At 46.5% G+C, this 70,590-nt stretch overlaps 3 protein-coding genes across 4 annotated transcripts; 2 read left to right on the plus strand and 1 right to left on the minus strand.

Moving 5' to 3' along the window:
* The first annotated feature begins 2,755 nt into the window (after positions 1 to 2,755).
* Positions 2,756 to 4,091, plus strand: POU3F1 (POU class 3 homeobox 1). Its single transcript, XM_014068974.2, has one exon. The coding sequence runs from the start codon at positions 2,756 to 2,758 to the stop codon at positions 3,890 to 3,892; it is 1,137 nt and encodes a 378-aa protein (XP_013924449.1). The 3' UTR covers positions 3,893 to 4,091.
* Positions 4,092 to 26,941: 22,850 nt separating this feature from the next.
* On the minus strand, positions 26,942 to 32,804 carry UTP11 (UTP11 small subunit processome component). The gene is made up of 8 exons (XM_014071991.2): positions 32,648 to 32,804; positions 32,490 to 32,551; positions 32,274 to 32,376; positions 31,947 to 32,060; positions 31,339 to 31,432; positions 28,750 to 28,880; positions 27,323 to 27,433; positions 26,942 to 27,109 (listed from the first exon to the last, which is right to left on the minus strand). Exons 1-8 carry the CDS (start codon positions 32,705 to 32,707, stop codon positions 27,026 to 27,028), a joined length of 759 nt encoding a protein of 252 aa, XP_013927466.2. The 5' UTR covers positions 32,708 to 32,804; the 3' UTR covers positions 26,942 to 27,025.
* On the plus strand, positions 32,341 to 56,436 carry FHL3 (four and a half LIM domains 3). Of its 2 annotated transcripts, none has more exons than XM_087727890.1 (6): positions 32,341 to 32,430; positions 52,356 to 52,538; positions 54,502 to 54,676; positions 54,757 to 54,926; positions 55,036 to 55,222; positions 55,318 to 56,436. In XM_087727890.1, exons 2-6 carry the CDS (start codon positions 52,383 to 52,385, stop codon positions 55,467 to 55,469), a joined length of 840 nt encoding a protein of 279 aa, XP_087584016.1. In that variant the 5' UTR covers positions 32,341 to 32,430; positions 52,356 to 52,382; the 3' UTR covers positions 55,470 to 56,436. The 2 variants fall into 2 exon arrangements, with proteins under 2 accessions (XP_087584016.1, XP_087584015.1); XM_087727889.1 differs by lacking the exon at positions 32,341 to 32,430 and adding an exon at positions 32,822 to 32,988.
* Positions 56,437 to 70,590: the final 14,154 nt, after the last annotated feature.

A 70,590-nucleotide genomic window follows, 5' to 3' on the forward strand; every position in this document is an offset into this window, starting at 1 on the left:
AATGTGTCTCTTCTCCCCCCCCCCCCTCCGTGAGTCAGCACAAAACAGTGGCATGAAATGAGCTGTCCCCAATGCCAACCTCTCTGGGGGTGGAATTGTACCTCTTCCTAGGAATTGTGGGGGGTGAGGCTGAGAGGCCAGTGGCGGAAAAGGCTCCATTGTGGCTGAGTTGCCCCTCCCTTCCTCTGTCACTGGCAAGCAGACATGGCATCCACCAATGGGGCCCCAGCAGGGAAAGTTTCATGGACTCCCAGAGAACTAAGCTTAAAATCCAACCAAGAGGTGACCTTATAGGGGTGTTACATTCATGCACTGGAGATAAGCTGGAGTAGGAGGATGAAATGCGAGCATGGGGATGCTAAAGAAGACTACAAGGGAGGGAGAAGGGGGTCAGGGGTACTCCCTTCCTTGCTATCTGTGTCCTTCATCCCTAATGTTGCCTTCCCCACACACACAAACACACGCACGTTTCAGTGCCCAGCTCTTTCTACCAACATCATAACTTGCTTTTTGTGTACCAATGATTGTAAGGAAAGATTATAAAGAATCGCAACAAATAGATAAATGGATAAAATATAATTTTTAAATCTTAGCTTTGACACGAGGAAAGTCTCAAACCTACCGACCAAGCAGCACGCTGGGTCAACCACAAGCGGAGGGAGGGGGGACCGCTGAAAACCCCATCCCTTCAATCGGAGGTCGCCATCCTGCAGTCCAAACCGGGCACTTCTATCGCCTTTTCCGGATAATGAACAACCGTTAGCCGTTCTGAAGCACCGGAGCGGGGACGGAGTAGTCCGTAGCTGTTCTGGAACAAGGGCAAAGCCTTCGCCCCGCACTCGCGGGTACCCGCACTCGGGGGTAGCCCAGGCTTCGGGGATTGGAGCTGTTTAGGGACGCCTCAGCGAGCGCTGCTGGGAGCCTCTGGGCGGAGTGGAGGAGGGCGGACGGGCAGCAACTCCCTTGGCTGAAGCATCCCCGGAACAAGCGGAGCGGAGCTTTCCTCGCCGGGCAGTGAGGCCAAAGCCGGCTGGTTCGCGGCTTCGGGGAGACTCGGCCGGTTTCGGCTGTGCTTCTGCCGAGGCCGGAGGCTGCAACAGCCCATTTCACGTCGACCGCGGAAAGTTTTCCCCGTTGGCCAGGCCTTGGAGCGGCCAGCGGAATTAGTGCTCGTCAGCGGTCCAGAAACGCCGGCCGACAGCAGCAAGCACCACCGAGCCCGTGGAGGGCGGGGACGGTGGAATCGGCACACTCCTCGCCACTCGCGACGGGGGTGTCATCCAGTGGCTTAAGGCCAGAAAAAGATGGGGGGGGGAGGTTTCCTCTCTGCTCGAGGAGCATTTTGCGCTCCAACAACGCCTGCGGTGGCGGCGGCGTCGAGCAAAGGCAGCTGCTCCGAGAGGCAGTTCGGACTGTCCCCGAATGGCGCTGAGAGTTGTCCCACAGGTTTCCTACCAGAGAGCTCTCCCTGCCACTAAAGAGGGGAAGCCCACTTCGTCCGCATGGGAAGATGCTGGGAGAACATAAAATAACAGGGTTGGAAGGGACCTTGGAGGTCTGCTAGTCCAACCCCCTGCTCGAGCAGGAGACCTCAGACCATTCCGGACAAATGGCTGTCCGGTCTCTTCTTGAAAACCTCCAGTGATGGAGCCCCCACAACTCTTGGAGGCAATTTCCGTTCCAACGATTGTTGTCATTGTCCTGAAATTCGGGGGGCGTTTGGATCTCCCGCCCTCCAGCGCTGCCGGGAGAGACTTCCAGGGGGAGAAACCGAATAGCTTCAGCAACCCATTCGGAAGTCCCTCGCTCGCCGATTCGGCGGAATCGGAAAACCCGAGAAGGGACCGCGGTCATCTGAATAGAGGCAACCGCTAACCGCCGGCCAGAAGCGGAAGAGGAGTCCGGGCCAGGGACGAAGCCGGTGACCAGAAGGAAGCCCCTGGTCCCGCGATGCACGGGCTCCCTTGGCCTTAGCGACGAAGCTGCAGCGGTCGGGGAGGCGTCAAGGGGGAGTCGGGGCAATGTGTATGCGGGGAAGTGGAGCCGGCAGCGGAGGCACCCCGCGGTGCTGTTCAAGCTGCGAGATCAGCCGCCAAAGCGACTTCCAGCGCCCGCGATTTGGCTCGGGAGTGGGCCGTGCGGGCAACGCCCATTCGGAAAAAGGAGAACCTCGCGGGGCGCGCAACTTCAACGGCTGCCCACAAACAGTTCGGGGCGCAGCTCCTCCCGAGACCCGGAGAAACGAGCCGGGGTCATTCCTCGCTTTGCCGCCTATGGACTTACCTGGGTTGACGCCGGGGGACTCACGCTTCCGGTTCCCCGGATTGGAGTAGCGAAGACGACAAGGGGCCCGCAGAAGGGAGCCACGTAGGACCCTGCACCGGCAAAAGTCCGCTTGCGCCCTCCCGCCTCCTCCAACAGCAGCGGGCGCGCTTCTTCCCTTCCTCCTACGCGCTGAGCGCCGGAGCTCCACGAAAGAAGGACCTCCCGCCCCAATCAGGATCGCCTTCCCTGCGCAAATCCCGGGCTGCCGTCTCTAGACGGGGCGGGGGCGGGTCCCTCGCTGGGGCGCCCTATGGAGGTGCGGGACAGCCTGCCACTCGCGGGCGACGGAACCAATAGGGCGCGCGGGGGGGAGTGGCTGTGCTCTGGGCCGAACGGGGCTCTAAAGCGCGCCCCGCCGCCGAGGGTGTCCCAGTGAGAGCCGCAGAGCGCAGAGCGGCCCAGCCACCTCCCGTGCGCGATCCGAGCGGCAATGGCCACCACGGCGCAGTATTTGCCGCGCGGCGCCTCGCTCCTGCCCATGTCCACGCCAGAGGCCGAGCGGCTGCACCAGGGTCCGACCTATCGCGAGGTCCAGAAGATGATGCACCACGAATACCTGCAGGGGCTGGCGGCCACCCCGGGCCACCCCATGGGGACCCTCCCGCACCACCAGTGGCTGCCGGGCGCCACGGGGGACTGGGGCGGCGGCGGAGTCCATCTGGACCACGCCAAGGCCAGCAGCGGGCCGCGCGGAGACTTGGACGGCAGCGGAGGCGGCTTCCACTCACGCTCCCACCTGGTGCACCAGCAGGCGACGGGAGGCGGCGGTGGTCACTGGGGCCAGGGCGGCCCGACGCATCACCTGGGCGGCTGCCCCGCCGCCATGTCCCCGACGGCTGGCGGTCCGCAGCCTCTGCTCTACTCGCAGGCGGCGTACCCGGGGCTCAACGGAATGCTGGGCCCGCAGGCGCCCGCTCTCCACCTGCCGCACGGCCACGACGAGGTGGCGGAGGCCCATCTAGAGGGCTCCCCGACACCGCTGGGGCACGCGGGGCCCGAGCCGCCCTCCGACGAGGACGCGCCTAGCTCCGACGACCTGGAGCAGTTCGCTAAGCAGTTCAAGCAGCGCCGAATCAAGCTGGGCTTCACGCAGGCGGACGTGGGGCTGGCGCTGGGCACCCTGTACGGCAACGTCTTCTCGCAGACCACCATCTGCCGCTTCGAGGCGCTGCAGCTGAGCTTCAAGAACATGTGCAAACTGAAGCCGCTGCTCAACAAGTGGCTGGAGGAAACCGACTCGGGCAGCGGCAGCCCGGCTAGCCTGGACAAGATCGCGGCGCAGGGCCGCAAGCGCAAGAAGCGCACCTCCATCGAGGTCGGCGTGAAAGGCGCGCTGGAGAGCCACTTCCTCCGCTGCCCCAAGCCGTCGGCCCACGAGATCACGTCGCTGGCGGACTCGCTGCAGCTGGAGAAAGAGGTGGTACGCGTGTGGTTCTGCAACCGGCGGCAGAAGGAGAAGCGCATGACGCCGGCCGGGGGCCCGCACCCGCCCGCTATGGAGGACGCTTACTCGCAGGGCGAGGCCTCCCCGCCGCTGCACCATGCGCTCCGGAGCCCGGTGCAATGACTGAAGAGCGGCGCCGGCGGCTGTGCAGCCGGCTGGTCTGGCTGGGACTGGCGGCAGGACTCTTGCGCGGGCGACGGCTTGGGCATCGGGGACGACGGGGAGCCTCGAACCTAGAGAGCAGCCTTCGGCCGCCTCCCCGGCCGGGGCAACCCGTGGCCTTCCCGCCGCGACTCGGCTCTAATTTAAACTCCATATTTATTGACCCCCTCGGAAAAGCCCCGGCCGAGACAAGCGCGGAGGGGCTCCGCTTCCTTGAGGACGCTTCCGGGCTGTGCCTGTTTCCCTCGCCCTGAGGACTCCAGGCGGCGCTTCAAGGCCCGACGGTCCAGACCTCCTCCCTCAGCCGAGCGGTTCCCCGGAGTCTTTCCGAAGGGGGCTCGTGGCCAGCACCCTCGGAGGGGCTCCGCGCCCAGCAAGCGGTTGAAGCCGTTGTCTTCTCCCTTATTTATGTTACAATCAATTATTTTATTAGTCGCATAAAACATTTATCCGGAACCCGCCTCTTGTCTTTGTTGTTAAACACCGAACGAGAAAGACGGGGAGGGCGCAGGGCAGGTTCACCATGGGGCCTGGGAAGGGGCGCGGCGGAGCCCTATTTTTGTTCCCCCCACTGGGCCGCAGCGGCCCGTGCAAAATCCTGCGGTCCCCGGGCGGTCGTGTAAAGCCCGCCCTTAGGGCCGTGCTCTCAATTCGGCCCGAACTCCCAGCCGCTCAGCCGGGAAAGTCGCTCTTCCTCGGTTTGCGCTCGAAGCTCCCCACTCGGGCTAGTGCGTTCTTCCCCTGCCGTTCAAATGAGGCCGGCGCTGGCCGGGAAAGGGAGGTGCAGGTAATGGCAAGTTGGCCCAGGGAGATCCTGCTGGACAGCCGCCGTCCATCCGTCCCCGTCCACGGCTCTGCTTCCGAGATCGGCTTTCGCTGGCCACCTTAGGAAAGAAGGCCGTTTTCGGTGGAAAGCCTCCGAGGAATAGTCTGAGACGTGAAAATAATAGGGAAAACGTTAGCCTTTTTCTGATAGGGGAGCCCGCTTCCACCCGAAGCTCTTTCAAGGAGAGCGTTCAGGTTAGGCCATGATGAAAAGGGTTTAGGGCGCCAAGAGTTTTGTCTTCTTATTATTTCAAAAGAACAGCGAATGATAGCGAAGTAATAGATTTTCGAATTGTGGCCATCTCAGTTTTACTCTGTGCTTTCGTTCTTTATTTATTTAATCCACTTAAGTGTTTGAAATCAACTTTTGTTACAAGAGGAAGACCGAAAATGCTTCCATACCTTTATGGCACTTTGTTGGTTTAAACACTGCGATGCTTTCTTGTTTATTTCTTTGACTTCTTGAAGAGAAAAAGTCGGAAAGACTGACCACACTCCACTGCAAGCCAAACAGCCTTTCGAAGCATTTGTGAGATGGGGAGGAAGGAGCATCCTTTGGAAATATGGTGAGTGTCTTAGATGAACTTCACTATCTTCCATCATTGTTGTGGTTGTCATGCAGACATTGGAGTCAACAGTTTCCTGCCGCTGCCTTTTGCCTGCCAAATGTCCACTTTTAGAGCAAGGTTTTTTTTTTTTTTTTTTTTTTTTTTTTGCTTTTTAGATCACAACCTGTTCTGTGCATAAGTGGCACAATTTCAAGGCAGTGTTCTGGGTGCTGCTTTCCTTCTTCATCCAGACCTTGTGGATCCCCCATCAAAGCTACCAGGGTCTTTTTTAGACCATTAGTGGCCAATAGACAGTTAGTACAGAAGGGACAGCCAATCTCTCAGGAGACACCTGTCCTTCTGGCTCCAGAAGGAAGAAAGCCAATTCATGAGTTGGAGAAAGGAGAGATTAAGCAATCAGCCTAAGAAAGGGGGCTTCCATCAGCTCCATTCTTCCCTGCTAGAGATTGTCAATTTGCACTGCCCAGAGAGGGATTTCAGTTGCTTTTTAAAAAATGCATCTGGTTAGAAAGAACTTCATCCACTATGCTTCCTGCATGTGAAAGGTTGGAGAAAAAGGCAGGATGGAACCAGTCCTTGTGTGACTGCTGAGGAGCACTAGTAATCTTTAACCTTGGTGGAAAGATCCTGGGGAGTCCTTGGTGCTCTCTGAGTTTGGTATTTGCTTGCAGACGATCCTTCCCTTGGGGGGTTAAGATGTCCTCCATTCTCTCCAGAATCTTTTTCCACCTATGAGAGCATCCGCTCTCTTCAAAAGCAGCCAGGCTGTACTGCCACACACACCCCTTCTGCCATTCATACCTCTTCCAACAACTTTCCCAGGTGGAAATCGGAATCTAATCTACTTGGGTTTTGTACACAAAATAGAGAGGAGCCCATCCTTTGCCTCCGGGTGCAAAGTGGATGAATGTATGATGATTGTTTTCTGCATGATGGGGTCCCTTCTCTTAAGGAACTAATGGGATAAGCCAGAGATGTTTTCTTTCATTCATGGGCGGGGAGGGGGAAAGAGATTATATCAGCTCTTACTAGGGAAGAAACCGCTTCTTTTGAGCCTACTATTGGGGGAAAGAAGCCGTATATTTATCATGAGAAAAGCCCAGTTAGTTCTGCTCTTTGGTGTACTATATAAAGACTCCACCAGTAATTAAACCAAGTCAAGAAGTTCAAGGAAACAGCCCCTTTGCATTCACAGGACTGCTGCCTTGTTTTTTCAGCATCTGCTAGACATAATCCCTGATGTCCCTGATGTCTCGCCTATCTCTCTCTCTCTTCTCTCTCCCTCTCTCCCTCCCTCTCCCCTCTGTCTCTGTCTTTGTATGTGTGTGTCTCCCCTCTCTCTCCCTCCCTCCCTCCCTCCTGTCTCCCTGACTCTGTCTCTCTCTATGTGTGTCTCCCCTCTCTCGCTCTCACTCCCTCTCTCACACACACACACATACTCCACACTGCATGGCTCCATATTGCATGGAGTCTCTGAAACTGACTTACTGATACACAACAGGATACGACTCAGCCCTTGAGAATGCTCTCTTTCCAATTGTGTCCCTGTGACTCTGCTAAGCACTTTAAGGGGATGCCCAGGGCAAGGCATACTTTGTGCCAATGGCATGTGGACACCAGTCAGAGAGAGAGAGAGGACAGAAGCCCGGAGGGGGGGTAGGAAGGGGTTTGCCTCTTTTGGAGAAAAAATATACATTGATTAACTTGCTTCATCAATTTATTGATAGATGAGAGTTCAGGTTTCTGACTTACACAGAAGATTGATTGCTGGTTTTTGGTACTTCCATGCTATTCAAATGAAGAACTGTTAGATATTCCCCCCACTGACAGAGGTTTCCACCAAGGTCCTCTGCTCCAGCGGGAACAGAGGTTTAACCCCATTGGTCAAGAGGTCTGACAGATCCCTTTAAAAGGGGATGCTGCCCGATCATTCCCCAGCCGGATGTTTACCTGACTTGCAATAAAGAGTTGTTGTTACTGGAGCCTTTGTGTGCCTTCCTTTACCCGATCTAACAAGAACATTATTATTACAGTTCAGATCCTAAAATTTAAAACAACTATATGGCAGGTCCATGGAAATTCTCAGTCATCCAGGTCATGGTTGTTGTCCCAAAGTTGCCTTTCCAAAAGCAACTGGCCTTTTTTAAATTTTTCCTTGAAGGCATTTTGCTTCTCATCCAAGAAGTTTCTTCCGAAGCAAGGAAAGTCAAATTGCCTTTGGGGCAATTTCGGGACAATCATCAGTGCTAGTAACATCACTAGCACTGATGATGTTACCTAGTTTGGATAATGAAAACAACGAAACTCAGAGAGGACCAAGGACCCCTCAAATATATTCAGCTTATACATGTTACTGATTTTTTAAAAATCCTACAGTGTCCAATAATACAAAAAGCAATGATTACTCAAATATCACAAAAATATAAAATTACAGCAAAAATGCAACATGCAGCCTACAACCAACTTCCAAGAGCAGAAATGGCTAGCTTTTTGCCAGAAGCAAATTAATCGAAGCCACATTAAAGTGGGAAAATGACCCGTGTTTTCCTCTTATCCAGGGTGGGTTTCAAAAATCTTTACTACAGGTTTGGTGGGCGGGGCTAGATGGGTGGGGCATGTGACTGAGTGGGCAGGCCAACTTGACATCACTCATGCACACTCTGTCACATGGCCCCCTCACCAAGCCATGACCACTGAAATGGTGGCGAAAAATTTTGATGGGGGGGGAGGCTCCAGCCTTGCCAGAGCTAAGGCAGTGCCTACAAACTACCCAGTAAGAAAAAAAAGTTTTTGTCCTCCTGGCCCTCAGGAACACTCTGCAGGCTTCAGCAGGGCTGGGAGAAGGGAAAAACACCCCCACTTCTGCGAAAAATGGGGGCATTTTCCTTTCAGGTCCCAAAGTCTGAAAATTTCAGGACAATCTGATCTCAGAAAGAAGTTCAGAGCCACAGAGAAGGCCTCTTTTGTATCACATACAGTTGCTCTGCCTCCCCAAACTCCGTTCCATGAATTCAGCTTCAGAGGAAGCAGCAACAACTAAGTACATCTGTGGGTGACTCTCTCTGTTTCCTGGCATGGACCCTCAGGGGATTTAGCCTGCCAACTTCCTTCTTGTGTTGATTATTCGCAGTTACCTTGATCCTCATCTGCAGAGAGAGCTCTATGGTGGAAGGAAAAAAGAAAATTGGGTGAAGAAGCCATGTAATGCTAGAGAGGCAAAAGCCACGTGTCAAGTGCACACAGGGTTTAACAAGCGTAAATCAGAGGTAAATAGGAAACAAGAAGAAAAAGTGCCTTGAGTTGGTGAAGTGTCTGAAAAAGGAGATACTAACACTCAAGGAATTCCAAACTGAAAATAATAGAAGGCAAATAGAATAAGGCAGCTGTACAAAAAACGCTCTCTAAACAACAACAGGAAGAGCATATCCACAAGGCAGGGAACAAAGACATTACCAAAGAAAAGTGTGTGAGGCTGCTTGGAACGGTAGAGAGTTTGGTGAGAGATGCCCAGGGGAAAAAGAGAGCTCTGAGGCTTTTGCAAATGCCCAGGAAAACCAGCCAAGAGGTAGTTGGTAGGTCCCCAGTCAGCTTGACGTAGCCCTAAGTCATGGCTGGATTACCAAAAGGGACCCTGACTGACTTCTGCCTGCCAAAGATGGACAGCAAGGTGCCCCACCAGGTGTGTGGCCTGCTAGTCTGCTGGGACCCAGACAGCAGCAAGAGGCCCACCAGCATCTTCTCTTTGCCCACATCAGGCAAGGATTTCAGGATTTTGCTGAGCTCAGAGGAGGATCCATTTCTTTTCATTTGAGTGCTTGTTTTCTTAGATTTTGGGAGAACCCCTCTGCAGGTGCACCCACGGCTTTAACAGCACCTGAGATACCGACAGGTGGAAGTACTCTAGATTTCCAAGGTTGATGTGCAAAGCTGATTGCAATTCATTTTTTTCTACATCTATTTCTTTCCTTGTTCCTTGTGTATCCAGTCATGCTTGGGCAATAAAGAATGTTTGTTCATTCACTTATATGGCAGCTCTGAGTCAGGCAAAAAGAGCTGAGACATCATTAGAGCAACCTTAAACTGATACCCAGCTCTGGTTCGCAGGTACTGAGTAGAGAGGAGAGACAGAGGGGAGAGGAAGGGAGGGAGGGAGGGACAGATAGAGAAATCTTGGGGATAATTTAGGAGGTCACTTCTGGGGCTTCTGCTACTTGATAGTCCATCATAGCTCGGAAAGTCTTTCTGTTGCTGTACAGAAGGCAGAAAACAGAATAACAAAAAGGGACCTTGGAGGTCCTCTAGTCCAGGGTCACCAACCTTTTGGACCTCAGGGACCACTAAATTCATAATTTTAAATTCTGCGGACCACTAATATGATCTGCCTAATGGCCTGCTGGGGGGCGTAGCTAGGTGGTCAAGTGACTGGGTGGGCATGGACAACTCAATGTCACTCATGTCAAGGGGTGCCTCGCCAGCCTGTACGTGCCCCTCCCTTCCCAGTCAATCCTCATCTTCTTGCCCATGTTCCTTAGAGCCCCAACAAGAAGAAGTTGTTGGAGCTAAGCAGCCACCCCAAGAAAGGGTTGGCAAAACAACTCGCTCAGTTCAAATTGGATCTGACTGAGAAGGTGGCTCAGCAGAAGCACCTCACTGAGGACTACAAGCATAGGCTTTCCAAGCAGAGGGAAGACATGTGGGAGTGCAAGGCCAGGTACCGGCGCCTGGAGGTTCAGCAGGCTGAGATGGTCAGCCAGTTCCAGGCCATGATAACAGTCCCACTGCAGAGGTGGGCTCCTACAGGTTTGGAGCAGTTCTACCGAGTAGGTAATAACTCAGCTGGCCACACCCCCAAACCAGTTCTATCAGTGGCACATGCTTCTGAGCATGTGCAGAAGTATTTTTTTACCTATTGTGCATCCCTGAGTGAACAGGCAGTGGAAGAAGCCGGAACCCAACCCTGTCCCACTGGAACAAGGCCCTCTGGCTCTTTGCCACCAGTGGCACTTTCTCCAGCCTTTGCCCAAAGCCCTGCACCAGGAGGCTGAAGCAGACCCCAAGTCAGAATTTCTCTCCCCCTCTGACACGTACAAAAAGACCCTGAAGGGGGAGACTCTCTGCAACAACACAAACGTTCATTGTATGTATCCCACCCAGGGGCCATAGTTTGAGAATCCCTGATTTAGAGCAATATAAAAAATGCAAATAATTTTTCTGCGGACCACCAACATTTTCTCGTGGACCACTGGTGGTCCACAGACCACCAGTTGCTGACCACTTCTCTAGTCCAACTCCTTACTCCAGCTGGAGACCATCTATCATTTCAGAAAAATGGTGTCCAGTCTCTTCTTGAAAACCATCAGTGACAGAGCAGAGGGACCTTCTGGGGCCAGGCTTCCCTAGGCCTGCAGCAGCCATATCTGGGCATGGATCAAGGACTACACATCCTTTGGTAAGACCGTGTGGGAGGATGTTCCAGTTCTCCATTGAAGAAAACAATTTGTTTTTGAAGATGAGCCTATAAAGTGGTAGCCATAGGAAGGGGAGATGTATTCTCCAGCTGGATGGCCTAAGCTGGCTTCAACTGCAAAAGATCCAGAACCACCAGCCAGGAACAAACAGCCAAAGTGACCGCTCCTTCCATTTGCACTTTCTTGTGTCCTTTAAGGACACTGTCCACAAGTCTCAACAAGGCCCCCTTCATCATCTTCCAGTCTCTCATAAAAATAAGATTCCCTCTTCAGGACATTTATCCCCTGGGGGAGACCTCCAAACTAGAGTGACCTACTGGAAAAGCTGCATTTCTTCCCCTTGTAGCAATAGGATGCCTTTAAAGGACATGTCTAGATGCACCACAGACCTTCAGATTCCAGTGGGGGCTTCCCTTCACTCACTAGGTCCAAAGGGAAGCCAGAAGGCCATCTGGAGAAAACATGAGCTGCTTTGGGTTCCTACAATAAAACAGGCTTCACATGCCTTGCCTGCCACTCCATTTCCTGGGATGGGGCCAGGAAAGGAGAGAAGGGGGCATTTCTTTTTTGCACCCAATTCCAGCAGCAGAAGCACTCCGGGCGTTATCCCAATTCCAGCCTGCCAGCTCCCACATGAAAGCCCACTGACAGTTCAAGCACCAGCTGGTTCCCTCAGACCCTCTGGCACGTGATGTACTCCTTGTGTCCTGGACCTGACACCCCCCTTCAAAGTGACCAATGTGAAAAAAATAAATCACACTTGGTGGCTGCAGAGGAGGGGAAAATCTTTTGTATTTCTCAATTTTCCGAATCCCACTTTTTAAAAAAACATTTATTTAATCATCTGCCCCTTCCAGAATAAGCTCCATCACAGCATGGAATTGATTTCACCGAAAGCTACAGCGAAGCCCTTCCTCAGTACCGACAGTTGGGGAAACTCTTCTTATGTTAGGTGCCAGATGGGGACTTGATCCAGGTCTGCTGGGGAGCAAGAATGGAAGGAAGAGGAGGAGAGGAAGGCCACCAGTCAGAAAAAAGAGAGGGGCCTCACAGGTGGTCCTGCTTTCTCCCCCTCTGGGAAGAGGCCCCTGGGTCTGTCTGCAGCAAGAGGGCAGGGTGGGAGAGGGGGAAAGCAGAGGGTTCCCACACCTTTCTCAGCTCGCTTGCCAAAAGAAGGCTTCCCGAAGACGTCTCCGAGCGCCCGGCTCATTAGAGACGCATCTCGCTTGGCTGAGGTCCCGCACCTTCCAGCTCATTAGAAAGATGCCGTTGCTGCTGGCTGCACCCCAATCATCTCTGCAATCAGCGCCTTTAATTAGGTTAATTAAATTGTATCAACTTCCCAGGGACACCGTTCCCAGATGCTGATGAGCAGCCAAACCAGCCCCTGCTCCAGCTGCAGCCCAGAAGCCGCCGCTGCCCTTCCCTCTACTCATCGGAGATGCCTGGGGAAGGGGTCTTACCTTGGGGCCTTCCCCCTTTCCAAAAGGGGGCCGCAGTTTAAGCAGTGCAAACCCGCGCGCTCTGCCCTGCTCGGAGGGTAGAAGAGCAGCTCGCGGCTCCAAGGCTGCCCGGGACGGGTTCCGTTTCTCCTTGGAAAACGGGCTCCCACAAAGAGCTGCAGCTTCTGGCATCCCGGCGCGCAGTTCTGGGAAGCCTTCCATGGCCGGTGTGGGGCTCCAACATGATGGGCTGTCAGGTGCAGGTGCCGCTCGCTTCCTCGCAGGGAGATAGCCCTCTCCCCAAATTCCCGCTGGGGAACAAGTGGGGAGGCCACACTGCCACTCCTGCCAGCAGGCCCCGACCCCGGCAATAGTCTGCACACCGCACACACCCTCACCATTTCCCATCTCCATCCATTTTGCACCGAGCTTGGAGAGAAACCACATTTTCCTAGGTGGTCCTTGACCCTTTGGCCGCCTGCTCTTTTTCAGCTTTGCTGAAAAACAAGTTGAACTGTAGTCAGAACCCTCTGCCTAGTCCTGTCCTGCCTGTATTCTAGATTTGTGTAAAAGTGTGACACAAATAACACAAATAAATAATGGTCCAGTTTTATTTCCAACTTTTGGAACTATGTCCATTACAGAATTTGCTTTTTCACAACTCCTGCAACTAAACAAATCTCAGAGAGATTTCAATTTTGATCCTGAGTGTCATTTCATGTTTTATGTCACCCCAGCTTTTTCAGGTAGAGGGGTGTCGCCTTCTCCTGGTTTCAAGGCATCCCCTGAGGTACCAGCCAGCCCATTGTGAGAGGTTTTCCTGCAGCCCTTTGCAACTGCTTTTGAGCTCACTGTCCTGAATCATAAGCTCCTTATAGGCTTGCAAGACAACTCTCACAAGACTCTTCCCCTTCCAGTGGGGACATGTCCAATAGCCACAGGAAAACAGAAAAATGGTGAAACTGTAAGGTGGTGAGAATGCTGCCTCTCTGCTCAGAAAAAACCCTCTTGGCTGCTCACCTACCTAGAAGGGCTGGTGTGGTATCATGAACCACAAATTACTCAGCTTCCTGTTAGCCTTGCACATTGCAACAAACCACCATTCAGTCTCTCTCCTCCATCATCTCAGCCATTATCTTTTAGGGACAGATACTTCAGAGGGAGGGGGGAGGAGCAGGACAAGCCAACCAATTACCTCCAGTGAATCTGCTTGGAGAAGCCTAGTAAGCCCACCCTACCTAAAGCTCCTGTTCTAGTTAGCGTCAAGTTCCAAGTGCCTTCCATGAAACAGCACTGCCACCTGCTGGGCATCCATTCACAACACTGACCTTGCCATTGAAGAGCACACCTGTACACAGCAACTCCCCTCTCTCACGCTGAAGCCTCCAGGGCATATAAGCACAGGCACAGTACCAAATTCTACAACATGCAGAAGTGCCCTGCAAGCTCCACCTTTTTTATACTTGCATCACAACCTGTCAGGCCTGCAGTTATATCCCTTTTAGGATCTTTGGCCTGCCACACTCTCTCTTATTTCATTATGTTGTTTCATTAGTGTAGTAGTTGTGAGGGGGAATAGAAAGGAGTAGAATTGTGGAATGTGTTGTTGTCATTCTTTTCTAGAAGCCCAAGGTCATCTTTTGTCTCCGCACCTCTGCACCTGACCGGAACCAGCTGGGTGGAGAAACCAGTGTGGAAGAAGATGATTGGACCATGTGATGGATTTGTGGGTGTGGTGACAAGATCATAAACTTTCAACTGGGTGGGAATCCTAGGTAACTTCCAGAATTTGGATTCCACAGATGTGCTAAGATGTCTAACTTATTAAATTGGAACTTTAAGGATCATTTTGCCTTGGACTCTGATTTAATTCTGCACGATACTTGAAACACTGACATTATCCCAATTCTTCTTTTAAAATAAATCACCAGCACCCCAGCAACAGGGGCTGGTGAGGGGTTGCTGATTCCCAACGCTGACCGGATCAGCATAAAATATCAGCGAACAATTATGAGAAATCATTTTGAGATAAGAAGCTGAGATGAGACGCTTCTCTGCAAACCTTCAAGGGTGAAGGAATTTCTGTTTCAAGATTTATTGCATCTGGCAAGAGGCACAGCCTCAGGGGGATGGAACAGAGGGACTGGAGAGGCTTATTCTCCACACGACTAGAGGATGGCCAGAAGATCTGATGGATGGAGATCCGAGCCACCCTCACGCAGTCATCTCTGATGGGCTTCCTGGACCATTTTGGACAACATGAGTGCATGCTCCCCCGCCCTTCCCCCCAGCCAAGGCTTGGGGAAAAAAACTGGAGTGGAGATTTTGACTCCTTCCAAACAGCGATAAATGAAATGAACCAATACCCTGCAAGTGAGTTGAAGACAGATTCCCTATCAAAATGGGAAATTCAACCCAGCCAGCAAGAAGGGATTTGGCCAGCATCTTTCACTTGCCAGCCACCAGAAATTGGGATGCAGCTTGTGAATGAAGCATCACCAAATTGGGCTTTCTTTCCAGAGTATGGATGGATAAGATGCCAGTGGGCACCTCCTTGGCCATCAACATGGGAAAAACCTCCAAGCCAGCAGAGGGGGCCTTGGGACATAACCCCCCCCCCAGCCAGCCATCGTTGGTTGAATTGCAACCTGTGAATCAGGCAACCCCGGGATGGGTCTTAACCCCAGGTCATGGATGGAAGGAATGCCAGTGGGCACCTGCCCTCCCTCAGCAGATGGCACCATGGCAGATAACTGGGCAGTGGCCAACCGAGGGATTGACCTCCCCACCAGTTCCAGTCTCCCCTGCAATGCCCCAACAGGTTCTTACCCCACCTTCCTACAAAGGTTCTCAACAATGGAAGAAGGGATTGCCAAGGGGGAAGCTACAGAATGGATAGCGGAACAATGTGATGAGGCAGTTCCTAAGTTTAGAGATGTAACTAGGTTCCTTTCCTCGTGGGGCCAATAAAATGCCATCATTTTTTCCCCCCAAACGATGCATTTATTTCCATTTCATTCCATACCATCACATGTATACTGTGCATAACCGGGGCATATAACATTGAATAATAAACACAGCCCTCGCTTTTATAAACAATACCCCCCAAAATACAAACCCAATATACCACCTTGACCCACCATACACCCTCTTTCACCCCCCTCCAACTTTCGTTCTTCCTTCCGACATTCCCCTCTACCTACTTCCCCTCCCCCTCTAACACTCCTCTCTCCCAATACCTTCCCTCCCTTCCTTCTCTTCCTGCCTCCAATCCTCTCTCCCACCCTCTCTACCCCTCTTTCTTCTTTCGCTCTACTCCTCTCTTCGGTGTATTTGTATTATCTATCAATATGTTCAGCTTGTCCTGTTCTTACCCTAACATTAAGAAGCCACAGTATACAAGTGCAATCATGTACTTTAAGATCTATTATATTTCCCCCCTCCCCCCCTCCCCCTAAAACCCCACCTCCCTTCCCTCCCCCCGACTTCCCAGAGCCCGTACACGGTATAACTTTTTAACAAACACAGTCTAAAGTATCTTAAAACAACTCAGCTTCTTACTGTTACCCAAACTTTAAACAGTTTAACTTATTGCTAATCTTAAGCATAGGCTATCTGGAGTTTCTTAGTCCCATATTTGCTTTGTGTATAATCAATCCATTTTTTCCAGTCTCGTTTATATCTCTCGTTTGAATGTTCTTTAAGATATGCTGAAATTTTTGCCATCTCGGCTAAGTTTATAACTTTCAAAGTCCATTCTTGAGTTGTAGGCACGTCTTCCTTCTTCCAATATTGCGCCACCAACAGTCTTGCTGCCGTTATTAAATACAGAACCAAGTTAATCTCCACCGCTGTAAAGTCAATACATATACCTAATAAAAACAACTAAGGGGTGAATTTTATCCTTCTTTTGAAGATATTTTGCATGATCCACCATATTTTTATCCAAAATGCCTTAACCTTACGACATGTCCACCATATATGAAAATATGTAGCGTCAAGAGAACCACATCTCCAACATTTAGGTTGTACATTCGGATACATAGAAGCGAGCTTTTTGGGATCTAAATGCCATCTATAAAACATCTTATAAAAATTTTCTCTCAAATTTTGTGCTTGTGTAAATTTCACATTTCTTACCCATATTCTTTCCCATGTGTCCAGCATTATTGGTTCCTCAATATTCTGAGCCCATTTTATCATACAGTCTTTAATCAGTTCCATTTCGGAATCCATCTGTATTAGTAAATTATATATCCTCTTTATATGCATTAAGCTTTGATCTCTTATTTGTTTAAACAGATTGTCCTCAACTTTAACAAAGCCAGTTTTTTTATCTATTTTCCACCTAGCCTGTAATTGGCCATACTGAAACCATGTTTGAACTACCTTCTCCCCTTTAAGTACCTCTAAAGATTTTAATTGCAACACCCCCCTTTCTGAAGTGAGAAGTTGTCTGTAAGTGGTTCTATCATGTTTTTGTTCAATATTCATATTTTGAATTGCATGTCTAGGAATTGCCCACATGGGCAACTTATTGTTTAGTTTGTGTTGATATTTTTTCCAGACCCGCAATAAAGCATTTCTTAAAATATGGTTTTTAAAATTCTTATCCAATTTTTTGTTAAATAACAAGTAAGCATGCCAACCATATAACAAATCATGTCCCTCAATATTCAATATTCTATCATTGGTTAAGTGGATCCAATCACTAATTGCAGATAATGCCACTGCATCATAATATAATTTTAAGTTAGGTAACTTCAATACTCCTCTTTCACGTACATCCTGCATTATTTTCATCTTTACCCTCGGCTTCTTTCCTGCCCATACAAATTTGTTGATACCCTTCTGCCATTCTAGAAGGTTCGCATCTCTTTTGAGTATTGGTAACATTTGAAAAAGAAATAAAATTTTTGGTAAGATGTTCATTTTCACTGCCACTATCCTACCCAACAAAGATAAATGCAGTTTCTCCCACTTATTCATCTCCGCCTGTATACTATGCCAAAGTGGTTCATAATATGCTTATATAATTTCCCATTTGAAGTTAAAATATTAACTCCAAGATATTTGACTTTTTTAACTACCTCACATCCTAGCATCACTCTTAATTCTTCCTTTTGTTTAGTATTCATATTTATGGCTAATATTTTGGTTTTTCCTAAATTTATTTTAAAGCCAGAGACTTGGCCATATTGATTAATCGTATTCATTAAAACCGTGCTGGATTCCTGCGGTTGTTCCAATATTATGACCAAATCATCCGCAAAGGCCCGGACCCTATATTCTTGCTGTCTAATCTTGATCCCTTTTAAACCATCCAAGCCCCGTATTTTATTCAACAATACTTCCAAAGTTATAATGAACAATAGTGGGGACAAAGGACAGCCCTGTCTTGTACCTTTTTCAATTTGAAAAGAGTCTGTTAAGCTTCCATTGACTATGATTTGGGCTGTTTGCTGTTGGTATATTGCATCAATTGACCGTAAAAAGCTATCTCCTATCTGCATGTTTTGCAATATCTTCAACAGGAATTGCCAATTAACTCGATCAAAGGCCTTCTCAGCATCCAAAAATATGAATGCGGCAGGGATTTGATTATTCTTTCCCAAATATTCTAAAGCATTAATGATTAATCTAACATTGCTCTTCATCTGTCTCCCCTGTATAAAACCAGTTTGGTCGGTATGTATCAATTGTTGAATGACCACCATTAACCTATTTGCTAATATTTTAGTAAAAATTTTATAATCTACATTAAGTAATGAAATAGGTCTATAATTTTTTGGCTGAGTAATATCTTGATCTTCTTTGGGTATCAGTGATATAAACGCTGTCTTCCATGATGGGGGCACTTTACCTTCCGATTGAATTTTATTAAATAATTCTCTAAGAGGTTCTACCATTTCTAACTGTAAGTTTTTATAATAAACCGCTGTTAGGCCATCTGTACCTGGTGCTTTCCCTAACTTTAGTTGTTTAATTACCTGCAGGATTTCCCCAGAGGTTATTGGTTGGTTCAACTTTTGCCTGTATTCTTCTCTAACTAAGGGGATTTTCTCTTTATCTAAGTATTTATCTATGTCTAAACCCCTAATTTTGTCCCCTTTGTACAATTCTGTATAAAATTCCCGAAATGCCTTTTGGATCTCCTCCTGTTGAAACACCTCCTTCCCTCTATAACACAATTTAGATACATTTCGAGTTTTTCTTTTTTTCCTAATCTGATAAGCCAACCACCTACCGGGTTTATTTGCGTTGCAGAAAGTATTGTTTTGCATATAATAAACTGGTGGCTACCTGGTCAGAGATCAGCATATCAAATTGGGATATTAATATAGAGATTGCTTCCTTAGCCTTTATATCGCCTGGATTCAGTATTAATTCCAACTCTTTCCCTTTAATTTCCTCTTCCAATTCTTTTCATTTTTGCCCTTGTTTGTGTCTATGTATTTTGTTTATATTCATCAATACTCCTCTCATATACGCTTTGCTTGCATCCCATACATATTCCATAGATGTACCCTTATTCATGTTGAGAGCAAAGTATTCAGATAACAATTTTTTACAATCATTAATGTACTTTTCATATCTAAATAAATTTTCATTCAACCTCCAAGACCTTCTTGCCTGCACTACCCTTCCCAGTTCCATCCAAACTGGGTTATGATCCGAAAGAACTCTCGCCGCAATCTTTGTCTTCTTCACCCTAGAAAGTAAATCATTAGTAATTAGTATAAAATCAATCCTTGATAAGGATTGATGTCTGTCAGAGAAAAAGGTGAAGTCATATTCCTCTGCATTCCTTTCGCGCCAAACATCTCGCAATTCGAAATCATCCATCATGTCAAAAAAAGATTTGGGTAACTTAGCTCGGATTTTAGTGTTCGGGCGAGATGTCTTCTTATCTCTTTTAGTATCAATCACACCATTCCAGTCACCCAGTAGTATACAAGACTTAAAGTCCCACTGTACTAATTTAGCATGGAGATTTCTATAAAATCCATCTTGCTGTTGATTAGGAGCATAAATTCCCAAAAGTAATGTCTTTTTCCCTTCTAAGATTAAGTCTAGTGCGATATATCTTCCAAAGGGATCTGCTTCAATTAGCTCGGCTTTAATGTCTTTTCTTAAGTATACAACTATGCCATTTTTCTTTTCCGTAGCAGAGGTCACAAAATGTTGACCAAAAACAAATATTTTTGATCAGTTGATTTGATATGAGTTTCTTGCAAACAAATTATATCATTCTTAAACTGTTTGAGATAATGAAATATTTTCTTTCTCTTCTGTGGAGAGTTCAGTCCGTTCACATTCCATGTCAAAATCTTAGTTGTCATTCTTGGTTGCCTGAAGTTTTTTTAGAGCCTCCCGCATGGCCTGTCTAACCTTTGGTCTGGCTCCTCCCACGACTTCTGAACTTGTTGCTGTGACTCCTTGATCAATGGCCAGTGATTGTTGAGATTGTTGCGTTGTAGCTTGTTTTTCCATTTGTCTGGTAGTCGTACGGTTAGGTCTTTGTTCCTTGACCCCTTGCCCTTCCGGGAGGGGAAGATGGTACGTTTTATCTGGTAGTTGTGTGGTTTGCTGTTTATCTTGTCCTTCTCGTGATCTTTCTCCATATCCAGATAATTCAGGGTGTCCCACCTTCAGGATCTTATGATAGAAATCTCGAGCTTTCCATACAGAGTTGAGACGATATCTTTGCTTGTCAAATGTAACTATGATACCAAATGGGACGTCCCATCTATACTGTATCTGACGCTTTCTGAGCTCTTCCACTAAAAAAGCATAATCTCTCTTGGCTCTTAGCATTTGAGGTGGTATTTCTTTCAAGACAATCAAATCCTGTCCGCCAATTTGAAGCCTGGTATTATAGGACTCTTGTAGTATCATGTTTCTGAACTCTCTTGTAACAAAGTATATTACCACATCTCGAGGGAGTTGCTTCTGTTTTGCCGCCCAAGAATTAACGCGATAAATTTTGTCGATCTGCCAATCAAAATTGGATCCCGGTCTTCCCACCAGACAGTCAAAAGCCTCTGAAAACATCTGCTTTAAGTTCTCCTGTTTCTCTTCACGCAGCCCCCTAACTCTTAATGCAAGCTCCATCTGTTTATACTGTATCATAATAATTTGTTTTTCAGCATTTTCAACTTTTTGTTCCACCACTTCAGTTTTAGATGTCAAGTTAGTTTTAGCTTCATTAAGAACCTCTAAATTCTCTTCCATTCCAGAAACATATTCTGTCAGTACATTTACAATTCCCATCATATCATCATTCATTTTGGTGATCTTAGTATCAAATTTATCATATAAGACTTTTATCTCATTCCTTATTTCATCTCTGAATTCTCTGAAGGTTTCTAAATTCTGTTCTCTAGATTCTCTAAACATTTCCAAAAAGAATTCTTTCGTTGGTACTTCTCCACTAGGGGGCATAGAGGGTGGGGGCTGCGACTTTGTGCCAGGTATGGGGGACGTAGCTCTTGGAAGTAATTTCACTGGATTTAATTTTGATGCCATTATGTCTTTGCTTTAAGCACTTAATCAAAAGAAAGAAAGGAAAAGTTCCTCCCTTTTTGCAGAGAGTTTACGGAAGGTTTCAAAAGACTGGCATTACACCAAAACAGTTCAGCAAAAAAAAAAAAAAACTCTGTTTGGAATGTCTCTATATTAGCAGAGAGTCTTTGAAAACTTTTAGAGGTTGATAAGAAAAGAATCTACAGAGAAGTAGAGCTGATTAATTTGTGAGAGGCTATTCCTTTGATTCCTTGCCAAGGAACTAGGGAGATACCATTATTGCAAATGCGAAAGCTACAGAATCGCCATTTTGAAAACAGTTGCACAAAGGAAGCCTTTATAACACCGAAGCTAAGATTTTTCTTAGGAATAACAAATAAAGTTCTCAGGTACGGGCTCTGCTTGTATTAGTTTCAGATAAAATAGTTTCAAAAATTGTCCTAAGAGGGGTTTCTTTTCCTTGTGCTGTAAAAAACAGCCGAGATTTTTGGCCGGAGGTATGACTCAGCTTTGGTTGACTCCCCGCTTCTGTTCGCAGCAAAAAAAAAAAAAGCTGCAAACTTCAAAGAAAGCTCTTACCAGCTGGGTCTCTCTCTGCTATCTTCTTATCTGAAGAAAGAGATATCTACGGGTGTTTAAGTAGATAACGAGCCAGAAATCTGGGGGCAGCTCCATTAAGCCACCGCCAACGGCAAAGTCCCGCCCCGGAAGTAAAATGCCATCATTGCTGTCAACTTGGCCACAAAGCATCAGAGTGCTTGGCTCCAGCCCCAATGCCACAACCATGCACACCAACCACTACGGCGGTAAAGAGAAGACCCCAGATGCCATCACAGAAGAGTCATCTGGGCCAACAATCTCTGGAAGAGGATCCCCAACTTAAGGTGACGAAGAGTCCTACCAATGAGGAGGCCTCGGAGGAGGAAAATGCTGAAGAACAAACGTGTCTACCAATCACCATGGCGGTAAAGAGAAGGCCCCAGATGCCACCACAGAAGAGTCATCTGGGCCAACAACCTCTGGAAGAGGATCCCCAACTTAAGGATGATGAACAGTTCTACCAAGGGGGAGGCCTCGGAGGAGGAAAAGAGCAACCTCTGGAAGAGGATCCCCAACCTAAGGTGACAAAGAGTCCTACCAATGGGGAGGCCTCGGAGGAGGAAAATGCTGAAGATGACCCAATAGTGAATGCACCCATCCACCCCTTCGCCTTCCAAGTCAACTCAACCTCCAAGTACCTAAGATGGGGGTGGAAGGGGAAGTTGAAGCAGTTGTGGACACCAGTTGCACTCGATGCTTAATCAGCATGTCGATTGTCAAGCAACTAGGCATAAGCACAAGACCTCTAGCCTGTCCCATTCGGGTTGAGCAGGTAGATGGAACACTAATTGGAGGGGCCCAAGCCACGCTAGTAACTGAACTGGTGAAGTTACAAGTGGGCCGCCACTATGAGATTCTCAGATTCATTGTGGCTCCAGAGATGCCGGAAAAAATAATCTTGGGGCTTGCATGGCTTGACAAGTGGAAGCCTACGATAAAGTGGGAAGACGGTGGTAGGAAATTGATGTTTGTATTTGAGCCACTACCACTGGTGGAGGAAAAGGGCCAGCCAGGGATGATTGAATCCAAGAGCCCAGAACCTGCAGCAGAGACAAAAAACCCAAGGGTCCAACAAGTACCAAAAAACTTGTTGGGGGATGTTTTGTCGAGAAAACCGCAGTATGACAGTAATGGAAACCAGGATAAGCTGATGACAGCTATGAAATTGGTGCTCCTAACAGACCAGTTGCTCAACAACAACCAGGAAATCCTAACAATGGAAAATGGATTAGCCTGGAAGGGATCCAAACTGTACGTCCCTGCGGGATTGAGGCTGGAAGTTCTACAGTGAAGCCATGAGGCGGAACTAGGAGGCCACTTTGGATTCCTAAAAATGCTCTACCTCGCCAGGTGTCAACTTTGGTGGCCAAAGATGGAATCAGAGGTGGAAGATTACGTAAAAAGCTGTGATACTTGGAGGAGCCAATGTTGCAAAGAGATGGTTGTGTGGTCTCAATGCTCTGAGACCACAGCCAATACTTTTGCCACTGGATGGTCCCAATGGACCTAAACCGTCCCGAAGAGATGGTGAACAGGAAGAATACATCTTGCTGATCTCGGGGATATCACAAAATCCTTGAAAGAAGCAAGAGAAGATCTTCACGCCAGTGACAAAAATTCCAGCCACAAGGCTGACAAAGTCGGGGCGGCCCAAAACAGAAGGATATGGAAAGAGAAAGTGTTTTCAGCTGGTGAGGAATTTTTATTGTTTTAAAAAATAGTTTGCCTATAAAAACTCAAAAATAAATTTAAATTACAGAACAACTAAGCGGCGGAATTGAATTTGGAATGGTTTTGGACAGTGGTTATCTTACTTTTTAAATGTTATTTACATGGATCGAATCTATGCAAGCCTTTTGAAATGGATGGACTAAGTTTTCTTCTCTCTTTGTGACTCTCTGTAATTTACAGATTAAAGTTTTCCTCTTTATTCCTGTTGCCATTTACAAAAAGAAACTCTTTAAGAGTGTTTACGCTCTTAAAGTAGTAGAATACTGTTTGAATATTCAAAACAGAACATTTCTTCTTTTTTCTTTCACGGATTGCTTACTTGGCGCCCCAAGGCTTTGTTTTGGCTACACACTGATAAGAACGCACAGATGTCCCTTTGAAATTTGAGCAGAGAGGAGAAATCTTTTAAGCTAGGGTTGCTGTATTTGTCAGAATGACACAATACCCAGAAAAAATAGAGGTTTTGACTTTGCAAGATATACTTTCAGAACTACAGAAATTATTAAATAAAGAAGAGAAACAATTGGAATACTTAGAGCACATAACAAGAAAATATGATGAAAAAATTGAAAATGTTCATCAAATGCAAAATGGGGTGATTGAAACTCAAAACACCGAAGAGGAAAATGAATATAAAGAGACCAAACCTGATATCTATGGTAATTGGTTTGTTCCTGAAAATGGAAAGAATGGAATACAGAAAGAGGAATTAAATGGAGAGGAAATCTACTTCAAGGGCCAAGATATAGAAGAAGATAAAATTAAAGAACCTATGGACTTAAAGAAATTCCACTAGCAAAAGTTTTGATAACACTGCTGACAATCAAAGACAAACTGAATAACTAAACAGAAAGAGGGCATCAAGATTATATGAGAGATCTTATAAGCAAGGAGTTGCTAAGAGAAGTCCATTCAAAGCTGATCAAGAAGACGACTAGAGGATTGATACCACAAATAGCAGAAGATATGAGATTGTTTTGTTATTGGAAAGATACAGGTTGATAGATGGAAGAATATAACTTAAAACTAGTTAAACTTAATGAAACTTAGTAATAATAGATATAATTAAATAAATAATTGAAGTAATAATTGGATATGAATATTGAATGGTATTCATGAAAGGAGGATTAGAAATCCTTTTGGATTTTATACAAAGGTTAATAAAAAAAGAACTAACTTAGATATAGTTAAGTTTTGTTTATTGGGGGGGAAATGTTATGATATAGGATATAGTCAAATAAAGGAGGGATAATGATGACAACCTATATATATGTATGGATACAATATAAGGAAACTGGATGAAAATTGCAAACAGTGATCTCAGAAGGAGGATTAGAAAAGTTTGTTACTAAATATTATGGATGTTTAGCTAGAATAGGACATAAGGATTTAGTCCTATTGGAGGATTTCAGAAATATTAAATGAAATACCAGTATATGGTTATGTATTAAATCTGGGTATATTTTATGATGGACATTCAAAAATTGGAGGTATAAGGGCAACATGTATAAATATCTGAATTAAAATACTATGGCAGAAGATACAAGATTGTTTTGTTATTGGAAAGATACAGGTTGATAGATGGAAGAATATAACTTAAAACTAGCTAAACTTAGTGAAATTTAGTAATAATAGATATAATTAAACAATGATATCTGTATTAAATATTAATATTAAATGAAATGCCAGTATGTGGTTATGTATTAAATTTTGGTATATTTTATGACGGACGTTTAAATAATTATAGTCAAATATAAATGGAGGTACAAGGGTAACATGTATAAATATTTGAGTTAAAATACTTGAGTTAACATGAATGGTTTGAGGACTGTGGAAGAGATGCACGAAAACCTTTTGTAACCAACTGATACACTTTCTACAGTATGTAAGGAAGATTTCATGTGTTGTGTTTGTTTTGATATATATATATATAAAAGCTGTGCTATTGCCGGAGAAGTCCCCTGGACTGCAACGAGTGGCCAGTCCTAACTGACCATGGGAAGAGGTTGCAATGGACTTCATTGTGGAACTCCCAGACAGCAGTGGGAACAGAGTAATCTGGACAGTTATTGATTTGGTTTCCAAGCAGGCGCACTTCATTGCTTGCTCAGAGTTGCCGTCCGCAAAGAAATTAGCGAAAATGTTTGTGAAACACATTTATCGCCTGCACAAATTGCCCAAGAGGATCATTTCAGACCGCGGAGTTCAGTTCACAGCCAAGTTCTGAGATCCACACAAGAACTGAGCTCAGAGGTTCATCCCAGCATGAACTGTGCAGCAGAGAGCGCCAATGCAGTGGTGGAACAATACATCCAATGTTATGTAGACTATCAGCAAGACAACTGGTCGGACTTGCTACCCTTTGCTGAAGTGGCGTACAACAATGCGGTCCACAGCAGCACCGGATTAACGGTTTTCCAGATTACCAGTGACATGGAATTTGTTGCCATGCCTGAGCTGTCTAGAGAACCTCCCTTCTCCATGTCTTTGAATGAATGGATGGACACGCTAAAGAAAGGATGGGAGAATACGAAGAAGGCTCTAGCAGATGTGGCAGAAGCCTACAAAAAGCAAGCTGATCAACACCGCTTGCTCCAAACCCCCTTCCGTGTGGGGGACAAAGTTTTTGTGTCTACCAAATACATAAGATTAAGAATGCCTAGCAAGGAATTTGGTCCAAAATTTCTAGGTCCATTCCCAATAGTGAAGATAGTTAACCCAGTTACAGTTCAACTCAGTCTACCCAGAAGTCTAGGGAAAATTGGCCCAGAATTTCATTGTAGCTTGTTGAAACCAGTAATTGGGTCTAGCATAAGAGCATCCACCCAAGCTTTCCCTCCTCCTGTAGTGATAGAAGGAGAAACACAATCTGAGGTGGAAAAGATTGTAGGCTCTAGGCTGAATAGGGGTCGCTTACAGTGTTTAGTGCAATGGAAGGGTTGCCCTTTGTCTGAAGCCACTTGGGTGAAAAGCTGGAACCTAAAAGTGGAGAAGTTAGTAGAACAATTCCACGAGAAGTTTCCCGATAAGCCAAAGGGTCCCATGCGGGGGGGAGAGGTGGTTAATTGTGTTATGTTAATTTTTATGTTATTCTCTTTTCAGGAAATATTTTTCTTCTGAGGAGAGGCTGCCTGTCAGGCCTGCAGTTATATCCCTTTTGGGATCTTTGGCCTGCCACTCTCTCTCTGATTTCATTATGCTGTTTCATTAGTATAGTAGTTGGGAGGGGGGAAATAGAAAGGAGTAGAATTGTGGAATGCGTTGTTGCCGTTCTTTTCTAGAAGCCCAAGGTCATCTTTTGTCTCCGCACCTCTGCACCTGACCGGAACCAGCTGGGTGAAGTGCCAGCGTGGAAGAAGATTGGACCATGTGATAGATTTGTGGGTGTGGTGACAAGATCATGAACTTTCAACTGGGTGGGAATCCTAGGTAACTTCCAGAATTGGGATTCCATAGATGTGCTAAGATGTCTGACCTATTAAATTGGAGCTTTAAGGATCGTTTTGCCTTGGACTCTGATCTAATTCTGCATGATACTTGGAATGGCGACACAACCCTGGAATGCACATTTTACCCCTCCATTTCTGCAAGTCCCTTTCCTCCCTCAGGAACTATGCGAAACCGAGCCAGGTGGGAGGCTGTCAAAGCCCAGCCTGGCCCATCTGCTCCCCACCTTCAGAGCCCTTCAGGAAGACGCAGCCTGCCCCCATGCTTACCTTCCCTTTCCATCCGACCGGGGGGGGGGGAGGCTTTTTTCTTCCTGGTCATTCTGCCTTGGAAGGGGAAAGAACAGGAGCCAGGCTCCAAAGACAGCGCCTGGATGGGCAGAATGGAAAGAGCAGCGACACATAACAGTTCTTATCGGGTTTATTGAACAGGTCCAAGGTAAAGCTAAGGCAGAGAAAGAAGAGGAGATCCCTCTTCACAGAAGAGTCAGCGCTTCCGTCTAAACTGAAACTTGTAAATTGCTGGCTGATTTACGGTTTCCTTCTTCAGCTTCACTCTCTCCGTTTTGTCCTGAAATCAAGAAGAAAAGTTTCCCTAAGAAACCTGGTCTACTAAAACCCTGGCCACTGTTTCCAGAGAGGCCCCAAGAGGCAACTGCTTCCCCACAGAATAAAGCACAGGGTCTTCCTGAGCCTGTCCTTCCAGAGGCATCCCTGAAGGACAAAAAGCCTGCAAGGGAGTAGTGGCCACCTCCCACAGCACCCAATAAGGAGCTCTGCTCACCAAGAGATCTTTTCGGGTCTGGAGCTTCTGTGCGATAACAAACATCTTCCGCTCACGCTCGATGCGCTGCCTCAACAGACTGTATTGACTCTTCCTTTGCCGGGCCAACCTCTGGAGATGGAGAAGAGGCCGTTTTTCCACCCAGGTGCTCTCAAAGTGATATAATTTTCAGAGCACGCCCACCTCCCTCCCTGAGGCTGGGCAGAGCTGCCCTCGCACCCAGGTCCTCCCTAAAAAGGCCTTCTGCAACCAGGCTGCCAAGGGAAGCCCTCCAATCATGCAAGTCTGCAGGAAAAGAAGGTTGGGGCAGGACCACCTAATGGAAGTACTCTGAGGCTGCAGCCAAGGGACGCTGCTCTGGCTTTGCAGGAGAACGGCAGGGGCAGGGGCCGGGCTCACCCCAGCAACCAGGCTGCCCATTCCTGCTGCCCCAGCCCAAGCATTTCTGACCACAACCCATCATGGCAGGTGTGAGCTAATTAGCACCATCACTCCGGACATATCCAAACTTGTTCCCCCATAGATGATGATGACTTGAGTCTTCTGGGAGAGGAGAAAACCCACCAGTCTGAACTAGTCTGGGGATGTCAACAATAAGCCAGAGAGAGGGAGGGAGAGCTTATCATCATATGTTGAAGTTCCTTCCCCCTCAGTGGGTCTAGGCAACCTTTGCATGTCCCCACATCGTATCTCCCGTCAGGTCCTACCCAGCCCAAAGGCAGCCTGGTGCAACTCCACTCCAACTTCTGGAGCTACGTTTCCTCCCCTCCAGTTCTACAGTAAACAGCAACAACCCCACATGCAAAGGAATCAGATGCCTTCAGCCCCAAAAGAGGCTCCCCTGGAAGATTAGCCTGAAATCCACAACAGGAGGGAGAATATTTTCACTCTTCTGTAGCTCAGCTGTTCACTCCGGCCGCCCTGCCAACTGGCTTCTGCCAATGGAACAAGAGGCAGCCACCATTTAAAAATTAAATCTGGCAACGGTCCCGTTCACCTGCCACAAGCTCATTGAAGTCCTTTGAAAAGGGTGACTGGCCACTTTTCATCACTTCCCAGCTGCCACTTAAAACACTGGAGTCAGTCACTTCCTTGTGAAGCAGGTTTTATGAACAACAAAATACCCAGAGTCTAAGTAGGACTGTCAACACCGTGGAGATCCAGAGAGGACTTTGTCCATCCTGACCTCTTCCTACATGTTGCCCCGTCCAGGAGGAAAGGGTTGAAAGCACACTAGGAAGAGCCTAAACCTTTTCCAATAGAAGGAAGGCGAGTGGCCACTCCGTTTTGGCACACACAACCAAGGTGCCCTGTCCATGCCAATGACTTCAGGTATCTGCACAAATTTGCTCCTCCTCCCCACCCCTCAATGCAAACTGAGCTCAAGAGAAGACTCTAGGAAGGTGAGAAGCTTTAGCAGATCAGACCTGTAACTGTCCATCAGTGGTGATCCCTGAAACTGCGTTTTTCTTCAGGGTTTCAAGAGTTGGCCTGTTGTAGACTCTGCTGACCAGCTCCGGAACAGTGTTCAGATGGAGAGCAACATCAAACCTTTGCACTGAGAAAAGGACAGGGTGGTTTCTCATAATTAGTTGGACCCTCCCTGACTCCCAGCTTACAAACCAATTGAGGCCAGCTTTAGGTTTACAAAGGAAATGTGCTGTGTAAAGGGGAAAAGGCCAAATAGCCAGCCAGAGATACTACTTCACTTAAAAGAGCTGCATCAGAGGGAGGGGAAAAGTTGGTTACATTATTCCTTGGGTGGGGGGGTTCCCTCCTCTTCTTAAAGAGGCTCACCACCTCAAGAAGCCACTATTCTCTACAAATTTTTGCTAATATCAAAGTCTTGGAAATTTAACCAATCTATTCTAAGTGAATTGCAATTCAGCGAAACTAAAAAAACTTGGTAGTTCTGAGTATTGGTTGAGACAAAACATATAGTGGATATGAAAAGTCGACACACTTCTGTTAAAAGCCAGAATTTTTAAGATGAAAAAATTAGATCAAGATAAATCACTTCAGAACTTTTTCCCTTTAATATAACATATAAGCTGTGCAGTTCAATTGAAAAAAACAATTTTTAGGAGGAAAAAAACAATAAAAAGACACAACAATATGGTTGCTTAAGTGTGCACGGTTTCTTATAAGTAGGGATTTGGCTGTATTCAGAATTAACCAAACATATTCAAATTTATGGTAAAAAGTACACACCTATCAATTAAAGTGACTCTGATCAAGCCCATATAAAGTTCAGCTGCTCTTGCAGGATTTTTCTGACATTTACTCAATTGCCTCCTAATAAAAGCCATGATCTGCAAAGAGTTTATAAAGCATCAAAAGGATCTCATTATTATAAGGTATCATTGAGAATGGTACAAAACGATGTCCAAGGCATTAGATATACAATGATGGACAGGGTACAAATATGGTGCATGGAGAGCAGAAGATCCAATAATCATTCTTGGGGGTTGATGGTTAGACCAATTGATGTAAATATTTAATAATAATGTTGGTTATGTAAGAGTATACATGTGGTTATTTGTTATGAAAATGAAAAAAAATACTTTTAAAAACATTAAAAGTGATGCAGGAATTTCTGGCAAGTACTAATTACTTCCTACATGTGGCAAGAAACACCTGTATTTTTCATATATCTATGCTGTGTAGTGGGGTGGCATGGCAACTTTTTCTTACAAAGAAAAACTTCCAAGCCCAGCTAGATTTTGCAAAAAAAAACTACATCAAGTCTTACAAAATCATGTGGGAAAATGTGTTATGTTCTGATGAAACCAAGTTCAACTTTTTCACCATAATTCCAAAATATATATTTGGTGCTAAAACAATACTACGAATCATCAAAAGTATACTACAACCCAGCAAAGCATGGTTGGTGGCACCATTTTGTTTTGGAGCTGCTTTTCTTCAGCTGGAAGTGGGGCTTTATCAAGTGCAAGGAAAGAACAATTTCAAACCTCTGCAAAAATGCTGAAGATGAAGAGGAATTTCATCTTTCAACACAATGACCAAAAGCATATCTACAAATCAACAAAAGAATGGCTTTACCAGAAGATCAAAGTTTTGAAATGGCTCAGCTAGAGTCCAGACATGAATCCAATTAAAAATGTGTAGGGTGGCTGAGAAGGGCTGTGCACAGGAGATTCCCTCACAATCTGTCAAATTTGGGGCGCTTTTGCAAGGAAGATTCCCAAGGCAAGATATACCATGTTCCTACCCCAAAAGACTGAATGCTGTCATAAAATCAAAAGGTACTTCAACAAAATATTAGTTTAAGGGTTTGTACATTTATGCAACCATATATACATTTTTCTTCCTAAAATATTTATTTTTCAATTGCACTGTATGTTATGTTAAAGGTAGAAAAAAAAATCTGAAGTGAACTATCTTGGTCTAATTTTTTTGCATCTCAAAAATGGTGTTTTAACAGGGATGCATTGACTCTTTATATCCATTGTATTTGCCCTTTTGTCTCTGTCAAAACTCAGAACTAGCAAGTTTTTCAATTTGGCTGAATTACAACTCACCTAAAACATATTGGTGAAATTTCCAAGATCTAAGATATTTGTCTCATAGAAAAACCACACCTGTTTCCCCTTTTGTGTACATCTCTAGTTTTCACCTCAGCTAGTCTTTATAATAATTAATATTGGATTTGGAGTTTTTTTCCTCCCCACCATCTTTCCATTTTTCTTTGTTATATCTTTGTAGATTGCAAGCTCAAGAACAGGAACCATCATATTGATATTTGTAAGTCACTCTGTGAGAATTGGAGATTGGAATTTAAAAAATGTTAACAAATTATGATTTTGTTGCAATTCAGTCGCCTGTTGGGAAACATTTCACAGAAAAGGGTTGTTTTATTTTTAAGCAGCATCAACAAAGGAAACCTCCTCCCTTTCATTCAGTCTTCTACCAGAAAGTCAAAGTCCAATTAGGCAGGCTTCTCTGCCCCCTTGATTTTCCATACCCAGTTAGTGGCAGTCCCACCACCTGTTTACCTTCCTTCTTGGTGTCAAAAAAAAACAGGTGCTTATTTGGCTGCTTCCCCTCTGCTTCCAGTAGGTGGAGCCCCGACTTCAGCTGCTCGATTTTCTGCTCCGTAAAAAGATGCAGGCACAGAATCAACAACTGAAGACTTGGTCAGCTGCCTCCCCCCACCCCCCAGCACAACTCTGAGGTCAGGCAACATTTCCCTCCCCCACACCCCAAAAGAGCATTGCTAGGACAGAATTTTGGAGGCCTGCTAGATCCACTGGGGTCCAAGCAAGGCCAACCACTGGAGAGGACCTTGTGGGTTTCCTCCAACAAACAGAGAGTGGAATGGCCTGAAGACCTTACCAGCACCGGCGGAAGGGGGAGACAAGGGTTTCCTCTCTCTAATGATAGCGGATTATGAGATAATGTCAGGTGGGACAGAAGCAGCCTCTGCATGCGCAGGGGGTCAGGACAAGAAAAGATACCCAAAGGTGCTTTTTCAAGAGGCAACTGGGCTTTCTGGACCAGAAAGTCCAGCTGCCTTTTGAAAAGAGTACCTTTGGGGCAACCATGACCTGGGATGACTGAGAATCATCTCCACAGTCATCGACCAGCAGGGGAATCTTCTGACCTTGACCTCGGCTGCTCGCTTCATCTCCACGTACTTCAGGTCCTGGGTCTTCAACAACTTCTGCTGCTCAGGCGTGGATTCGGCTTCCTGCTGGCTGATCACGTGCACTCCGTCCTGCGGGCAAGGCAAGCGTCGTGTTCCCAGGGGAAGGAGGGCGGCCCCTCAAAGCAGGGAACGGGCACCGAGGCCATCACTTTGGCCACTGCCCTGCAAGCTAAGCCGGGAGGCCCGCAGGGAAATGGGGAAGGGAAAGGCAGGCCCGGGCGGAAGAGCGACGGGACCACCCAGCCGGCCACCAACCCTCCGCCGCAGACGCGCCGGCCCCACCTGCAGCGGCGCGCGGGTCATCCGGAAGTAGAACTCGTCCGGGTTCTTCTCTTGTGCCCGGCGGCGCAACGCCCGCAACGCATCTCGCTTCTTGTGGAAGTCGCTGCGGGGAAAGGAGCTGAGTCAGGAACCCAGGGAGACGCCGACACCACCCCGGGTGAGGAAAGCTAAGGCGCCACCCTCCACGCCCCTCCCCCAAGAGGCCCTTCTACTCACGCGGCGCGCAGCCGGTAGTCCGCCTTCTTCTCGAGCAGCCCCAGGGCCTTGCGCGAGGCGAGCTGAGGAGAAACACGCAATCAGAGGGTGGGGGGAAGGGAAGAGGGCCCCGCCCGCGGCCTTCCCTCCCGCACCCCCCGCGCCAGCTCGGAGCCAACCTGGCCACGCTCGAGGTGCTGCCGCTGCCGCGACTTGGCCGCCTTCGTGAACGCCGCCATGGCTCCCGGTTCCGTAGAAGGGCCCGCCCCTTCCGCTTGGCGCAGACCCGATAGGCGAGACGCCCCGCCCCCGGCCAGAGCTCCCTCGCGCGCCCCCAATCTGTTCGGCTGGGGCGCGCCTCTGGCTCTAAAGCCCGCCCCCCACGCGCGGCGGCAGCGGCGGCCCCGCCCACGCGCTCCTAGGCCCCGCCTCGGGGGGGTGCAAGGCGGGCGGCTCCCGTGGCTGTGCGGACTCGGCGGGCTGCCTCCCACCGGCCCCGTGGCGCGTCGGACCGCTGTTGGTAAGAGCGGGCGAGGGGCGCCGGCGGGGTGTTCCCGGCCGCTGCAGATGCGGGTCAGCGGCGAGTGCGGGGGGGGCGATCGGGGGGGATCCGTTCCTTTGTTTCAGGCTTCCCCTCCTGGACAGGCGCGGGGCGGCTGCCGGTGGGGCTCGGGTGGATCGTTGGGGAAGGAAAGTGCCTGGCGGAAATGCGACTGGGGAGGCGCGGGCTGGCTGCCTGGCTGGCTGATGGAGCCTCCCGAAGTGTGGGAAGCAGTCCTCTCGGCGCCTCGAGGAGCTTTTTGCATGGAGCCGATCTCTTTTGGCGGGGCGGGGCTCCTGGCCTGGGACCCCAGCAGCCTCGCCGGCTTTCGCAGGGAGTCACCGGGAGCGGAGCACGGCCGCTACTCTGCCCGAGGTCTTCGGAGCGGGCGAGGCTCGTGGACTGGGGGATGGGTGGGTGGGCGATAACGGCCGCTCTGCCCTCGGGACGCCCTTCTTGGGGCACCCGGTTTATTCTCAGGAAATCCCCGTTGCTGGTCTGCAGGGGGATGGAGCAGATTCTTTGGAGCAGTTATCCTCTCCCTCCAGCGCAAGTGACCCCCCCCCCCCTAGCGAGGGATCTTGTCCCACCGCCCCCGCAAGGATTAGAGCCCTCATAGAAGCGGTTGGTACAAAGGGATGGCAGGGCTGGTTCCTGGCAGAGGTGCACAAGTTGGTAACCGTCCCATGGCTCTGGGCTGGGGTGTCTGCTTAGGGTTCCACCCGCTACCAGCAATCCTGCTGCCATCTCTTCATATCTCCTGGACCTAATCCCCACCCCGTCCACTTTGGCTTCTTTCTTCTTCCTTCCGTTTGAAAACTGCAGCTGAAACTGGCATAAGCAAGTGCCCAGTCAGCCTGCCCTCTCTGTAAAAGGTGCCGTCTGTCTTGGTCACAGTGCACTGATAGCATTCAGGGGGAGACTTCCTTATCAAAGAGAAGTCAGGACTAAGAGGCTGAGCCCGCAAAGAATGGGGCCCATCTTGCCCTGGAGATGCCCACTTACCAGGTGAGGCATTGTGCTGTCTGTTCCTTTGCCGTTTGTATCGGCAAAGAGCAGCAGTTCTGTGAAAAGATAATTGGCGGGGGGAGGCTCATTGTCATTTTTGAAAATGAAAAGTTCGCACTAGGAGAAAAAGATGGAATTATAATACTTGGCTTCAAAGCATTTGCATAGTGTTTTTGTGTTGTGATATGTGGGTGTGTTAAGATCCTGACGAGGGTCCCTCTCCAGGATGTGGTTTTGGCAGTGGCTTTTCATTGGGAAGCAGGAGGGCTTCCAGCTTCAGGAGGATTTTAGTTGAAGACTTCAGTTCCAGACACTACCTGTTGCTCAGAGGGTGGAGATGTTCTTGTCGGGGTGCTGTGCCATTAAGCTCGCTGGGTCAGCATAAGCTTAGTGCCAATAGCATCAACCCATGATGATGGGAGACTTTGATTTCCTCCTACCACATGCTTTCTACATGGAGTGGTATTTGCAGGATTGAATACAATTTGGTGTCCAGAATCCGTCTTCAGAGGGATCTCAGTAGACTTGATACTGGACCCTATCCGATGATATACAGTCTAGTGGTGAGGAAATGTGGCATTCTGCACTTAAATAGGGGAAACCGGAAACACAGTAAGGGACACGTGTGTGTGGTGCAAAGACCTGAGTATCCTAGGTAGGACACCGCAGATTAAGCCAGCAGTGCATCCACTGTAAGCTTGAGATGCATTAACAAAGGGTTGAAGGAGTAGCTCTACTCTATGTTGAGCTGCTCAGGCAGCACCAAGAAGAGTTCTGGCCGCTACAATACCATATAGGCTTTCTATATATTGGATAATTTGTGACTACTGAATAATACTTTGATCTACCCATATTCACATTAGCAAAATGAATAATTCGCCTCCTGCCCGCTTGGCCAGCTCTCATTTCAGAGTGCCCAGTTTTACAACAGCCTCATGCAATGTACCCTAAAAAACATCTGATGCCTCGGGAAAGATTGGAGATTTCATAAGTGTTTTTCCACTGCAGCCAGAGTGGGGGCCAATCATATTTGGGGTGGGGGAATAAACCTAAACAATCAGCTCTAGTGGCCCATTGCCTTGTACTTTGGTTACTGCGAAATAGGTGTTGCGAGAGCTGCTGAAGTCTCTGGCCAAAGAAAATGGCAATCTAGCTGGGAATTGGAGTGCAGCATCTATTGAATCAGATCTCTGCTATTCCTGAAGCATCAGGCTCTTTCTGTGGGGCCATGTTGCATTCCGTAGGGGAGTCATCCCCAGGACCAGTGCCAAGGAGCAGCCAGCCTGGAGACGGACTTGGCTGTGAGGCACTGCTAAGACTAACAGCCTCTTGTTGCTGGCTTTCAAAGCGGAAAAGCCAGCTCAAACCCACAGCCTCCTGCATGGCCTCTGTAGCACCTTGAGATGCCTCCCCTCCCCTCCTCATTCTCTGGCCAAAATGCAAAAAGCTTTCTGAACTGCCATGGCAGCTCAAAGCCTGGCCAGCTCTTTCCAAACCTAAAGCGTGGGACTGCAGTGCGGGTACAAGTTTATGATGCTCTCTTGCCTGGTCAGTGCTTAGGATGAAGACTGGTCCCTTTTTTTGCTGCTGCTGCTGCTGCTGAAAGATTTTCCTTGCTGAGAGTTGGCTTCAGAAAAACACCCTTGTTCTGCTTCTGTTATCCATTCCACCCAAAGGGCCATGTCCTTCCAGCTGGGGCAGAAGAAGTAGGGGCAAATATTTTCCTAGATTCCCCTGCGGAGATGTGGTTGCAAAACCTCCCACAGTGTTTGGGTCAGTGACTCTGGAGGTGTGAATCATGGTCTCTCTTCTGCTTCTACATGCTGAGGGACCTGAAAGTGGCTCTTGAGATCCAGGGTGGATTGCAAGCCCATGCAAATGAATGGGCTGCTCTTTCCCCTCCCTCTCTGTTTCTTTGGTGCAAAAATCATCTAAACTCTCACATACCTTGAGTTACATCATAAAGCATTAGGAAATTGTGGTGTGATTCTAGGAGATGGGGTCTGGGGCAACCCATCAATCCTTTCTCCAGACATTCCCCTCATTCCCGAGGCACCTGGCTTTCAACACCTGGATTTGCAACAGCAGTAACCATAGACATCTGGTTTTAAAGAATTCTCTTGCATTTATCCCACACTGGTTTGCCAACCAGGTATAATTCAAGATCACCCAATGAAGCAGAAAGTTTATATCAACTGAATAGTGACCGAAAGGGCAGGCTTGGCAGAAGTACAGAAAAGTCTTCTGAGCTTGGAGTTTCTCCCACCCAGACAGAGCCCCTGAGGTTACAGCATGTGTGGCAGAGACAGCAACCTCTCCAGAGCCCCTTCTTTTGAGCCTTCTGGGGTTGGGATCCCTGTTGAGGCTGCTGAAGAAGCCACTATATCCACCAATTCACCCACAGCCCATGGCAGGTTGACTCAATGGTCTGGAATTTTCTCTTTCCAGATCTTTTCACCCCACCTCCCCCACTGCCAGCCTGCCTTCCCAGAGAAACCACTTCTTTTGTTGTCAGATGAAGCCCATTCCTTCTGTGAGCTGGAGAGATTCCCATGCAGAAGCCAAGCTCTTGCTCAGAGAGGCCTGGCAATGTGGTTTCCCTTTTCTCCCTTTCATTTCACAATCTCACAGAGGCCAGTGTGAGTCTTAAGCTCTCGAAGGCAGCTCCCTACATCTTCTGGTTCCTAGGTGGGGAATGGGGCTCTGTGCTTGCTTTGTGCTGTATCTGCTGCCCTCCTGGGCGCCAGGCTCCGCTGGGCCTTAGACAGCCTCCTGGCCTGGATCCCCACCAGGGGTGTGTAAATATGTCAGGCAAATGGAGATCATCTTGACAGTCTTGATTGTGCCAGGGATCTACATCAGCTGTCCCACGAGAGTGCTGGGAATGTGCCCTTTTCCTTTTGCAGCACTGGATTTCCCAAAGGTCCCTGGCTAAGCAACATGAAAAGGGGGGAAAAACAGATTTAAGTCATGTTGCATTTGTATGCCAAGAGCGAAGTCTAAAGTTTCCAATGCTGACCAACTTCCTGTGCATGGCTAAGTTGGAAGAAAGTGTGGGTTGCAGGGTGAAGAATGCAACTGCTTTCTTTTGGGCAGCCCAGAGCCTCAGATGCACAACACTTACCCAAAGGCTTCGTCCTCTTTTAGCAAAATGCATGGGAGCTTCAAGGAGCCACAAGGGAGTCTCTGCAGGGATCCCCTTGTCAGGGAGTCAAGGCATCCGGGAGCACCCACTTAAACCAACTGAACATGAACTTTTAGGGAGCAGCCCTCTAGCTGCAGTGGAGCCACTCCTCAAGACACTCCTTTTCTTTGTGTCTGGGGGATGCTCCCTCTCCCAGGGTGCTGTATTTGCCAAAAGCAGCTGCTGGCTTGAATCCTCTGCTCTCTTTCCTGCTTTCACTAATGCCCAGCATCTCTCAGACTAAAAATACCAGTTCAGATTAGAAGATATTCAGTCCTTCTGTGGTGGCCTATCATCATATGGGTGCCTGGAGGGTCCAAAGCAGCTGGCCAAGGCCTGCTGTCTTCCCATGCTGGAGCTGCCCTTTCCCACCTGCTCTCTCTGTCATCAGCACATGCCTCTCTGTTCTTTCCCAGGCTGTGCAGCAACCAAAATAGGCTTGGGGATTGTCACAGACAGCTCTGTTACTCTATTGCCTTTGTGTGCCAACCGTGTATTGATTCTGCTCCTTTATGCTACATTTGGAAAGGAATTAGGGTGATCATTGGATGGTGTAACTATGTGGGAAGGGGGAGGAGATCACCACCTTGCATAAAAAAATGACTGGGAGAAGTTTTCAGGAGGATCTGCCCTTCCTTCTCCATACAAAGCTGAGCCTCCCCATGCATCTGTGGCCCCCATTTGGTTCACCCTTCTCTTCTCTCAATCAGCTACTGGAGAAAAAAACAGGAGCCAAGATAGAATTCAAAAGCAGATGTATTCTATGCAATCTATTCACCAGGATCGAATAAACTAATAGTCAATGCAAATTGGCACCAGATAAGAGTCTCTGGACTATAAGGACTCCAGACTGATGATGCATTTGGCCCCACCCTCAGGCTCAGCCTGGTCATCTCCTATAGAGCCACCTTTCAAGAAGAGCCCTAAATGGGATCCTTCCTTAAAGCCACCTCTGATCATGCTTTAATGCCTGCTCTTTGCCTCTTTTCTCGGCAACTCCATACTAAAGTTTGGTGGAAAATGTATGTGCTGTGTATCAGTTGGGAGCTGCCAAAACGTCTCTTTCTCTTCACTTTCAGAGAGAGATTTATATTGTTATACCTGTCTGTATTTTAAAGAGCAGTTGGAGGAAAAACTACAAGAATTTACATCAGACACCAGTATACCCACACCCTTGTTTAGAATGGTAGGCATTTAGTTCAGTAGTTTTGAGCATTGCAACTTACCTCATGTTGTGTGTCAGTCAAAAAAATGTCCTGCACCATTGTAGTGACCAAGAAGCAGGTTTGCACTTCTGCTTTAGACAGTGCATTCTTGTGCTTTATGACATTTGCCTGAACACCCTGACCCAATTTTGCAAAGAAGATGAAAACTGCTTGAATGCCTGGCTCCTTTTTGAACCACTGTTTTGCAGCAACTGCAGAGGGTATTGCTACTTTATGGAGTGTTTGATACAGAGTCCAAAAGTTACCAACGGCTCTGGGGCTCAAATTGCCACTGCTCTTTCAGCCTCTTATTTGGAAAGCTCTGAAGCTGACTTGCCAGCTGTCAAAAGTCAGGACTAATTTGGATATGACTCCAGTTGAATCCCAAGCACGGCAGCACTTTCCAATCAGAGGGAAGCCTTTTCTGATAGCTGAAGAGGAGAAAGAAGGGGGAAGATTAGCTGGGCTGGGATAAAGTCAGACGATGTATCAGTGGTGCAATTCTATCCGGGCAAACATGGTGGTGACAGGAGACTCCGCCCTGATGTCATCATGTCCTGTTTTTGACACTGCACATGCATGGAAGGTCCTGTGCATGTGCTCACAATTGCGAACCAGTAGCAAAAGTAAGTTGATTTCATCCCTGCGATGTACCCAATGTTTTCTCCTCAGCAGCAGGTTTATATTAAACATGGCTGATATTTGGCAATACGATAAACACACCCTGACATTTGGTTTGTAAAGGCCTTTTAAAAAATGGAGGCAGCATGTGGGCATACCCAAATGCATCCTCTTCATTCTCTTCTCTGAAAACTCCCGTGCTAACCAAATGAAAGCAGGCAGATGGGTGAGGTTGCCCTTCTCCCCACATTCTCTACATGTTTCTTTAGAGGTTCATGAGTGCAAAACACTTGTGATAGATTGGGGGGCTTCCTGCCCTGGATTGGGTCCTCTGGTTCAGAGCGGCCCTTCTCTTCTGTCTTTGCCTGTGGCTGTCACCTGCATGTCCAGGTGGTGGAAGGAGGGGCAGCGCAAAGATGGAAAATCACACTCACACCTCTTCCTATCCCTGGCATTTAAAATGTACATTAATTTAGCTTTTGCCTTTTGTGGCAAGGGTGCCTTATTCTGCATTTTCAGATGGAACTAATGGAATTTGATACCCTGTCTGATATATGCTATCAAGCCAATGTTCTTAGTGACATAGAGGGGATAAGATCCAGGAGGATCTGGGCTCGGGTCTTCCATTGGTGCCCCATCCCTCCTGTCACGGAGGCTGCTCCCAGCTTAGAAAGTGGAAAACAGTCTTGCTCTTCCTCGGATGTGTCAGCCTGTCTTCTCAGTGATTCAGCCAAGGTGCCGGCAGGTTTGTGTTTTGCAACTACTTTTCTGCCCAAAGGTGAAACTTTTAGCAGAGCAGGAAGCTTCCTTGTGGGTTTCAAAATGGCCTTCCCTTGCAGTGTATCTGAGCCACCTGATGACTGACGGAGGCTCTGGACCATGTTCAGCCTCAGCTCAGTGGCTGTTTGTTGAGGGCATCTCTTCCTCCTAGGTTCTCGGCAGTCATGGAGGACCCAGGAAGCCTGGCAGTTACCTGGCAGAGCGCCAGATCTGGGCTCTTCAGCAGCATGCCCCAAAATTCCTTTATACTTGAACACCCCCCCACACCCCAATTATGAGGATGTATGCAAGAAAGTGATGCCTAAGGTCCCCCAGGGCAGGTTGGAGGAGCCCTGTAAAAATTTAGAAGTCAGCTTATTTAACAGTGATGGTATCCTGGTGGACTCTGGGCAGCACACAGTCAATCATTAGAAGTTGAATAATACAATAATAGAATAGGATAATCTGGCCACCCACAATCACTTAACCAGAAAAACATATAGTCAGCTTGGAATCTTATTGGCTTTATCTGCTGGAGAAATGTAAACAGGGTGAAAGCCACTCGTCCATCCAAAGTACTTTCCCAAGAGAGGGTCTACCCCAGAAAATAATCCATTTCCTATGCACTTGGGGGGGGGGATCCTCTCCTAGAAGTCTAGGCCAGAGGGGCAGATCCCAGTGCCATCTCCCAAGGGGCTTTAGGAATAGGAAGCACACTTTGCCCTGGGCTGGAACTCCCTGTGGTGACTTCAAGATGGCATTTCTCAACTATGGCAGGACTCCAATGCACTCACCAATATTGCTTTGCACCAGTCTCCATTCGGGATCATTTCCAAAAGCAGCCTCACCATCCTTTCACTACCCAGTATGGCTGCAAGTTGAGCATAGTTTTCACCTGCTGTTTATGCAGGTACCACAAAATCAGGAGAGCCCCTTCCTGAGGGAGAGTGTTTCCTGCCAGGGGCTTACTGGCAAAGCAGGATTTAATCAGAAATTGTTCTCCCCGTCCAGACACAAACTTCCAGCTTTGCCCTCAACTCAGCTGAGGTGTGGGACCTGAATGAGTTCTGAATGTAAAAGGGCCTGGACTCCTTACTTCCAGAGGTAGGAATACTCAGACTGCCTCTCGGATCCATGGTTAACAGTTACACGTGGGGTGGGGGTGGGGTGTATTTTCCCAGTTTCCTGAACTTTATAGATGGATGCAGGATGATGTCCCTTTTTTCTCCTCCCCAACTCCTTTCATCGTAAGCACTTCTGTGGCTCCTTCTGGAACAGTATTGGGGCAGTTTTGGTCAGTATGCTCTCTTGGGCCTGGCAGGCCCATCAGGCTTCCCACCCAATCTCCCGGTGAAATGGGATGGCTTGTCTCTGAACCGTTGCAGCAAAGAGGACATTTATTATGGCCTTGAAAGGTCAAAGGGCCTCTTCCTGGGAAAAGTTCTGCACAAACAACCTCCTTGCTTGAACATGGGTGTTTTTTACCAGGCTGCGAGTATTGAGTCGCTGCTCTCTGGGGCAGGGTTTTAAAGCAAGAAAAAAAGGCTTTCTGTAGAGAGTTATGGTTGGTTTGTGGGGGCTGTAATTGATACTGGATGGCCCGTGCCCAGGCTCTCTACTACTAAGGGAATCCCTATCCAGCCTTCCTCTCCTGTAGGGAACAGAGCCCCCCTCCTCCTCCTTCCGTCCTCCTCCCCCCCCCCTACCTCTTGCAAACACACAGCAGCAGATAGCAGGAGAAGAACAGGCTCAGCCTGTCAGCTCTCTGTCTTTTTGGACTGAAATGGGGAGGGGAGTGGGTGTTTCCTTGCTGGAAAAGAGATCAAAAGTTCTTTTTACTGTCAGTAACCAGGACACCACCACTTGACTTGATTTCTCATCATTTCTCATTGCAAAGCCTTCACACCCTTAAACACCTGATTTATGTCCTCCTCTCCCCCTCCCCGTGGCAGCTCTCCAAACAAAGAGTCACCACCACAGAGCGAGCCTGTTTTGACCAAATTTGGGGAAAAAGTTCCCTTGAGCAGTTGAGCAACAATAGTATGTGGAAGATGGTGAATTGCTGCCTCCCCTGGCTGAACACACAACCGGATCCAAGGAGCAGCGTCTCCCGCCTCAAGTTTTCTCCTTTGCTTTGCTTTGCTTTGGTCTGAGCAGCTTCCTCTCTTCCAGCCTTGCTTGTTTTATGGAGACCTGCGATGAGGACACGGGTTGGATAATCAGACTATGCCGTGGAGCATGGTTTCAGGGCTCCCTCTGACCTGCAAGGGATCAGCCAGTTTCGAGTTTCATTTTATTTATATGCCGCCCTATTCCCAGCGGGACTCAGGGCGGCGCACAAAACCCAAGGAGGGGAAGGAAAACACAAAAACTACACAAAAAGTACAGGGCATATAAAAACAACCAACAGCCACACGATTCGAGAGGGGAAGGGAACTCATCAACCCCAGGCCTGCCGACACAGCCAGGTTTTAACGGCTTTTCGGAAGGCCTGGAGAGAGGTGAGGGTCCGAATCTCTGCGGGGAGCTCGTTCCAAAGGGCCGGAGCCGCCACAGAGAAGGCCCTCCCCCAGGTCGTGGCCAGATGACATTGGCTAGTAGACGGAACCTGGAGGAGGCCAAATCTGTGTGATCTAATGGGTCTTTGGGAGGTAATTGGCAGCATGCGGTCTCTCACGTACCCAGGAATCCCTTGGCGGCGGCTCTTCCTGAAAAGGCAGACTCAGCTACAGGGTGGTACCTAGATCACCACAATATCTTCTTTAGAGGATTATCCTTAGAGACCATCAACTTCCTGCAGTCCCTGTTGCTGTCATTAAGCAAAGATTATGGGTCGTTAAACAGGCACCTCCTCACAATTTCCTATAAGCTTCCAACAACCAAACTCTGGGGAAACCGGAAGGATGTTGCAAGTCCCAGGTGGCTTGCAAGCAGAGAGGCAGGTAACCAGCAGCTGTTGCTGGGTGCGAGAGGGTGCATGAGTGGATGGTGGCATGGTGCAGCGTGACTCAGAGGGAGAGAGAGAATGCAAAGATGGAGATTTACCCAGCCAACTTGTGACATTCTCTGCCAGCTTCCCATTGATAACTTTGTTTGTAGGAAGCTGATAGGGAAGGTTGAAAATGGCCATCACGTGACTGCAAGGCACTTCAACCATCATAAGTGTGAGCCAGTTACCAAATGCCAAAATCACAATAATAATGTGACTATGGGGGTGCTGGAATGGCTGAAACTTGGAGGACTCGTATCCACCATTTAAATTCAAGACCACCATAACTTTGAATGCTTGGTGAATGACTGGTTGCTAACCAAGAACTACCAGTTTTACTTTTATTATGGGGTTACACTAACAGAATCTTACAAGTCTGAACACTTCACCCCTCCTCTTGCATGAGATGCTTTCTCAAATTGCATTTTTGCCCCAGATTTAGATTTCCTTTTTGTGACTGTTGTCTTGATTCTGGTTCTTTCTCCTGTTCTCCAAGGATATTCCTCTTCCCATTACATTTAAAGAGTGCTTTTCAGCTGAATAGCCAGTTGTATGGGCTATTCTTGTGAAAAGGGCTGATTCTTGCTTGCAGGAAGTGTGGATTTTGCCTCCCATATGAACCTGTCTCCAAAAGTCCCATTTCTTCGTCAGCTGAAAGACATGCACTCATTGGGAGTGGGAGACATCCACAAGGCTGGGAGGCAAAACACTTGGCCTTCTCGGAGCAGCAAACCCCAACCCACTACAGTCACACAATGCTGCTAAAACTTGAGAGAGGCGGCCCACCAGACCTAGGCTATCGCCTAAGCCGAATAAGGTGCTTTCTTTCATTTTAGGGTGCCAGGCTGCCATTTTAGGCTGTGCTGCTTCTCCCCATCTGCCTGTCTACTTGGCTCTCAGTTCACTGAAATGGGAGTCAAATTATTCAGATAATTTGACCCAATTTCAAGATTTGCTTGGGGTGGATGTTAATAATTTTAACAGTTCCGCTCTTTCTGGAAGCCTTGAAACATATTGTCTGTTGTGGAAAAATTCCTTTCAGGTTGCTTATGGCCCCAGGGTGGGGAAAGAAAAGCAGACCTTCAATGGAAGGTAGGATCTAGGCCAGGTCATATGGGAAGCATCTGTTTCCCAGCCTCCTCAGGTGGTGGACCAATAAGCTTAATATGTAATCACTACAGGCCTCCAGTATCCTACAAGCCAAAGAGATCCTCCCAGGCCAGGTCAGGAGTTCAAACTATCCTGACAGAGGGAGGACAGGCCCTATCACTGGAATGACTTCCCTTCAGAGGTTGTGGGTGTTCCATCACTTGAGGTGTTTTAAGAAGAGATTGGACAGCTATTTGTCTGGAATGGTATAGGGTCTCCAACTTGAGCAGAGAGTTGGACTAGAGGACCTCCAAGGTCCCTTCCGATTCTGTTATGCTGTATTCTATATCATGCCTTTCTGGAACAGAATCCTTGCAATGTAACTTGCCCTTGGGAATGAGGAAAAATAGTCTGATGTTTGAAGGATACTGTCCTCCCTCCCTCCCCCCCCCTCTTTTTTCAGCTCCTTCAGTTGTTCTTCACAGGATCTACATTGACTGCTGAACCTATTCCAATTTCTTAAGTTTCTTAAAGGAGGGGGGCATCCAGAATGGGACAGTCCTTGAGAGGCTGAAGTAGGAGAGTGGGACGACTATGTCCTATGAATGGAACATGATACCACCATTTAGCCATCTAAAACTGTGTGTCTTCTTTGCTAATACAGGATACTTCTGGGTCCTATTCAGTTGCATATCTGAGCATTATTTTTTATTCCTCATCTTTGTTCAATGTTGTTACTCTCAGATCTTTTCCCTATCTCTCATGTTCCTTGGGAATCTTATTACTATATATTTCTGTCTTTTAGGGTATTAACTATTCTACATTTGTGCAAATTTCACTTGCATTTTCTCCATCTAAATCCTCCTTGATCCAAAATTTTAATCATCCCATGAAAATGATGAAAAGCAAAGGCCCGAGACTGATCTTTGGTGCATCCCACCCCACCTGCCTCCATTTGATGAGGAATAATTGATCATCATCTTCAAAGATGGTTTTGGGGCCAGGAAAATCCTAAGAATCCTAGAATCCTAATCATGCCACAATAGACTTCATCCAATACTTCACTGAAAACAAGATACCTATTTATAGCAATGTGCAATGTATTGAGGAAATTATCCAATCAGAAACATGAGGTGAATCTGGCAGAAAGTCCATGCCATATCTGTAATTACTGGTAGTACTACTACATTTTCAAAGTGCTTTTCTGAGGCAACCCTGTAATTTATTGGAATTTCCTTTCTTGCCTTTTCCTTCTGAGATAGGGACAATACCTGCCCCTTTTTCAGTCATCATCAGAACTTCCCTGTTCTGGATTTCTCAAAGGCAAATGTGTCAAGGATTGTCTAGACCTGCCCTTTGTTCCTTTCTTTCTTCCCTGTAGTTTAACTGGTCCTGGAGATTTAAGATCATTCAAAACAAAGAGCTGTCCTGGATTAGATTTCTACCAAGTTTAAATCCTGCTCCCTTTTGTGTTGCTTCTGTTTCTTTCAAATAACTCTTGCATTTTGGTAAATCCACCAGATCTCCATTGTGCCTATAATGTTTTTTGCTATCCTTATTATTTTTGACACTGAACATTACTGTAGAAGCAGCGAAGACCATGAACTTCACCAGTCAATATTCTGCTTTTTCTTTGAGTTGTTTAAAGACCATGGTCCCTACCCTTTCCAGTATTTTGTGTAAAATACGTTTATTTCCATTTCCATTTCATTTCATACAATCACATGTATACTGTGCATGACCGGGGCATATAACATTGAATAATAAACACAGCCCTCGCTTTCATAGACCATACCCCCCAAAATACAAACCCAATATGCCACCTTGACCCACCATACACCCTCTTTCACCCCCTCCAACTTACATTCTTCCTTCCAACATTCCCCTCTAACCTACTTCCCCTCCCCCTCTATCGCTCCTCTCTCCCAATACATTCCCTCCCTTCCTTCTCCTCCTACCTCCAATCCTCTCTCCCACCCTCGCTACCCCTCTTTCTTCTTTCACTCTACTCCTCCCTTCGGTGTATTTCTATTGTCTATCAATATATTCAGCTTGTCCTATTTTTACACTAACATTAAAAAGCCACAGTATACAAGTGCAATCATGTGCTTTGAGATCTAAGACATATTATATTTCCCCCCTCCCCCTAAAACCCCACCTCCCTTCCCTCCCCCCGACTTCCCAGAGCCCGTACACGGTATAGCTTTATAAGAAACACAGTCTAAGATATCTTAAAAACAAAGCAGAAGAAAAGGATCGAAAGGATCTCTGTGTTGAACTCAGCTTCTTACTGTTACCCAAACTTTAAACAGTTTAAGTTATTACTAATCTTAAGCATATGCTATCTGGAATTTCTTAGTCCCATATTTGCTTTGTGTATAGTCAATCCATTTTTCCAGTCTCGTTTATATCTCTCGTTTGAGCGATCTTTAAGATATGCTGAGATTTTTGCCATCTCGGCTAAGTTTATAACTTTCAAAGTCCATTCTTGAGTTGTAGGTACGTCTTCCTTCTTCCAGTATTGCGCCACCAACAGTCTTGCTGCAGAACCAAATTAGTCTCTACCGCTGTAAAATCAGTACCCTTTCCAGTATTGTGGGGGGAGGGCAGGGAACAGAAAATGATGCCTTGCTAGCGGAGAGCAGCGGGCACTCACATGCGTGAAGCTCTGTTTGCACTCGCATGTGAGTATGAAACTCCATTTGTGGAAGCAATGAGCCCTCGCACGCATTTCTGAAGCTCTATTTGGGTGCACCCACTACTCACGCAAATGGAGCTACACACACACACAAGTACCCACCACTTGTGCAGATGGAGCTGTGCACTCGCCTGCCACTTGCATGGCCTGGTTCTGAGGGGGCCATGGCCCAGTACCAGACCATGGCATAGGGAACAATCCTTTAAAATGCCCTCTTTCAGCAACACCTTCACTTTCTACAATGCATACATCTTTATGGGACAGGGTTTTCATTTCCAGTTGCTACTTAAAGTCTCCCAAACTAATTTTACCACGTTAACCAAACATTTTTTTTAACCAATCCTTGTTTGATGTGATGTATCTTGTGCCAACAGTCCTTGTTGTAGATATTTCAGGGCCTGGCTCCAGAAACTACATTTTTCCCATGGTTACCCCATTTTTGTAGCCATGTCATGACTTGCAGAGATCACCAGAACCTGATGGATTACATCACAGAGTTCCAAAGAAGCTAGCAGATGTCATCTCAGAACCACTGCACCACATCTTTCAAAAATCCTGGAACACTGGAGAGCCATCAGACGACTGGAAAAGAGCTGATGTGGTTCCCATCTTCAAAAAAGGGGAAAAAACAGACCCAGGAAACTACAGACCAATCAGCCTAACATCAATACCCAGGAAGATACTGGAAAAGATAATTAAAAAAACAGATCTTCCAACACCTAGAAACGAGTAAAGTAATAACTAGCAGTCAGCACAGGTTTGTTAAAAACAGATCATGCCAAACCAATCTTATTTCGTTCTTTAACATAGTGATTAAATTAGTAAACCAGCAAAATACTGTGGACATAAAATATTTAGACTTCAGCAAGGAGTTTGACAAAATAGACCACAACCTACGTCTTTGTAAGCTAGAAAAAAGTGGGATAGATAGCTTCACCAACAGATGACAAACTGTACTCAATGAGTAGTCCTTAATAGGTCCAAGTCTACATGGAGAGAAGTAAGCAGTGGGGTAACAAGGTTCTGTTTTAGGCCGAGTACTCTTCAATAGCTTCATAAACTATTTAGATGAGGGAATAGAAGGGGAACTTACCAAATTTGCAGATGATACTAAGCTGGCAGGAATAGCTAACACCCTAGAAGATAGGCTTAAGATCCAGAAGGATCTTGACAGACTTGAACACTGGGCCTTATCTAACAAAATGAAATTCGATGTAGAGAAAAGTAAAGTCCGACACATAGGCTAAAAAAAAACCAAAATACAGATATAAACTGGGTGAAACCAGGTTTAATAATGGTGATTGTGGGAAGGATCTTGGAGTCTTAGTCAACAACTGGCTAAATATGAGCCAGCAGTGTGCAATGGCAGCCAAAAAAACCAATACAATCCTAAATTGCATTAATAGAGGGATACAATCAAGATCAAGTGAGGTACTAATACCACTCTATAAAGCCATAGTAAGACCACACTTAGAGTACTGCATCCAGTTTTGGTCACCACACTATAAAAAGATGTTAAGACTGTAGAAAAAGTGCAGGGAAGAGCATCCAGGATGATTAGGGAACTGGAGACTAAAACATATAAAGAACGGTTACAGGAACTGGGCATGGCTAATCTAGTGAAGAGAAGGACCAGTGGAGACAATAGCAGTGTTCCAATATTTGAGGGGTTGCCATGGAGAGGATGGGGGTCAACCTATTTTCCAAAGCACCTGAAGGCCAGACGAGGAACAATGGATGGAAACTGAACAAGGAGAGATTCAACTTAGAAATAAGGAGGAACTTTCTGAGAACAATCAACAGATGGAACAAATTTGCCTTCGTAAATTGTGGAGGCTTCATCCCTTGAAACTTTCAAGAGGAGATTGGACTGTCATTTGTCAGAAATTGTGTACAGCAGTGATGATGAATCTTTTAGAGACCGAGTGCCCAAACTTCAATCTAAAACCCACTTATTTATCGCAATTTAACCTGAATAATGAGGTTTTACTACCTAAAATAATAATAAAGACAGAGTTCAGCTAATTATTCTAAGAAAAAATGTGAAATTCATTTCTATGCCCCTTCATTTTTTTTCCTGATTCTGAAATATTATGCTTAGCAACAATTAAAAAAACTTTTGTAATATTATTTCTCTCTTTCCCCCTCCTTCCCTCCCTCCCCCTCTTTCTTCTCTATCCCTCCCTCTCTCTCTCTTTGTTTCTCTCTTTCCCTCTCTTTTCCCCCCTCTGTTTTTCTCTTTTCCTCCTCTTTCTCTTTCACTCGCTGCCTCTCTCTGTTTCTCTCTTTCCTCCCTCCCTTTCTCTTTTCTTTCCCCCCTTTCTTTTCTCTTCCCCTTGCTCCCTCCCTTTCTCTTTCCCCCTCCTTCTCTGTGTGTTTCTTTCCCTCCCTTCCTCTCTTTCTCTAACTCACTCCCCCTCTCTCTGCCTGTTACTCTCTCTCTCTTCCACTCCCCCTCTCTCTGCCCCTCTGTGTGTCTCTCATTCCCCCCACTCTGTCTCTCTTTCCCTCCCTCTCTCTCTGTCTCTTCTATCTATCCCATCCATCCATCTGTGCTCTCCTGCCCAGCTTCATGTGGAGACTGGCAGGCAAAGCCAAGAGTTAGAGATCCACGCAAAATAAGGCAACTACAACCTGGATCCTGTTGGGGAGACCCCCTACCTCCCTTTCTCCCCCAGGGCGGTGGCTTGAGCACAGCTCCTTCCTCTGAGGCAACCAGCAAGCAAACAAATGTAGTGCTCTGGCAGTGGCTCCGAGCCCCACCTCTGGCTGGCAACAATGGAGCAGGCAGGGCACACACCTTCCCTGCCGCCATGATGGCACTGGCCAGGAGGGATGCGTGAGCTAAACCTACAGAGCTGTACTCAGCGGAGTTTGCAAGCAGGCTTGGTGGGGCCATTTAGCGGGAAGGGAGACCCTGGCCCATTTGGTTCACTTCAGCGCAGGATGGGAACGCAGAAGGCTACCCGGATACCTGCGAGACAGTCTTCTGCCGCATACCTCCCTAAGACCAATAAGATCACACAGGATGGGCCTTCTCCGGGTGCCTTCAGCAGGACAATGCCGGCTGGCGATGCCTCGGAGTAGGGCCTTCTCTGTTGCTGCTCCAGCCCTATGGAATGAGCTACCCCCAGAGATCCGGGCCCTACCCACTCTCATGGCCTTCCGTAAAGCTATTAAAACCTGGCTTTTCCGGCAGGCCTGGGGCTGTTGACCTCTTGATTGAGGTCCAGCCCCCCTTTGATTGGGTGCATGTTGTGCTTCTTCTTAATTTTGTTGTGTCTTATTGTTTTAACTCTTTTTTAATATTTTTCATTTCTGTAAGCCGCCCGGAGTCCTTCGGGATTGGGCGGCCTAGAAATTCAATAAATGAAATGAAATGAAGGCAGAGGAAATCCATGCCTCTTGGCATTCAGCCCTCAATGACTGTTTTGGGTGACTGGGAGGATAGGGCGAGGGCGGGGCCAGCCAGCGGTGGGATCGCCCGGCAGGGAGCCACAGCAGAGGGACAAAAGAGCCCGTGGCTTGCCAACACCTGCCCTATGGCATACTGTGCTGCAGCTATAGTGTGCGTGCCCACAGAGAGGGGGTCTGTGTACCACCTCTGGCATGCATGCCATAGATTTGCCACCAGGGTGTAGGGTCTCCTGCTTGAGCAGGGGGGTTGGACTAGATGACCCATAAGGTCCCTTCCAACTTCCAAAGAGGACTGAAAACAGAAAGGATGAGAGCACACTTGAGCTTTCTTCCAAGGTCTGCATGCCTGTGGTGTCTTGGTTGCAACTATTTCTCAGTATCATTTCTTCCACACATCTAAGCAAGAAGGGATAATTGCCTTGTTGGTGTACTGGAAAGGTCTTGGGAGTTGTTCTGTCATGTCCTTGATCTTTACTCTAGGCAGACAGTGTGTAACTCTTGAGCTAATAGGTCCAGTCAACATACCCTTTGTTTCAATTTCTTTGGTAGTCATGAATCACCACTTACCATGATCCTTTGTCTTCTTATCGGGTACAATCTCCTCCTTAGCACCCTTTGGAGGTGCATCCTCTCTTTCTGTTGCCATGTTTGGTTTCTAAGAACTTAAACAAGGTTTCTAAGTTTCTGGAGGGCTTCTAAGCCCATTGCTTCTGGTCATTGCCCTCCTTCACTCGGCTGCTGCCAGTTCATCATGCCTTCTTGTGGAGGAAGTCTATGTAATAGCCCCTCCTGCCTTTGCACATGCACATCCTTTCTCACCAACTCAGGGGTGACCCTCTGCTGCTCCAGTTCTTCACAGACTGTCACAAACGTGCCAGTGCAATTGATACACAGCACCTTGTTTTCAGACAGGAAGACCAGCATTGCAGATCACTTCTGCAGGCTCCTGTGTTGTCCATCTTCACATTTGTTTCACTGAGCACCACTGAAAGGTTTTCCTTTCTTCTCCTGTTCCCTTCAGGCTCTCCCATTGCCCAAGTGCAAACTCTTGTTTTAGAGAAAGAATTTGTTAAGGAGTTGACTCCCCTCCCCCACTGTAGGAACTTCATTCTCACCATTTCTGGAGATGAGATATTGAATCACAGGGAAGAGAGGCATAGTGAGACCTAGAAAATAGCGTCTGTTTCCAAGCACGAGGAGCACATATGAAGAGAGCTCTTGTCTCTGGACACTGTTGGAGGTCCAGTTTCAAATGTAAGGAAATATTTTTTAGTGTTTGGAGAAGGGACAAAAGATGGTGCTTGCTGAAGAAAGTTTGCAAGCCATCCACTTGGAATGTTGCAGGAGAGCTGGGTGACCCGGTACACTGGACTTGTTAAATTAAATAATAAAAATTATATTTCTTATATAGCAGCTAAATGGTATTATTTATTTTAAAAGTAGAAATGTTGTTCATATTATGAAGTATAAACCTAGCAATTGGCCAGGAAGATTGGAGAGCCAGGATGTGGTTCTTCTGCTCAAGACAGCACTTGTCCCAGGAGACAGGGCCCTTGGCTTGGCAAAGGCCAATGGAAGTTCAGCTTTTGTTGCAACATGGCAGCACATGTGCTGCTTTTGCAGTTTTCCCTCTTCCTCATCCCTCTTCATGCCCCCTCCTCCTTCCTTCTCTGGTTTATTTCAAAAAGAAATTAATTGCTTGAATTTCCTAGAGGCTACAGTGATTGCTCACCCTCTCCCAGTTTCAGGACAGCTAGTCCAGGCATGCTTATCCGGGAGCTCCTGGCTGGAGACCAACCCATTGGCTTTCTTGTAAGAGGATAACAGCCCCTTGCTCATCTGCTTTTGCTGCACTGGAAGACCTGGGCAGGGCAAAAATGCTCCCCTTCCCACGACTCTGGTCATGTAAGAGGGCAGCCTCTAGCCAAAGCTTCTTGGGAGAATTTGCTTTCTGCTGGCAGCAAATGTGGAGTGGTGGATTTGCCCCCAATCCCAGATTGAATTTGCCTGGCTGAGAGTCAAGAAAAGCTGGAGGGCTACCTAGCCAAGGGTGCCCCAGAGTTTGAAAATGGACTTCTGGCATCACCAGTGGAGGCTGAGAGCCTCTGGACATAAAGCCCATCCAGCAATTTAGACAAGAAACCTTGTCTAAAATGAAATCAGAAACCATTTCTTTTATATTGCAGTTCCCCCACCATTCAACACCAGTGCAAGGTGTGGCTTGTAAGCTCAGAATGGCATCTTCCCTTCCCCAGCTTGTGTGGGTATTCATAGGAAAGAAAGACAGAAGGAGGACCACTTTCCCCAGTGGGAAGATCTTCCCCCCAAAAACCTGGCTAGGGAAATCAACTGCAGTTTGTTTTTCTTGTTTCCCAGGAAGCACCTCAACTTCCAGCCAGCAACATGACAGAGGGCTTTGACTGTGCCAGCTGCAAGGAGTCTCTTTATGGGCGCAAGTACATCCAGGGAGATGAGGGTCCCTTCTGCATCCCCTGCTATGACACCCAGTTTGCCAATACTTGTGACGAGTGCAAGGAGCTGATTGGACATGACTGCCGGGTGAGGTGCCTCAGTTCTGCTCAGGCTGCTCCTGCTTCCCCACTCCCCCCATGCTTTATGTGGGACCTTTAAAAGGCAAGCTGGAGAACATATAAAATGCCCAATACCCAAACAAATCTTAAGTAAGTTCCACAGCATTCCCCTGGGACATGTCATTACTTTAATAGCTAAGGAGCAGAGGTGGGTTCCTACCTATTTGGTCCTGTTCGGCTGGCGTACCTTTCCGAACTGGTAGTAATGGCAGCCTGGCCACACACCCAGACTGGTTCCCTCAGTCACCACTGCCGTTACCGGCATGTTTTTTGGCTACAAAAGGAGGCAGAGAGAAACTGTTGCCAAGAGGGGGAAAGAATTTCCAATTTCAGCCTCCTGGTGCGGTGCAAGGCTTTGGGTGAAGGTGGGAGGGAGGTTGAGCAGCAGGTTGAGTGAGGGGTGGGTGGCGGCGTTTTCCCCTTCTCCCAGTCTCCAGAAGCACTCTGCAGGCTTCAGCAGGGCTGCAGGAAGAGAAAAGTGCCCCTGTTTTTGCAAAAAAAGGAGCGTTTTCCCCTTCTCCCAGCCCTGCTGAAGCCTGCAGAGTGTTCCTGGGGGCCAGGGAGGACAAAAACTTTTTTTTCTTACTAGGTAGTTTGCAGGCACTGCCTTAGCTTGGGCAAGCCTGGAGCCCCCCCCCCCCCCCCTCTCCCTGACAAAACTTTTGGTCACCGTTTCAGTGGGCATGGCTTGGTGAAGGGGCCATGTGACTGCATCAGTGACATCAAGTTGGCCATGCCCACTCAGTCACATGCCCCCCCCCATCTAGTCACACCCACTGAATCGGTAGTAAAAAAAATTGAAGCCCACCCTTGCTAAGGAGGCCCCGATATTTCCAGCCTTTTGGGCTATCTGGGTGACTGGAGAAGACCCATGGCCACTTTGGCCTTCTCGAGGCTCAGGACTTGCCCTTTTGACCCACCATCTCAGCTGCTGACCCCTTTTATTTATTCCTCTCTCCCAGTCCTCACTCTGCAAGCTCTTCCATTAATCCTTTCCCCACCCCACTGTGCTTACCCAGTTTAAATTTCTTGGAGCAACCTCTCCAGGTTTCAGTCCTGAGAATTTGTAGAAGGCATCCAGGAGCCTCCTGACTGACACATGTTATGAAATGGAAATGTTTGCTCTCCCTTGCCTTGGCTAGGGGGGCTGGGGCTGGGGCTGGGGCTGGGGCTGGGGCTGGGGCTGGATTGACAGGATTCAGATGAGGAGAAGAGAGGGAGGAGAGGTGGTGATGCAGGGACAGATTAAGTATAAAATGGAGTTCAAGAGCTTTATCAGGGGTGGGGGGGTGTTTTAAAAAGCCTGTTGTCTTTATTAGGACAGCCTGAATGCCTGACAGTCAAGTGTGTATAAATGCAGAAACTTCTTGTTCACCTGTCTTTGTTTCAAGACAGCTGCTTTGAGGTACCTGATGCAGCATCCTGGGAGGTTAAAAGACTCTCACATTGCTTTGTTGCTGTTGTCAAACTTAATTGTTTTGCACAAAGTTTGCCCATCCGTTCTGTGTAGAATCCCAATATGCCAGATCCCGTTAGTGGAAGAGATGCCCTTAACCTTGTGGGTATTATTTTTTGGGATCTGTGATGGTACTTTAGATGTGGGGGCAAAGTAAAGGTGGGCTTCTAGTGTTAGCATCATCTCCTCTTGTCCCATTTTGCTTATGAGAACCTACCTCAGGCTGGGTGGAGTCTTGTCTGCACGTGTGGATGAGCCTCCCCGGCAAGACAAGGGCAGTGGCATGTCTGCTTTGGGCTGAGCATACCATGAGTGCATTTGAGCGAGCTGCAGGTGGCAGCTGACAGAGTTTGGCTCTTCTGTTTCTAGGGCTACCTGCAGGGCATGGAGGGGCCACCTCGCAGGAGAAATACAAACATCAATCCCAGGAAGCGGTAGGCAACTGGCTTCTGACCTCTGCTTGTCACCCCCACAGGAGCTCTACTATGAGGACCGCCATTACCATGAGGGCTGCTTCCGCTGCTTCCGTTGCGACCGCTCCTTGGCCGATGAGCCTTTCACCTGCCAGGGGCAGGAGCTGCTCTGCAATGGCTGCTATTGCCGGGAGTTCTCCTCCCAGTGTGTGGCCTGCCAACAGGTGGTCATGCCAGGTGCGATGATGATGCCCCTAGATCCAGACCCAGCAGCCCCTGGGCTTTCAGGTGCTCACCCACCTTCTTTCTGCCCACAGGTTCTCGGAAATTGGAGTACAACGGGCAGACTTGGCATGAGCACTGCTTCCTCTGCAGCAATTGCAAGCAGCCCATTGGCGCTCGTTCCTTCATCCCGGAGCAGAACGAGTATTACTGCGTCTCCTGCTACGAGAACAAATTTGTGCCGCGCTGCACTCGCTGCAAGAAGGTTGGATCTTGAACAGGGGAGGGGAGGGGGATGCAGCTGGTAGGAGGGTCCTAGGGCAGGGGGAGCCCAAGCCGGACCCTGAGGTGAGCTTTTACTCCTGTGCTCACAGTCCCTGACCAAGGGAGGAGTCACCTACCGGGATGAACCATGGCACAAGGAGTGCTTCGTCTGCACAGGCTGCGAAGCCCCCCTGGCTGGGCAGCAGTTCACCTCCCAAGAGGATCAGCCCTATTGCATCAAGTGTTTTGGCAGCCTTTATGCCAAGAAATGCAGCACCTGTGCCAAGCCCATCACAGGTAAGTCGGGCGGGAGGGGGACTCCAGAGAGCTGGCTCTCCGGCAGAATCGAGTAGAGGTGGGCCCCTGTCCCATGCCTTCCCTTTCTTCCCCAGGTTTCGGGGGAGGCAAGTACATCTCCTTTGAGGATCGCCACTGGCACCAAAGTTGCTTCACCTGCTCCCGCTGCACTACCTCACTGGTGGGGAAGGGCTTCATCCCTGACAACGATGAGATCCTATGTCGCGATTGTGCCGGCAGTCTCTGAAAGGGCATCCTGGGCAGTTGTCCTCTAGATTGTGTGTGTGCCAAAGTTCTCTCCTGGGACAGTGGCAGGGCAGGGATGGTCCTCCTCTCCCTGGCATTGCTGATTGACACCAGCCACCTCTTTCCTGCCAGACAAAAATGGTGGCTTTCTCACCCGGCCTGTCTCTGATGAGCTCGGGCCGCTTCCCTTGTTCACTAGCAGCATGGCAGTGAAGTCCACCTCCACCAACCACAATCTGCCTTGAGGGCCATTTCCTTCTGGGTTCAGAAGAGAGTAGGTGCATGTCTCTCAGAGGGTGGGAGCCTTCCATTTCCCATCCAAGTGCATCGGCTCTTCCCTGAGATCCGTCCCGGTTGTCCGAAAGTTAGTAGGAGCAAGCTCTTTTTTTCTCCCTCACCGTCATGTTTTTTTCTAGTCTGTCCACTTTTGCAGGGGAAAGAAGACCTCCGTCCCCGAGGCATGGAGTACCACCTCTCTCATCCCCCCTAAAAGTTCTGGAGTGGCAGCTAGTCCTTTGACATCCTTCCTTTGCTTTGTCCCCGGGAATCCCTGAGTGGCCGGAAAAGAAAGCTTGCAAGGCACCAGAAAAGGCTCCAGTTTTTTTCTCACACAATTGCTGGGCTTGAGTTTTGAATCCCCTGACCTCTACTACCCTCCCACCTCTGGGCCTGGACTTTCTATCTGCTGCTTTCTGTCCTGGGAGTCTCCCACCCTTCAAGCTTGTCCTCCCACCTAGAAGAAAGGGGCTCTGTCGTTTTCTGCAGACATTCTCTGTGGCCTGAATTTCTTTGGTGAAATGCTATGCATGTTCCTATAAATGCACTATGTAGCCATTCCCTCAAATGCTTTGCTGTTGGGGAGTCCGAGACCACAGCTGGGTGTCTGCCTGTTGGTGGGGTTGCTCACCTCTGGTCAGTGGATCTCTCCCCTCCTTTTCTGACTTTCTCTAATAAATCATGTTAATGGATTACTAAGAACAACTCACTTGGAGAATGGGGGTGGGGGATGAGATGTGTTTGCTGTGCTGGATTCGGCATTTAGTCTTCTCACTGAGCTGCTTCCCAAATCCTAAAGAATTCAGCACTTCCTCTTCCAACCCACCATCTGATGCTGCTGGGTGTGCCCAGACCTCTGCTCCACCCAGGATTTAGTGCAAATAAGGGGAAGGGTGCCCCATGATAAGGGTTGCTCCTGCCAAGGGGAGCACTGCTTCACATCCAGCCAGTCTGACACTGCATCCCCACTGCACCTGGGCATCCCATGTTTCTTCAGATTGGAAAGAAGAGGGAAAAGTCTGCAACAGAGGTCAATACCCTCTGGCAAGCAGAGCTCACAATAAGTGAATGTCAGCCAAAGTAACTATGGCATACTGTGGCTTTCCCCCACACCATCCTTTCTCCCTGAACTAGAGTTCAGGGAGTTCAGCAGCTTGGGAAAAGGAATAAGTTTGGGTCAGACCTTTTCCTGCTTGCAGAAGACACTCAGCAACTTTGCAGGCTATCTGAAGAGGGTGGCTTGTGTAGCATTTGAACAGGGGGAAGGGATGCTCTGCCCCCACTTCCAGGCACCTCTATACTGCTGGAATCCACTAGTGGTGGATCCTTCCCAAAAAAGGCCAGCAACATCTGGATTCCATCCCAAGGGTGGATGGGTCATAACCTGCTCAGTCTGCCTGGTTTATTTGTGGGCTGAAATGAGATCATATGGTAAGGCCTGGCAGAGTGGCAGTGAAAAGGTCTCTGAGCTTGATGAGAAACCAGATGCTCTGGGCAAGGAGATGGAGCTCAAGGGGGAAAGAAGCCAGACATATAGAAGCCCCACAGGCATTCGGGAGAGGCTTCAGTCAACTCTCCTAGTTGAGCATGGGCAGGGCGGGCCCAGTGCTGCCTGAGGAGCCTTGTACCCTTTCTTCCCTTTACCTTCATGGGTCTCCTGGAAAGATCACCCACTGCAGCAAACCATAGTGGTCTGGAATCAGTCCTCCTGCTGAGTCCAGTTATCTCCATCCCAAAAGATAATCAAGCAACAGATCTGCAAACACCAAGAAATAAGCAAAGCTATTATGGAAGCCGACATTTGTCAAAAACAGATCATGCCAGTCAAACCTTATTGCATTCTGTGACAAAGTGACTAAATTAGTGTACCGGTGAAATGCTGTGGACATAGTATACTTGGCATTTGACGAAGTGGGCCATAAGCTACTTCTTGGTAAAATAGAAAAATGTGGGATACACACATGTGTACATCACCAAAGTCTCTACATGGAAGGAAGGGTACCCCAAGGCTTTGTCTTCGATCCAGTACTCTTCGATATCTTCATAAACAATTTAGACAATCGCCAATACACCAGAAGATAGGCTAAAGAGTTGGAAGGATCTCAACAGACTAGAACACTGGGCCCTACCTAACAAAATGAAACTCAATTGTGAGAAAAGTAAAGTTTTACACTTAGGGAAGAAAAAAAAACATGCACAGATACCAAATAGGTGACACTGTGGCTCAATATCAGTAACTGAGGGATGCAGAAATCCTAGTGGACAGTACTTAAATATGAGGCAGCAGTGCGCTGTAGCTACAAAAAAAAGCCAATGCAGTCCTAGGCTGCCTCAACAGCGGGGTTATATCAAGGTCATGTGAAGTGTTAGTACCACTTTATACTGCCTTGCTAAGATTCCAGTTGGAATTCTGCATTCAGTTTTGGTCACCACAATAGACAAAAGTGTTGAGGATCTAGAAAGAATGCAGAGGAGAACAACAAAGATGATGAGAGGTCTGGAGGCTAAAAACAGGATGAATGGTTGCAAGAACTGTCTACTATAACAAGGAGTAGGGATGGCATAGTAGTCTTCCAATATTTGAGTGCCTGTCACAGAGAAGAATGTTAACCTATCTCTAAAGCATCTGAGGACAAGAAGTAAAAAATGGAAACTTATTCAGGAGAGATCCAATTTAGAACTAAGAAATTTCTTGAAAGGACAATCAATGGAATGAATTGTTTTCAGAATTTGTGAATGCTTCATCACTGGGGGATTTAAAAGATTGGACAGCTATTTGTCTGGAATGGTATAAGGGTGCTTGAGCAAGCGGTCGGACTAGAAGTCCTCCAAGATCCCTTCCAACTCTGTTATTTTGTGTTCTGTAACTATTCTACACATTGATATGTATTCAGGAACCATACTGGTCTAGCTTCATTTCTAGCTTTTCTATCTGCCAGGATTTCTTATATGTTTATTAAAGGATGTTTCAATACATCTAAAAAATGTGAAGTAGCTTATAACATTCATAAAGATCAATAGTTCACAATTAAAATTCAGTGACTAAATAACTGGCATAGGGAGCCAGTCATATTTCCATTAAGATCCACATTTCTTGCAGGAAGCTACCAACAATTAATGCATTTTTCAGACTCTTGAAGTTCTTGAAGCATGATGGCTGTAGCAATAAGCTGAACCTTTCGTGCTCCTCATATAAAAAGAAAGGTAGGCAAAAAAGGGCTTCAGCTAAGATCTTCCCAGTAAAGGGGGGGGGGGCTATGAGACAACCTTTCAGAGGCTGTCCAAGGTGAAAAGCCCAGGGGTGTTAATTGACCTTACAAACACTGGTTGCTGCTGCTAATCACTAGCAAGCATGTGGGCAGCCATATTTTGCATCCCAAAGCAGCTTTAAAACTAGTCCAATGATAACATTAATAGATTGCTTGCTAAAGCTATCCAGCCTTTCTGGGTCAGCTCCTTTCACCTGTTCTGTATTCTGTATCCCAAAAAACATATATTTGATTTATATTGCCTTCCATCTTTTCAATAGCTCTACAATAAAAATAGACAAATACATAGCTGGGCATCAACCGCTCAATTAGCTACACAGTCAGGCAATTGGCTCTATCCCATGGCCCCAGGCTTGGGCACAACACCCAAGTTTTCAAGGGCATGTAATGCCTCTGTAATCTGCACCATCTAAAGCTTCCAAATGCACTTCAAGGGCAACTCCATTTAAAGCACATTGCAGTAGTACAATTTCTGGAGGTCACAAAGGCATGACCATAAACAATAGCAATAGCAGTAGACTTATATACCGCTTCATAGGCCTTTCAGGCCTCTCTAAGCGGTTTACAGAGAGTCAGCATATTGCCCCCAACAATCTGGGTCCTCATTTTACCCACCTCGGAAGGATGGAAGGCTGAGTCAACCCTGAGCCGGTGAGATTTGAACCGCTGACCTGCTGATCTAGCAGTAGCCTGCAGTGCTGCATTTAACCACTACACACACCCCAGTCCAGGCTTAGGTACAATTGATGTGTAATCTGAAGTTGTGCAAATGCCCTCCTAGTCAGGGCTGCCACCTACTGCTTGAGCAGGAGCCATGAGTCCAGTAGGATCCTGGTTTGTACACTAGCTCTGTGTAATGAACTTTGAAAAAGTTCAGAGAAGAGCAACTAAGACAATCAAAGCCCTGGAGAGAAAAACATAATGGCTACAGGATTTGGGTTTGGCTAGTCTAAACAAAAGAATTAGGGGGGGGGGACATGTGGTTCAAAATAATCTACTCTTCCTAATTTAAAAATATTAATTTTTAGAGGGTCAACTTATTTTCCAAAGCACCAGAGGGCAGGACACGAAACAATGATTGGAAACTAATCAAAGAGAGATGCAACCTGGAATTAAGGAGAAACTTCCTAACAATGAGGACAATTAGCCAGTGGAACAGCTTGCGCCCAGAAATGAACCCTCCATTACTGGAGATTTTTAAGAAGAGTCTAGACAGTCACTTATCTAAAATGGTTTTCCTGCTTGAGCAGGAGGCTGGACTAGAAGATCTCCAAGGTCCCTTCCAGCTTCTTTTCTATTCTATTCTAATAGACAATAAGAATAAACTGGAGGAGCAAGAGGAAGAGCCACAGCCAAGACAATGGTCAAATAAAAGAAATATTTGGTCTTGTGCAGGATTTGAGAAAATCTCAGACAAAAACCTCCCTAGTTCTCTTGAAGGGAGGAATAGATATGTTCAGAGTTGCAAAATAATGTTACTATAACCTTGTTATAAAAGTAAATATTAGCATAATCTTGGCTTTCTGGTATGATCTGCCAGAAAGGGCTGACACAATTTTAAGGTGGTACTATCCTTGACCAAATATGGAATGTCTCTGGAACCAGAAGGTCCAAAACAGAGGTGGTATTCAGCCAGTTCTGACAGGTTTGGGAGAACCGGTAGCAGAAATTTTGAGTAGTTTGGAGAACCGGCAAATAGTCTGGCCCCACCCCCACTGCCTCCCAGCTGATCTTCTTTTGTTGCTCTGAACAGGAGAATGGAGCTGGAAAGCAGGTTAGTGGGGTGGGGAGCGAATGGGGATTTTGCAGTATCCTTCCCCTGTCACACCCACAAAGCCATGCTCCCTGAACTGGTAGTAAAAAAAAATGAATCCCACCACTGGCCCAAAACCCCAGATCCATTCAATTTTATTTGAATTATGCTAAAGCCTGTTGTGCTGCATCCAGGCACTCACAGCTTCCAGGCTCTGAGACAGAACAACCCCCACATCATTCAGACAATCTGGGATGGGGTCCCAAAGTCATCATCCCTAACCATTGGATGACTTCACCCAGCAGTTCCATGTAGTCTTAAACAGAGTAAGAGAAGACACTGAGCCCTGTGACACCCCGCAAAAGAAGGGCTTCTCTCCCAACATCCACTAGAACCAACCCAAGGGAATGAAGGCAATCAGCATAAAACAGTGGTGCCCATCCCCAGCTCCCAGAGCCTAGCCAGAAGGATACCATGTTGTCTAATAGTCAAGAGGAGCAAGGATGGGTGCACTCATCCTGCTTCTGCCAGTGAACATCCAAGAATGTAGTCAATGTCATCTATATCAGTGTTTTTCAACCTTTTTGTGCAAAGGCACACTTTTTTCATGAAAAAAATCACGAGGCACACCACCATTAGAAAATGTTAAAAAAAAATTAACTCTGTGCCTATATTGACTATATATAAAGTGTTTTTCCCACGGCACACCTTACACTATGTCACGGCACACTAGTGTGCCGCGGCACAGTGGTTGAAAAACACTGATCTATATCCAGGCTACATACCAGATCTGAAGTCAAATTGAAAGGGGTCCAGATGATCCACTTCTTCTGAGGCCTCCTGAAGCAGCAGCTCAACACTTTCTGTACATCCTTTAACAATCACCTTATGAGATGGGAATGCACCACTGTGACCACCGCCTCTCTCAATGAGGAATTGATCTCCACGTAGACAGCCATGATGGGATCAAACCCCAGATAACTAAGCCATCCCTAGGCCCCATGGAACCTGCTCTAAGGCCAAAATCCACCTTAGATCTGATCACTTTTCTCCATCAGATGCCCAGCATATTTTTCCCAATGACCCTATAAGTGGTCAGAAGGGCTCAGGTCATCCCAAACAAGTCTGCAATCAGGGCAGAGAATGCCCAATGTAATGCCACGAAGCAGACTCCCAATAGCAGCTGTAGCTCATGTTTGATCAAGTTCACTCTTCATCAAACTTGAGGCATCTTTTCTTCCATGTCATTTCTCTCTGCTCTTTTATGAAGTGGGGAAATTCTGCAATCCTTAGTGGAGGAAAAGCCATTCAGGCACAAGGTAATCTGCAGCCCATTGCCCCCCCCCCCATTCCAGGTAGCCACTTGGACCAGTTGAACCTTGCAGCAGATGTCCTGAAACAATCCAAAGTCCCTCAGCAACCAAACAGGGTCCATTCATTGCCTGAGGCAGAACAATCTCATAGTCCAGACTCCCTGCGTGTAAGAGAACTGCAGGAAGAACTCCCACCAGGGAATGGTCTGACTCTAACAAGAGGGAAACTGCCCACTCCCCTAAATCCAAATTACCTTGTCACTGCTCCAACGGAATAACCAAGTCAGATGTAGGACTGCTGTTCTGCGTCAAACTCTGGATGACTTGTGGCAAGCCCATAGATATCATCGTGGCCAGGAACTCCTGAGCTACCTTCAACCCAGCAGAGGTGGGTTGCACCCAGATTGGGAAAGCCAGTAGTAGGGCGGCGGAAGACTCTGCCCACTTGCCCGGACGCTTCTGTGCATGCGCAGAAGCATCGAGTGCGCGAACACCCACCCGAACCAGTAGTAAAAAATTTGGCACCCCACCACTGGACAGAACCTATATGGTCAGATGACCTAACATAGCAGTTTCATGTAGACATTGAAAAGGAGTTGTGAAAAGTTCAAGCGCTGGGGCAGCCACATTGCATATAATAAACTAGTGGCTACCTGGTCAGAGATCAACATGTCAAATTGAGATTTTAATATGGTAATTGCTTCCTTAACCTTTGTATCGCCTGGATTCATTGTTAACTCCAACTCTTTCCTCTTAATTTCCTCTTCCAATTCTGTTCGTTTTAGCCCTTGTTTATGTCTATGTATTTTATTTATATTCATCAGTACTCCTCTCATATACGCTTTGCTTGCATCACATACGAATTCCATAGGTGTACCCTTATTCATATTCAAAACAAAGTATTCAGATAACAATTTTTTACAATCATTAATGTACTTTTCATATCTGAATAAGTTTTCATTCAGTCTCCAAGACCTTCTTGCCTGTACTGCCCTTCCCAATTCCATCCAAACTGGGTTATGATCCGAAAGGACCCTAGCCGCAATCTTTGTCTTCTTCACCCTAGAAAGTAAATCATTAGTGATTAGTATAAAATCAATCCTTGAAAGGGATTGATGTCTATCAGAAAAGAAAGTGAAATCATATTCCTCTGCATTTCTTTCTCACCAAATATCTCTCAATTCAAAGTCGTCCATCATGTCAAAAAAAGGTTTGGGTAGCTTAGCTCGCATTTTAGTATTTGGGCGAGAGGTCTTCTTATCTCTTTTAGTGTCTATCACACCATTCCAGTCACCCAATAGTATACGAGACCTATAGTCTCACTGTACTAATTTAGCATGAAGATTTCTATAGAATCCGTCTTGCTGTTGATTAGGAGCATAAATTCCCAAAAGTAATGTCTTTTTCCCTTCTAAGATTAGATCTAGCATGATATATCTTCCAAAGGGATCTGCTTCAATTAGTTCAGCTTTGATGTCTTTTCTTAAGTATACAACTATACCATTTTTCTTTTCCATAGCAGAAGTCACAAAATGTTGACCAAATTTGGGGTTAAGCAAATATTTTTGATCAGTTGATTTGATATGAGTTTCTTGCAAACAAATTATATCATTCTTAAACTGTTTAAGATAGTGAAATATTTTCTTTCTCTTCTGTGGAGAATTCAGTCCATTGACATTCCATGTTAAAATCTTAGTTGTCATCTTTGGTTACCTGAAGCTTTTTTAGAGCCTTTTGCATGGCCTGTTTAACCTTTGGCCTAGCTCCTCCCATGGCTTCTGAGCTTGTTGCTGTAACTCCTTGATCGATGGCCAATAATTGTTGAGGTTGTTGCCTTTTAGCTTGTTTTTCCATTCGCCTGTTAGTCATATGGCTAGGTCTTTGTTCCATGACACCTTGCCCTTCCGGGGAGGGAAGATGGTACATCTTTTCTGGTAGTTGTGTGGTTTGCTGTCTATCTTGTCCTTCTTGTGGTCTTTCTCCAGATCCAGATGGTGCAGAGTGTCCCACCTTCAGAATATTGTGATAAAAATCTCGAGCTTTCCATACGGAGTTGAGACGATATCTTTGCCTGTCAAATGTAAATATAATACCAAATGGTGCATCCCATCTGTACTGTATCTGACGGTTTCTGAGTTCTTCCACTAAAAAAGCATAGTCTCTCCTGGCTCTTAGCATTTGAGGTGGTATTTCTTTCAAAACAATCAAATCCTGGCCCCCAATTTGAAGCCTAGTGGACTCTTGTAGTATCATGTTTCTGAACTCTCTTGTGGTGAAGTATATAACTACGTCTCGGGGAAGTTGCTTCTGTTTTGCCACCCAAGAATTAATGCGATAAGCTTTATTGATCTGCCAGTCAAAGTTGGACCCCGGTCTTCCCACCAGACAATCAAAAGCTTCTGAAAAAATCTGTTTCAAGTTCTCCTGTTTATCTTCACGAAACCCCCTGACTCTTAATGCCAGCTCCATCTGCCTGTACTATATCATAATAATTTGTTTTTCAGCGTTTTCAACTTTTTGTTGCACCACCTCAGTTTTGGATGTCAAATTGGTATTAGCTTCATTAAGATCCTCTAGGTTATCTTCAATTCCAGAAACATGTTCTGTCAGTACAGTTACAAGTCCCAGCATATCATCTTTTATTTTGACAATCCTAGTATCAAGTTTATCATATAAGTCCGCCTTAAGCTCTTTTATCTCCTCCTTTATCTCCTCTCTGAATTCTCTAAAAGTTTCTAAATTCTCCTCTCTCAATTCTCTAAAAGTTTCCAAAAAAAGTTCTTTCGTTTGCAAATCTCCAGTAGGGGGCATAGAGGGTGGAGGCTGCAACTTTGTGCCAGGTATTGGGGATGTACTTCTAGGAGGAGGTTTCGGCCCAGGATTTAATTTTGATGCCATTATAAGTCTCATCTTCAAGCAATTAATCAAACTCTACTGGCCCGCTGTGCAGCTTACGAAAAAAAGGTATTAAATCACCCCTTTGTTAGCTCCTTAGGATTTTTCAGAAGGTTTCAGAAAAAAAAAGAGCATTGTAACGAAGCAGCTCAGCATATTCAGCGCCATTTTAGACTTCTCTATATCAGAAATATATATTAGCAAAGTTGATAAGAGGAAAGTCTTGTAAAATCTTCAGAGAAATGAAACTAATTAATAAGAAGCTGCTGGCCGGCTGTTCCTCCCTTTGAAGTTTTATCACTGTTCTTTGCAAAAAGATTAGGGAGGTGGCGTTGTTACGGAGAATACACAATCGCCATTTTAGGAGCCTTTTTTTTTAGATAACCAAATTAACGAAGGAAGCTCTTGTAAAAAATGAAGCTAGGATTTAAAAAAGCAGATGAGGTTCTCATATACGGACTCTGCTTGTATTAAAATCAGATAGATAGTTCAAATATTGTTCTAAGTGGGGGGATCTTACTTTGAGCTGAAAAAAAACAGCTGTAGATTTCCGGCACGGAGATGATTCAGCCTCGGCTGGGCCCCCCTCTCTTCGCAGACAAAAAAGCTGCAAAGATCAAAAGAAAGCACTTGCCAGCTGGATCTCTCTCCCCCCCTTCTTGCCTGAAGGGTGAGGTATCTGTCAGATGTTTAGGCAGATAACGCGACCAGGAACTCGGGAGCAGCTCTATTAAGCTGCCACCATTAGCAAGGTCCCACCCAGGAAGTCCCAGTGATGGTGTTGATGCCGGTTACCCCCATGCCCAGGGACTCAAACCAATTCAAACCAAGAAGGTTTGGGAGGGAGCCGCTGACCACCGTCAGTGTAAGTGGCCCATCAAAAGATGTACACGGAATGTGTCACAGCCAAGGACAGGGATGCAATTTCCCTGATAATCGCTGAGCTGTAGTTGCTGGCACTTCAGTTGGCTTCTCTAGAGTCTAGGTATGCCCTTTTTCAGGGTATACGATGGTCAGGGATGACCTGGTGTCGATTTCCATACTGCATGGCGTCCCCTCAATCCAGATGGTTACCCGCAGCTTCCTGTTTCTTGGCGTGCTGGCCTGGAATGCTTCCATTGATTCTGCCCTTTCTTGATTCTGCTAGGGTTTCCAGGTCTCACATCTGAATGGCCTTGGTTGTCCCAACTGGCTTCTCACTGATCTGGGTTGTTGCATGGCTGGTAGGTTTGCATGGCAGACTCGGGCCAAATGTCCCTTCCGGTCATACCTCTGGCAGATGGCATCCCTAAACCAACAGGTCACCCTTGGATGGTTTCCTTCACAACCTGTGCATGGAGGAAACATCCTTCGGTCTCATGCAATAGTTTTTTCCTTTCAAACCAAAGGTGGCAAACTTCATCCAGGTGGCTGTCTGGACTGGAGTTGGTTAGACAGTACCTTTGCGGTGTCAAAGACCCCAACCCAATGACCAATCTGCAACTCCCTAAGATGTCATCTTCAAAAAGTTTCATTCAATTGGTTTGCAGAGATGGTTGACCTTGACCAAGTCCAAACACAGGCCATCAACATGTGCAGAAGATGGTGAGAACTAAACTCCCTCCTGATAACTCTTCCAGCACCAGAAATTCCCCATTCCAATACCTCAAGCCCCCTCCCTACCCATTTCTATGGCAGCCAAAAGCAAGCAAGTAAAGTAGAGGCTGACATCTCAGGTCCATAGTAGCTCAGGAAGAGATCCCTCTTCCTGTTGTCTGATAGACCGAGAAGGTCATTGGCCTCCATAAAGCACTTGAACATGGTCATGTAGGAGTCCCAGTGCTCCATGGCTGGATCGTAGGGAGTTGGTGGGATGTGTATAGTCATTTTGACGAGCTGAGGCAACTTTGAATTTGCCACTCAAAATGGCCACTTAGCACCCAACCTTGATCCCTCTGACTGGGCTTATGCTGGATCGCATTGTCAGCTCTTTCTGCCTAGTTGTCTTCCGATCCCACCCTCGTCACCAGTGTTAGATAGGTGAACGGATGAGACAGGACTCAGCTTCAGTGACAACAGCTCTTTATTCAACAAACTATCTACAGATCCAGCGCTGGCCTGTCTGACAGCTACCTTTTTATAGGGAGCTGTCAGACAGCTGAGCCAATCAGCTTTGAGTATTTTCCCGCTGGAATTGATGACCTTGGTGGAGCCTATTGCTCCAGTCTCAATATCTAACAAAAAGGACAAAAAAGAATGTCTAGAACGAGAAGGAGTAATAGCAAAAGAACCCAGAGAAGAGTAACTAGGACTATAAAGCCTAGATATAAATAAATTAATGCAAGAAGAAATAAAGGTATTATCAGTCAATATTAATGGGCTGAATTTACCAATAAAAAGGAAGATTATTTTTTCTAAGCTATTGAAATAAAATGTGAACATAATAGCACTCCAAGAAGTGCACATTAAGAGACAACAATACAAATTATTGGAATTGTCTAAATTGGGAAAACAATTCTACTCATTACCAGAGCAAATAAAAAAAAAAATAGGGATGGCACTTTATGTGAAAGAAACAATAAATGGCAAACAATTTTTTTAATGACAAAGAGCTGAGACTTTTAGTGTTGGGGGTGATTTTTGAATCAAAAACAGACTCTTATAGTTGTTATTTATACACCAAATACTGGACAAGAGAAGTTTTATAAAAAACTTCATAATAAAATTCTAGAAATAAAATAAATTCTATCTGTAAGCCATTTTTTTCTGTAAACTCCTTTTTCTGTTTGTTGGTGAGAGTTTTGACTAATACCTTGGTTTCGTCTTTATTTTACTTATTTTACTTTACTTTACAATATACAATATATTGTTGAGTGGCACTTATAGCTCTGTGATAAAAGCTATTCAGAAGACGTGTGGTCCTAGTTTTGGGCTCCCAGCCTGGGAATTATATTATGAGGCCACAGCTCTCACCTGGCTAAAAGATTGGGTAAATTTAAATAACAGAAGACTATTGTTACTAGAAGGGCATGTCTTCCTTTGGTATGGCAGAAATATGGCACACAAAGGCCTTATATGAGGAGCGCGTTGCTTAACATTTGGGAAAAAAATAAACTACAACATTATAGGGAAGTACCAGTCTGGCTCTCTCCAATGGAGACAATAATATATCCAAATCTTATATATTGGGGGAAAATTGTATGTTATAAGGATATTTTAGATGAAAGGGATGATCTTAAATCCAGACAATTGCAGAGTTGGGATGGACTTAAACTGGTGGCCATATTTTCAGATCCAATCAAGGCATGAAAAAGATGTTAAATTATGGGGTGTAAATAATGAACAAACAGCATTGGATAAAATGTTAATGGGAACGGATGAAAAATCGATTAAAAAAACATAATTATTTACCGAACTATAAAATGGAGGAAAAAATAGTTAAAGAAATGATGATTGCCTGGGCAAAGAATTTCGGATACAATATAGAACTAGAAAAATGGTTAAAAATTTGGAGAGAAACTACAAGCTAACGATGGCCGCGGCCTATAAAGAAAACCTCTACAAAATATTTTATAGGGTGGCATTTGCTGCCTGCAAGACTGGCCAAAATGTTGGAAATGTAACCAGATTCCAGGAACATACTACCACATGTGGTAGACGTGTAAGAAAGTAAGGAATTACTGGGAGAAAATTCATAATTGATTAGAAAGGATAACTGCAACATGTTAAGTTCAAACCAGAAACATGCCCTTTAGCAATAGCAATAGCAGTTAGACTTATATACCGCTTCATAGGGCTTTCAGCCCTCTCTAAGCGGTTTACAGAGTCAGCATATTGCCCCCAACAACAATCCTGTTTAGGTATACTGTCGGAAAATTATGAGAAAGCAACCATATATTTAGTGTTACATATATTGACGGCAGCAAGAATCATATATGCTAAATATTGGGAAGATGCAAACAACCCACCGGATGATGATATAATTAGGAAAATTTGGGATTGTGCTGAACAGGATAGATTAACCTTAAAAATTAAAGATAAAGAAGACTCGAAATATTATAGGACATGGAATAAATGTTTTGAATGGATAGAGACAAGAGGTAGAAATGAAAGGTAAGTTGGTGAATGTCAATAACTGTTAGTATGGAAAATAAAAATGCTATAGAATTATGGATTTGATATGGAAAAATTGTAAATAGGTTAATGTAAGTAGAAATTTCGTTAAAGCTCATTTTCTTTTTCCCCCCTTTGGTTATATTATTATGATTTTTGTAAATATATTATTGTTATAGTTATTAGTTCGTTAAGTATATTAAGATTTGCTATTGATTTTTCTTTGGCTTTGCTTTGTTTGTAATTGTTACCCTGACACACCACTATCTTTTCAATAAAGTATTAAAAAAATATCTTCCCTACAAACAGAAGGTTGGAAACCAATGAAAATTGTCCCAAACTGTGGAGTCCAAGGATGGCCTCTTGAGAATGGGCACACCACCATCTCCAATGCAGGTAGAAATACCCCCTCCCACAAAGAAGTAACCATTCTTTGGACCTAGCCATATGCTACCTCCCAGGAGGCCTTAATCAGCCATGGGTCCAGGTGGCCAAACTCCCAGCCCCAGGATCCTGTCCCCTTCCTCAAGAGTAACCAGCTCAAACTCCTCCCAGATAACAAGGTTCAAACATGTCTCCATCCTCTCCAAAGGCTCTGCCCACCCAATTCTCCCTACAGAGACTCGCCTAGCTCCTCCTTTACCCAGGAGGAATATGAGTAAATAGGAAGAGGAAGGAACTAGGTATTTTTAGACAATAGAAAATTGATAGAGAATGATATTATTCTTAACTGGAGCCAGTTTGGTCTAGTGGTGAAGGCTCCAGGCTAGAAAAGTGGCAGACAAGAAGTTCAAGTCTGACCTCTGCCATGAAAACTAGCTGGGTGACTTTGGCCAGTCATTCATTTTTAGCTTTACATTTTTAGCCTTCACAGGATGGGGAAAACAGGATGACTTTATTTTGGATGTTTGCCATGAGTTATTTGTATAAATAACAAAGGATTGATAAATAAATAACAAATTACAAGACGAAGTGAAATACAAACGAAGGCCAGCTCTCTGCCTCAAGAGTGCAGGATGTAGCAATGTAGCTTGATGTAACTCTTTTGAGTGCAAGATATGCTTAGTCATACCCTCAGCAAAATATGTGGGCAGTGACCTGCAACCCACAGCAAACTGCAAAGGATATAAATGTGGGAATTGTGGACTTGGAGAGTGCAAAAAAGTATCAACAGAAATACATATTTTGATATATTCTTTCTTGCTGTGAGTGCACCCATGGGTCATCTTCTCCTGTCCAAAGGAAGCAATAAGGTTGATTCAATTCAGAACAATTTGCAAAGGTATTGTTGGATTCAGCTTGAAAAAAATACTTATAGTAGGGCACACTGCATCCTGGTTCTTATTGCTTATGTGTAGCACTATTTTGTTACAAGTTATGTGGTGCCTGTCAGATGGGATGCAACCGGTTTAACAATGGGTTAAGTGAGTGCGTGCATGTGTGCTTTGCCCGCACGTGCAGTGTTAAAAAAACCCACCCATTTTAAGCTTAAAAACTTACCTTTTATGTCAGTGCCGGTGAGTA

Source organism: Thamnophis sirtalis, unplaced genomic scaffold (genome assembly GCF_051295495.1).
Source record: "Thamnophis sirtalis isolate CommonGarterSnake01/CBP01778 unplaced genomic scaffold, rThaSir2_p1.2 scaffold_13, whole genome shotgun sequence".
Taxonomy (NCBI): Eukaryota; Metazoa; Chordata; class Lepidosauria; order Squamata; family Natricidae; genus Thamnophis; species Thamnophis sirtalis.

Excerpts from the sequence above, each read along its gene's own strand:
- POU3F1 (XM_014068974.2), top strand. The coding sequence starts at position 2,756 with ATGGCCACCACGGCGCAGTATTTGCCGCGCGGCGCCTCGCTCCTGCCC.
- UTP11 (XM_014071991.2), bottom strand. The coding sequence starts at position 32,707 with ATGGCGGCGTTCACGAAGGCGGCCAAGTCGCGGCAGCGGCAGCACCTC. Across the intron at positions 32,552-32,647 it reads AGCACCTCGAGCGTGGCCAG|CTCGCCTCGCGCAAGGCCCT; the intron begins GTTGGCTCCGAG and ends GTTTCTCCTCAG. Across the intron at positions 32,061-32,273 it reads TGACCCGCGCGCCGCTGCAG|GACGGAGTGCACGTGATCAG; the intron begins GTGGGGCCGGCG and ends CCTTGCCCGCAG.
- FHL3 (XM_087727890.1), top strand. The coding sequence starts at position 52,383 with ATGACAGAGGGCTTTGACTGTGCCAGCTGCAAGGAGTCTCTTTATGGG. Across the intron at positions 52,539-54,501 it reads TGATTGGACATGACTGCCGG|GAGCTCTACTATGAGGACCG; the intron begins GTGAGGTGCCTC and ends TCACCCCCACAG. Across the intron at positions 55,223-55,317 it reads CTGTGCCAAGCCCATCACAG|GTTTCGGGGGAGGCAAGTAC; the intron begins GTAAGTCGGGCG and ends TTTCTTCCCCAG.